Source organism: Xenopus tropicalis, chromosome 10, assembly GCF_000004195.4.
Source record: "Xenopus tropicalis strain Nigerian chromosome 10, UCB_Xtro_10.0, whole genome shotgun sequence".
In the NCBI taxonomy this organism is placed as follows: domain Eukaryota; kingdom Metazoa; phylum Chordata; class Amphibia; order Anura; family Pipidae; genus Xenopus; species Xenopus tropicalis.
Genome location: NC_030686.2, coordinates 28,020,048 through 28,092,136, shown reverse-complemented (window position 1 = coordinate 28,092,136; position 72,089 = coordinate 28,020,048). Strand labels below are relative to the sequence as shown.

Here is a 72,089-nt window from a genome sequence, read left to right as displayed (position 1 = left end):
AATCTGCCCCAGACAAAATGTACCAACATTTTTAGCATGATTTCTGAAGGTCCAGTCAGGGTCAGTAATACACAGAACCATTATACTGGCCCTTATATAGCTGTCAGACTCCATCCACTACTAATAAACCCACTGTGGATTAAGAACTGCCCACAATCCAGCATAGTGAGCTAAGTGCCAAGGTTATCATAAGCAGGGGTCCCCAACCACGGACAAGTTGCAAGCCGAACATTTTATCCACGGACCAGGTTCATTCGCACGTTCATGCACGCCTTTTATCTGTGCTTCTATGCGCGTCTTTATATGCACGACACGTAACTTTGAACGCACGGCGCATCATATCGTGCCTTTATATGTGCACCGCCTGCATTTTTACTGCGGGCAGGAACAGAGGTGGGCCCACTTGAAAGCCGCCCACAGCCCGATACTGGTCCGCGGCCCGGCGGTTGGGGACCCCTGAGCATAAGGAAGAGAGATACCCGTCATGTTAAACTGGCTGAAACAAACTTCACAGCAGACATCTCAATCTCACCCTGGACAGTCTTAAATATGTAAGCTGTAGCATTCATTAAAATAAAATATCATGAACTCTATGCCCTATAGGTTCTCTACTCAACTTGCCAGGGTTAGAGAAGTCCTTTTAGTCAAAGAAAAGTAAGGGCTTAAGATCGGGCAGGGGCACATTGTGGCACGCTTAGGGCTGCTTAGTACAATGGAAAGTGCATTTCCCATCTTGCTGGGGTTGCACCTTTTTGGCACATATGTCCAGGGCTGCTGCTGGCCAAATGAGTGCCCTAAGCAGAAATTTACTTTTGTGCCCCCTCCACGCCCACTTTTGTGGCCATGCCCCAATTACCACACCCCATTTTTGTTTTCAAAAAATACTCCTTTTATATAGTTGAAATGGTGGGATCAGACACAAATTGTACTATACCCTCATACTGTACTACCTAAGGAAAACAATATAGCAACTCCTACATATAAAATACAAATATAGAGAGAAGGCAGTCAGTTATAAGTGAGTTATAACTATGTACCAGTTTTGCCCCCCCATACACAGTGCCCCCATAGACAGTACCCCCCATACACAGTGCCCCCCATAGAAAGTGCCCCCCATAGACAGTACCCCCTCATAGAAAGCGCCCCCAATTGACCCTATAGACAATAGCCCCCACACACAGAGCCCCCGATAGCCCCCATAGACAATGCACCCACAGTAAGTGCCCCAATCGCCCCCATAAACAGTGCCCCCAATTGCCCCATAGACAGTACCCCCCATAGACAGTATCCCCCACACACAGTGCCCCCAACTGCCTCATACACAGTACCCCCCATAGACAGTAGCCCCCACACAGTGCCCCCAATAGAAAGTGCCCCCATACACAGTGCCCCCAAGTGCCCCAAATAGAAAGTGCCCCATACACAGTGCCCAATTCCCCATAAACAGTGCCCCCAATAGCCCCATAGACAGTACCCCCCATAGACAGTAGCCCCCACACACAGTGCCCCCATAGAAAGTACCCCCAACAGACCAAGTCATCGTCGGCAGCTCCTTCTCTCTTATGCCGCGGCAACAGGCACTTCTATAAAGTTGCGCCTCGTTGCTGATGTGTGACGTCATACGCACGGGGGCAACCTTATAAAAGGGCTTGTAGCTGCCGCATAAGAGAGAAGGAGCCGCCGACAAACGATGACTTGGTCTGTTGGTGCCCTACGCAGACTGCTTAGTCTGCGTATAGGGAGTGGCGGTACTGCATATGTCCAAGAGAAACAAAACAATACAAGGCAGCCCAAAGAACTAAACCTTCCCGACATACAAAAGTTTCCCTACACTGCCCTCCTTCAGCGGACTAGCCCCCACTGCGTACGCTCCTGCAGGCTCCTTGTCGGCGAAGAGACATAAAGAGAATCAGTAAGGACAGAAGATGGTTCCTGTGAACTTCACTGTACTGCTCAGGTTTTCAAATTGGGGCATTTTTCTATGTAACAGACTGTATGGGGAGGCAGAGGTGAGGGGGGGGCTTTCTTAACTAGGGGGGTTCTCCTGCTTCCTTAGTCTCCTTAGTTCTCGCCCCCATCTCAGCATGTTCTCAGCCAGCTGTAGTGGGGCTAGCTCGACAAAAGGACCAAGATCTCCACACTTAATTGCAATATCAGATTAATCTGATCCTATTAAGCATGTTCCTTTAAATAAGCAGGGTTGCTGAACTTGTAAACTCTCTCTCTATATACTGTATAAGGTTTTATTATTTCTACTGTCTTCCAATTTCCATTTCTCCTCCCTAGGGATTTATTGTCAAAATAGTTTGTCACTGTCTTATAATGCTAATATCCAAACATACCACCTCTACTACTGAATGATATGTAGCATGCTCTCCTCTTTTATCTCTGCCTTATTTTCTCTCTTCTACCCCCTCCATACCCCCCAAAATTATAGCCTATATCTTCTTACAAATGCTAGGAACTCATCACCACCATACCTGTTCTAACATTATTCTGTTAAATATCTTCGCTATGGTACATTTTTGGTTTTATATTCCTGGTATGCTTTGGGCTTTCAGCCTGCATCAGAGACCATTATTTCAATGTCAACAAACTAAAGCTGGCCATACACGTACCGATTCACCGACTCGCCGATTGGGAGGGTTAAAAGATTTGATCGGGCGCCATAGAACGCCTGAACAAAATCTGCCTTCAGGGCTGAATCGGCAGAAGGATGTAGAAGTCCTATTGTTTTTACCTCCTCATCTGCCGTTTCAGCCCTGAACGTTAGTGGCGGATTGAACGATCGAAAATCGTCACGTGTGTGGCCACTTTAAGGGTTTATCGTGCCCTACAACACCTGCCCCTCACCAGTCTTCTAGCTGTGTTTTTATATCTGCGCTGTTAATAAGCCACCATACCTGGGAACACCTATACACCAGCCCACTCCATACTGATGCTTGGGCCCTTATGCTCGGTAGCAGGACTCCTTGGCCCTCTGAAATTTCACAAACTCACTACGTGACCCCCCTCTGCCATTTTTACTACATCTTTGCAATTCTATAAGTAGAAGCATGTTCTTGTCTGTCTCTTTCTTCCTAGCACCCTACCTATCTCTACTACCACTCCTTCCCTTCCTATACCTTCCTCTTCTTCCCACCACTTCTCCTCTATCCCCCCTACACTTTCCACCCACACCTAGCTATTTCCCCTCCATTCACAACTAAGTCTAAGCATGGATGCCTCCTACACTGAATAAACCCTCTCACAAAACAGACACGTTCAAGGTTATAAGTCTCAATGTTAATGGCCTAAACTCTACCCAGAAAATAATCCTCCTCCTTATCCGACCTCCAGAAACACAAGGCCTTTATACAATGTGGCCTTTATAAAAGAAACGCACTTTAAAGAGATTGTGGGACCTAAATGAAATTTACAGTAACAGATAAATGTGATCCCTCTGGCCACATTTTTGTTCCTAAAGGGCTATTTTTTGCCAATCTGTACCTCCCTAATTCCGACCAGGCTCAAGAACCCTTGCATAAAATAGACATACTACAATCTGTCAGAAGTATGTTGAATACTCCTCCTCCACGTTAGCGGCAGGAGGGGACTCCAACATACTTCTGAATCCACACTTAGATTGCTCGGCCAGACACTCCAGTATTCCTTTTAGACAACAGACATGACGTAAAAAACCACTACACTCTGCAATTAATGGATCCCTGGGGAATCTTATACCCGACTGAAGGGGACTAAACATTCTATTTACACAGACTTAATACTTATTAGAAAGTGGCCGGACCACTCGATGGTCATCTTGTCCCTACAACTGCCTATTTCATTCCCCAAACACTGTACATCTCAGTCTCCACGAAGAAGATATAAGACAAGCCTTATCAATTCAGTTTAACTATTTAATTGAAACTCGTACCCCTGATGTTTCCCTACTGACCTGTTGGGAAGCCCACAAATGTGTATTTCGGGGCCATTTAATTAACCTTTTCACTGCCAGCCGATTTGGTCATGGCAGAACTTGCCATACCAGATAGTTTTTGAACATTTTGCGCTTACTTTAGGTGTATTTCCTCGGGGGACTTTTAATTTACACAGGTAAATTCTATATCATTTTTTCTGAAGAACCTAGGTTTTCAAAATTTGCTAGAATTTTTGTGTAATTCAACTTCTGTAACAAGATACAGGTACAGCATCAATTATCCAGAATGCTTGGGACCTTGGGTTTTCCGGATAAGGTACCTAAAATCACCTAAAATTGTTGCAATTTGCTGCATTTATCTCACAGAATTTCTTACACACAATGACACATTGCCCTAAATATGAACACCTAAGGTCTACTGAACAGTTTGATGCAAAATATGAGTAGATTTACCAAAGTATGTGGTATGTACAGACTCCAAATAAAAACGAATGCATATGAATTTTATCAGGTGCCAACTCTACTTCGGCAAACAAGACCCCTTGTCTGTGTATTATGTGTCGTAACAAATATACAGAGATCCCCAGAAAACCAGATATTCTTGGAAAGTACACAAGAAACTTGATTGAACATATGGAAAAGTCAGGTATTTATATTACTTGTGTCATAAATTATTTTCAGTGGCAAATGATCCACATAAAGTATCAGCATTTTCATTGAATTGTATACCATTTATTTAAGACAAGCTAAAATAATGTTATAATATGGACGTGCTGTAAGGTTTAGTCTAATGGCCTATAGGGCATTTTGTCACTTGTGGGAAAATGCCTTTCTTGAAAAGGCACTTGAAAATACCTTGCCATACAGATGAATAGAAATAGCGGTATGCAAAACAATTTACATGTGGCAACTTTGTCGATTTCCGCAAATCGCCGCACTGGGTATGCCATCCCACTGGCAACGTTACATAGTCGCTGGTGGGATATCATATCGGGGAGAATAGTCGCCCGCAACAAGGGAGATTTGTCACGGGCGACTAATCTCCCTCTTGTGCCACAGCCCTTAAGGTATGGAGATCCAAATTACAGAAAGACCTCCTTGGTCCCAAGCATTCTGGATAACGGGTCCTATACCTGTAGCAATTTACATTCATCTGGATGCCAAGGTATTTTCAGGTGCTTGTTCATGCAGGTTACAAAGCTTACCCTGTGTCAATTGCCATTAAAGAAAGTATTTCTCAGATATAGAAATATTGGGAACTCCTCTAAATTCTTTTTTATTTTTCAGCAGATACTATCCCTTGATAAGGGACAAAAACAAAGAGAAGAGGGTATTTCAGGCTCAGCATTTGGGTGAATCATTTAATGATGTAATTTTTACAGATGAAACTTCTGTGGCTTTGGAGCAGTTTGCCAGGCGTGCCTTCAAAAGAAAGAACCATCTATCCATTAAACCAAGACCAAAGCATCCAGTAAACGCTCATGTCTGGGGGGGCATTTCTTAAAAATCTGCAGGGCCACTTGTATTTTAAGGTATCATGGATAAAGCATTCTTCATGGAAAATATTGTGGACAAGTCATTAGTTCCATATAACCAGCAACACTGGCCTTCTGGACACAGACCTTTCAAGGATAATGATCCCCAACACTCTGCTTCTGCTTCCTACATGGAGCAGTGTGGAATAAAGTGGGAGAGAACACCCCCAGAGTCTCCCGATTTTAATGCTATAGAGTTGATATGGGCAAATGTAAAGCATGATATACGGACATCATTTAAACAAAAAACAAAAGAGCAACTAATAAATGGAATACGGGATTACTGGTAAAATGTTTTATCTGTGGACTTAAAGTCCACAGATAAAACATTTGTCTGATCATTTGGCAAAAGTCCTGCCTGTTGCTATAGAAAGGGGAGGACAGGCAATGGGGATGTAAAAAAGGTCTTTATTCACATGTTGTGTGTTAGTTAATAAAGATACTGCTAATTATATTAATGATCTGCATTGCTGTGTTTCATTTTTGTGTATGCCAACTATTTCTTATGCCCTTAATACATTTAGTACATACATGCATTGATTTACTGATTTATAGCTCTACCTTGGAAATTAGTCGGATCGGTGACGGCATCGGCTTGTTGATGCCCGTCGTTCTAATTCGAGTGTTTGACCACAGGGCCAAACGACCGAATTAGCCCAATATTGCCTACCCGTAGGGGGGGGATATCGGGAGAAGATCTGCTCGCTTGGCGAACTCCTTAAATTAAGACCTTCCCCCAGTGTCAGACTGGGGACAAGCAAAACCAAGCCAAGGGCCCTACACTTTGGCCTCACCCCAACCCATTGTGTCCCATAAATACAGTGCCAGGTCAGATAACTATTGCACAATGCATTCTGGCCCCCTAGCGCTCCACCAATGCACCATACAGCTTGCCGTTGTGCTAGGATCAGTGGGGCCCATCAAGATCAGGACTCACTGGATTTTCTCCAGGTACACTGGCAGGCCAGTCCAAACCTGCCTCCCACAGGCTCTAAGTGGGATGTTATTTTGCCCTCAGTTGTAAATGATGCCCAAACTGCCATGCACACTTTTAAGCTGGAACTTAAGAAAGAAGAAAGGCTGTATATAGAGGAATTTCTCTCCATACTCACCCCCTGCAGCTCCTCTCTGATTCTCCTTCTCTCCTGATAATGGTATGTGCCCAAACCTGTATAGTCTGGCCAGAAATGGGCCCCTACCCTGATGTACCGCTCCATTAACTCCACACATGCTGGTACGATCCTTAGAAAATGGGCAATAAGCGCTCCCTTGATTCCACACATGCTGGTACGATCCTTGGAAGATGGGCAATAAGCGCTCCCTTAATTCCACACATGCTGGTACGATCCTTGGAAGATGGGCAATAAGCGCTCCCTTAATTCCACACATGCTGGTACGATCCTTGGAAGATGGGCAATAAGTGCTACCTTAATTCCACACATGCTGGTACGATCCTTGGAAGATGGGCAATAAACACTCCCTTAATTCCACACATGCTGGTACGATCCTTGGAAGATGGGCAATAAGCGCTCCCTTAATTCTACACATGCTGGTACGGTCCTTGGAAAATAGGCAATAAGTGTTCCTTAATTCCACACATGCAGGAAACAAAACTGGAAAATGGGCAATTAGAATCCCATAAACTCAACACATGCTGGTAGAATCCTTGGAAAGTTGCTGAAGAGTTGCCGAAGAGTTCCTGGAAAATGGGATTAAGCACTGCATTAACTCCACGCAATATACATTAAATACACTCACAGTGAGAAGCAGTGGTAGGCATGAAAATAGCACCCAAATAGGAGAAACCCGGTTTTGCTCTTATGGGACTTGGGTCCTTTTGCCTTTTAATGCCTACACCCCAAAATTAGGAATAGCTGTTCCTGGATTCCTGTTGCCCAGCATTCTGCCTTGTTTAATGCTTATTCCTGGATTCCTATTGCCCACCATTCTGCATTGTTCCCTGGCCATTCCTGTATTCCTGTTGCCTAATATTCAGCATTGTTTCCTGGCTGTTCCTGGATTCCTGTTGCCCAATATTCTGCCATGATTCCAGGCTGTTCCTGGATCCCTGTTACTTAGCATTCTACCATGATTCCTGGCTGTTCCTGGATCCCTGTTACCTAGCATTCTACCATGGTTCCTGGCTGTTCCTGGATCCCTGTTACCTAGCATTCTACCATGATTCCTGGCTGTTCCTGGATCCCTGTTACCCAGCATTCTACCATGATTCCTGGCTGTTCCTGGATCCCTGTTACCCAGCATTCTACCATGATTCCTGGCTGTTCCTGGATCCCTGTAGCCTAGCATTCTACCATGATTCCTGGCTGTTCCTGGATCCCTGTAGCCTAGCATTCTACCATGATTCCTGGCTGTTTCTGGATCCCTGTTGCCTTGCATTCTACCATGATTCCCGGCTGTTTCTGGATTCCTGTTACCCAGCATTCTGCATTGTTCCCTGGCTGTTCCTGGATCCCTGTTGCCCAGCATTCTACCATGATTCCTGGCTGTTTCTGGATTCCTGTTACCCAGCATTCTGCATTGTTCCCTGGCTATTCCTGGATCCCTGTTGCCCAGCATTCTACCATGATTCCTGGCTGTTTCTGGATTCCTGTTACCCAGCATTCTGCATTGTTCCCTGGCTGTTCCTGGATCCCTGTTGCCCAGCATTCTACCATGATTCCTGGCTGTTTCTGGATTCCTGTTACCCAGCATTCTACCATGATTCCTGGCTGTTTCTGGATTCCTGTTGCCCAGCATTTCATTCACATCTACGACCACAAAATCTCCTGTAAGGTTTTTCTGTAAGGATACAGACACAATGATTACAACCTAGTTTATCTGTTTAAACTTACCTTGATTTAAACACAGAATTAGCATTAACAAAAAACAAAGCCGCACCACTTATAAGTAGTAATAATAAGTGCCTGGCTTATTTCATTTAATTTTAATTATTGGTGACTATAAATTATATAATATAGAGTGAGCCATTCAGACTAGTCAGGTGGATATATGTATCTCATGAAGAAACAGGCTTGTAAAAAATACATTGCCTTGCTCTCAGGTCAGGGAGTGAGTAAATGTTTTTACCTGCTCAATGAGGTATGTTCCCAAGATGAAATATGTCATACAATAGGGCTGATTCACTATAGTGCGATAAATTTTATTGCACGTTTTTTTGCGTTAAATTAGACGTGAAAATTAGCGCGCGATTCACTACAGTATTACCGCGTGCATTAAGTCGCGTTTCGCATGCGTTATTTTTCGCGCAACCGTATGCGTTAAATAGCGCACTAAAAAGAATACTAACGCGTGATTCACAATCACTTAGGCGCGCTAAATATCGCATTAGGCTATGCGAAAAATAACACCTACTTGAGGCAGGTGATAATTATAGAAAAGTACAGTTCATGAGCTTTTGGCAATAAAATATAGACTTTGCAGTGGGATTTATTCAAGTCTGTGTTGGCCCTAGAGTGACGCAGCCTCCAGTTTGCAGGGAAATGGTCATTTTTAATACAGCAATTTTACAAAAGTATTGGCATGTATGGCTAACATGGCGAGCGTTTATTCGCGCAACTATTTATATGCGGCTACAATTGAATAAATGTTTCGCCAGGTATGGATTCGCGGCAAATTTTTCCGCAGCAAATTTTTCATGCGTCTTGCCATTGGGGGATTGTTTTGCGAAACGCATGAAAAAATTTGTCGCGGAAAAATTCGCAGCACGTCCAAAAATTTGACGCGGATCCATGCCTGGCGAAACATTTCATCAATTGTAGCCGCATATAAATAGTCACGGGCAACAATTTTTTTGGCCGCACGACAAGGAGATTTTGTGTACTCACCGTTAAATCTCTTTCTCTCCAGTCGCTTGGGGGACACAGGACTTCCCTCCCAGAGAGAGGCCCTCGCTGTGTTCTTTAGACATGTATATAGTTTCAAATGTTTAATATGTTATGGTTAGGTTCACTCCTGCGTACTTGGTACAAACTGAGCTAGGCTCCGCCTGCCAGGGGTATAGCCAGTGGAGGAGGAGCCAGAATTGTTTTAGCTGTTGTGTCCTGCCTCCTAGTGGTAGCAGCTATACCCCACTGTTCCTGTGTCCCCCAAGCGACTGGAGAGAAAGAGATTTAACGGTGAGTACACAAAATCTCCTTTTCTCCACCGTCTGCTTGGGGGACACAGGAACAGTGGGGACGTACCAAAGCTGTCCCCTTAAGGAAGGGAGGGAGAGAGGCCTAAGTGGATTGTTCCACTTCCAAAGGTGTCGAAATGATAGAATTTGGTGAAAGAGTGGACTGATGTCCAAGTGGCTGCTTTGCACAGCTGTTCCGCTGAAGCTTGGTTCCGGAAGGCCCAGGACGTACTCATCCCTCTGGTGGAGTGTGACTTTAAGCCTATGGGGGGATCCATGTTCTGTGCTGTATAGGCTCGTTGGATTGCTTGCTTTATCCAGCGGGATATTGCCGATTTTGATGCTGAGGTGCCCTGATGCGGACCAGAAGGTAAGACCAGCAGGGAGTCCGACTTTCGAATGTCTCGGACTCTGTGTAGATAGAACTTGAGGGCCCTCACTGGATCCAGGGAGTGAAGGGCTACTTCCTTGGGATTGGATGGAGATGGGCAAAAGGTAGGAACAATTATATCCTGATTTAGATGGAAGGAGGAAACAACCTTGGGTAGGAACTGTGGAACAGTTCGTAGTACTGCCCTATCGTGGTGGAAAACGAGGAAGGGGGCTTCCGACACGTCTCGCTGATGCCAGGGCTAAGAGCAGGACTGTCTTCCAAGTGAGCCATTGTAGAGGTATTGAAGCTAACGGTTCAAAGGGTTGGTGTTGGAGGGCTCGTAGAACTAGAGTGAGATCCCAGTTGGCTGTTGGAGCTCGGTATGGAGGTGAAAGGTGGGATACTCCCTGTAAGAAGGTCTTCATGTCCGGGAGAAGTGCTAGGCGATCCTGGAACAGGACTGAAAGGGCCGAGATCTGTGACTTGAGGGAGCTGAGCGATAGTCCCATGGAGAGACCCTCTTGTAGGAATTCTAGGATGGTAGGAATCGAGAAGGTCTTGAAGTCCACTCCTCTGCGATCACACCACTGGTGGTATATGGACCAGACCCGGTGGTAGGACTTGGCGGACACGGGTTTGCGAGCTGCACGCATGGTATGGACCACGGCGTCCGAATATCCTTTGCTATTTAGTATCTGGGTCTCAATAGCCATGCCGTCAACTTGAGGTTGGAGGGGTTTGGGTCCCTGAGTTAGTAGATCTGGAGGGACCGGGAGAATCCAAGGTTCTGCCACCGATAGGTTGATGAGATCCGAGAACCAGGTTCTGCGAGACCAATGGGGGGCTATGAGAATGAGGGTCGTGCATTCCGCTCTGAGTTTTTTGATTGTCCTGGGGATGAGGGGCAGAGGGGGGAAGGCGTAGGCGAGACGGAAGTCCCAAGTTGATGTTAGGGCGTCGACATCTAGTGCCAGAGGATCCCAGTACCGGGCGATGAAGTTTTGGACCTTCCTGCTCTGTCTTGAGGCCATCAGGTCTACCTCTGGGACTCCCCACTTTGACGTTATGTCGTGGAAGATCTCTTCTTTTAGTGACCATTCGTTTGGGTCTAATGACTGCCAGCTCAGAAAATCCGCCTCCCAGTTTAGGAGGCCTGGGATGTAGATGGCCGACAATAGGGTCTGGTTGTACTCCGCCCAGCAGAAAATGAGTTTTACTTCGTTTAGCGCTGCCCTGCTCCTCGTGCCCCCTTGGTGGTTGATGTACGCTACAGCTGTGGAGTTGTCCGATTGGACCTTTACTGCTTTACCTGTCAGGTCGTGCTGCCAATGGAGTAGGCCGAGACGGATTTCCCTGATCTCCAGGAGGTTGATCTGGAGGATCTTCTCCTTTGGGGTCCATTGGCCTTGGGCTGTCCGACCTTCCAGTGTCGCTCCCCATCCGAAGAGACTCGCGTCCGTCGTGAGTATGTGCCAGCGAGGTTCCCCGAGGGGCTTGCCTGAGGAGAGGTTGCTGGTCGGTAGCCACCAGGCGAATGAAGCTCTTGTTTGGCGGGACAGACGGATCTCTTGAAGTAGAGACTTCTGCTTCCAGGAGGCGAGGATGTTCCACTGGAGTTCCCTGAGGTGGTGTTGAGCGAAGGGAACTGCTTCGATGGTGGATACCATTACCCCTAGGACCTTCATGCAGAATTTGATTGTGTGGGTCGGTCTGGCCAGCAGAGACCTGACCAATGCCTGAAGGTGAGTGATCTGGTGTTGAGGGAGAAGGACTCTCTTGGCCAGGGTATCGAATTCCATGCCGAGGAAAGTCATGGACTGACTGGGTATTAGGGAGGACTTGTTCAGGTTGATGCACCAGCCGAGTTCCCGGAGTGTGGACATGGCTGAGTCGAGTGCGGCTTGTGCCTCTTGAAGAGAAGGTGCCTTGATGAGGATATCGTCTAAATAGGGAGTGATCGATATTCCCCTGTTCCTGATCACTGCTGTGGCTGCCGCCATGATCTTGGTGAAGACCCATGGGGCCGAGGATAGGCCGAATGGGAGGGCGGTGAATTGGTAATGTTGGTTTTGGAAGGCAAATCGTAAGAATTTCTGATGGTGAGGGAAAATGGGCACATGTAGGTAGGCATCCTTGATATCGAGGGATGCCAGGAACTGCCCCGGGGACATCACTGCGATGACTGATCGGAGGGATTCCATTTTGAACCTCCGAGGCCGGATTAACTTGTTGAGTTATTTGAGGTCGAGGACTGGCCGTACGGAGCCGTCCTTTTTGGGAACTACGAAGAGATTTGAGTAGTAGCCCTTGAACCGGTCACCTTGAGGAACGGGTGTGATCACTTCCGCCGATAGGAGTTTGGTAATTACGTCCAGAAAGGCTCTGCGTTTTGATGTTTCCTGTGGAAGTCTGGACATGAAGAATCGGCATGGTGGAGGTGACACGAATTCTATGTGATAGCCGGTGGACACGATCTTGTGGGTCCATGCGTCTTGAGTGAGTGACAGCCAGGCGTTTGAGAAATGGCGAAGCCTTCCTCCTATGGCTACGTGGTCTGGAGAGTGGGGTGCATAGTCATGCTGAAGTGGGCTTGTCATTTGGTTTGGTGAAGGTCTTCCTGCCTTGCCAAGGTGCTCTATGCTTGTTCCCGAAACGGGGCTTGCCTGATGTCGTGTGGGAGGTGATCTTGAATGTTTATTTTGTGTGCCATGAAAAAACCTTCCCCTGCGAAAGGGTACGCAGGCCTTGGGTTGTGGGAGGTTGTCAAGGTCCAGTCCAAAGAGGAGCTTGCCCTTGAAGGGAAGAGAGGTCAGGGATTTTTTGGAGGAAAAGTCTGCTGACCATAGTTTCATCCAGAGGGATCTGCGAGCAGCCACCGCCAGGGCGGAGGAACGGCTGGCGAGTTGTGCAGCATCAAGTGCTGCCTCACAGATGTAGTCATTTGCTTCCTTGATTTGGGCGGCCTGCTGGGATAGTTCGTGACGAGGGGTCCCGGAAATGATCCCTTGGAGTAGTGAATCCACCCAGGATTGGATAGCTCTGCTGACCCAGGCTGTGGCCAGAATTGGTCGAAGGGAGGTGCCCGAGGCTGCGAATGAGGAGCGGAGAAGGCTCTCCCATCTTCTTGTCCATGGCGTCCTTGAAGGAGGAGGCATCGGGGACTGGAAGGGCTGTGGTCTTGGATAGACGGGAGACCGGGGCATCCACTGATGGAGGAGTGGCCCATTTCTCGATGAGGTCTGTAGGAAAAGGGTACAATTCTGTGAACCGGCGATTTACTTGAAACCGCCTCTCTGGTTTGTCCCATTCTTGTTGGATAATGAGATCCAGTTGAGAGTGTGTAGGTGAGGATTTGTTATGCCTCTTGAAGAGTGCCTTGGCGGAGTCAGAAGTGGTTTCGGGCTCCTGTAGGTGTAGGGTCTCTAGAACCGAAGAGATAAGGGAGTCCACTGCCTCATAGGAGTGCTTGGCTGGCTCATGCTCCTCTTGGTCAGACGAGTCAGATAGCTCTCCCTCCGATAGGCTGGGTTCAGGAGCTATAGGTGAGGGTGCTCTGGAGTAGTCCTCACTGTCCTCGTCCGAGGGTGATGGAGCTCTGCGCTTGGAGGGTTTAACCTTGGGGTTGTTCAGACGCGAAAGGAGTTTATCCAGTGAGGAGGCCAGCAACGGAATGCCTGAGGCCAACTGGGAGGCCCACTCCGGTATGGGCTGCGCTTCTGTTTGGGGAGGCTGCGCAGTTGCTGGGGGTTCCTCCTGATGTGGCTGGTTCACTGGAGGGGGAGCAGGTCCTGGGAGTTCCGGGTCTAGCTCCCGCGGTTTGCAAGAGGTACAAATGTCCTTATGACCTGCAGGGAGGCGTTTGCGACATTTGGCACAGGCTAGGTATTTTATCTAAGCTGCGGTCGCACCCCTAGAGAAAAGGCTATCACTGGAACCCTCAGACATGATGAGGGGCTGTGAATGAGCGTGCGTAGCGCTATAAGGCAGAATAAAAGAAAAAACTTTTTTTTTTTCAAGATTTTCTATTATTTAGTTATTTAATTAAATAAATAACAAGCTGCGCTAGACAACTGACCTGCAGGTGGTGAGCAGGAAAGAGGAGCGACAGGGGGAGAGGGAGACCCCAGGGGGTGGGAGCAGTACCTTACGTGCAGAATCAGAGGTGGTCTGCAGGTTTCTTCCCAGTCGTCCGGCCAACTGGTCCCTTCCTGTAAGGAGGAAGGAGAGAAGTGAAGCTGGAGGGTCAGTGCATCCAGGGTGGAATTAACCCTGGACTCTGTTACCCCGGCGACTGTCCCACGTTGAGGGATGCCTAGGAGAGACCTCCTACTCAGTGTAGGGGTCTTGGCTATCCCCAAGTCAGGCTTGCTGCCTGTTCTAGAACTATTAGACTGGAGAAAAATAATAAAGATCCTGCACACCTGAGGACACAACAAAAACTGAGCTAGGCTCCGCCTGCCGGGGGTATAGTGGAGGAGGAGCCAGAATTGTTTTAGCTGTTGTGTCCTGCCTCCTAGTGGTAGCAGCTATACCCCACTGTTCCTGTGTCCCCCAAGCAGACGGTGGAGAAATTGGGAATTTTTCGCTAAAGATAAACAGATTCGCTCATCACTAGCAGTTACTATTTATAAGCAGCTACTAATTATATGCTACCATTTATATGTGGCGACAATTCATATGCGGCTACTATCTATTTGCGGCGACTATACGCGGGCGTTAATTAGTGCATGTACCGTCAAATACTGAACGAAAATAGTCTTTGCGAGTTAACTACCGCATGCAATAGCGCCCGTAAATTAGCGCAAGTATTCTTATAGTGAATCGTGTGATAAGTCGCGAAAATTTAGACGCAATAAAAAAAATTTGCGCACGCTATAAATAGCGCACGTTTTATCGCACTTTAGTGAATCAGCCCTAATGTCTTTTACTGAGCATTAAAAAAAGTCATAACTTAACCAATGTTTCATTAGTTTTCCTTTTTGACATGTTCATTTAACTACTCAATTAGCAATGAATATAGGTGTTGGCAATCTGGTTAAGCTGTGGCTCAACGTATTCATTCACCTAAAAAATGAATAAAGCACAAGTATTCTGTCTCTTTGTGCCACTGGTAAAAAAAAACATGCTGATCTGTGTTGTGCAACACTGTGCCATGCTCTATTACCTATTCTTACACATCTCTCTTTCTCTGAAAAAGGGAGTAATCTAAGCTTACACTTGGGCATAGATGACCATGTCAAGCACTCACTATGAAGGCTTTTTTCAAATGTAAAAAAAAATGTGAAGCAAGGTTTTTTAGTCATTGAAAGAGATAAAACGAGGAAGGAAAGGAGAAGGCAACATAGTAACATAGTAAGTTGAGTTAAAAAAAGACATACGTCCATCACGTTCAACCATAATGCCTATATATAACCTGCCTAACTACTAGTTGATCCAGAGGAAGGCAAAAAACCCCATCTGAAGCCTCTCTAATTTGCTGCAGAGGGGAAAAAATTCCTTCCTGACTCCAAGATGGCAATCAGGCCAGTCCCTAGATCAACTTGTACTAAGAGCTATCTCCCATACCCCTGTATTCCCTCACTTGCTAAGAAGCCATCCAGCTCCTTCTTAAAGCTATATAATGTATCAGCCAGCACGACTGATTCGGGGAGGGAATTCCAGAACTTCACAGCTCTCACTGTAAAAAATCCTTTCCAAATATTTAAACGGAACCTCCCTTCTTCTAAACGGAGTGGGTGCCCTCTTGTCCGTTGGAAGGAACTACTGGTAAATAAAACATTAGAAAGGTTATTATATGATCCCCTTATATATTATACATAGTTATCATGTCACCTCTTAAGTGCCTGACAGAAGACAGAAAATAAAGGGGAAGTAAAGCATAAGTGTACAAAGGGATGGGAGAAACATAAAAGAGCAGAGGAAAGCAAACAGAAGATAGAGAGAAGGAAATCACAATGGAAAATGGGGAGAAGAGCAGATACTGGGTACGGGTATGGCAAGGTAAGAAACAGGGGAACCACAGAAGAGCACAGAGTCAGAAGGGGGTTTGGGCAGATGGAGAGAGTATGAGTAAAGGTTGTGATGACAAATAGGTCGTGAGCAGAAGAGATAAGGAGAAGAACACAGCGAGGGATAACAGATGAGAAAATGAAGGAACAAGAACAGAAAGATGCTGCAAAAAAGGGTTGGGAAGAGAGAAGAGGAAAGGCAGGACAGTGAAAGAAGATGAAAAATAGGCAAACAGAGAACTTGCAAATCTTCCCTCATTACTCCTTAACACTATGTACCAGTTTATAATAGAAACTCTTAACTAACAAACGGAAGGGCTATCAGCTTCACATCTCTGTTGGATGAGTACACTGGCAGCTGAAGGTATGAACTGTTGAAGCATAAAGTCCAAAATCCATTCTTCCTACAGACATCTAAATCAAGAGAGAATTTGGAAATTCAAATTGAAGACCAGCATAGAGTGACTGCACTGAGCACACTCACATATACACTGCAGTATGATTAACCCCTACTGCTCACCAGTGTACTGCACCGATAGCCCTGCATATTCACCTGCATACACTGTAATCCAAACTGCTACATACACTACAAACATTGCATATATGTGCATATATTCTGCTGAGTGTACCTACATGTACATGGCTATTTACTGAAACGACAACCTCTGTATATAAACCTACTCAAAGCGAAGCAGTATGATTTGTACGCAAACATCTTGGCATATACACCTGCATACACGGCCCACATGGCACCTGTACCGATAAACCTACATATGTTGCACTGAAAATATCTTTACTCCATTCCTTTCACTCTCCCCCCCTACATATGCTGACTTGACAATTGAATAAACTGCAGAGAAACTGCATATATCTGCACAAGGTGCACGGCAGCACCTCAGTTTACTCCTGAACAGATGCACTGTTAGTATCTGGATTAACAACACTGCATATAATCCACTGAATATACCTGATATGGCAACATTTCAACATATAACATTTATGTTAACCTGAATTTTTTAAACAGGAAAATCTTACATATACTGCCCCGACAACTGCTTTAACTTCACTGAAACCACCAGAAATAATGAACTGGTAACACCTTTATACAGCATATTGAATATTATATTATATTTTAAAGAGAGCATTTGCCTGCAGTAGTTAATTTATTGCTGGCGACTAATGTCCCCGTGTGCAGTCACCCTTATGTGTGGTAAAACTAGCAAAAAAGTCTGAGCACCCCAGAAATAAATCTTCATTTCTGCAGGAAAATAATCTCTCCAAAATCGCAGACCTGTATCTTTTTTTCCCCAAAGTAAAGAAACCTGCTGTATGTATCCACCTGTATAGCAGCCCCATGCAATAGACAGTAACGCCCCATTGATCCTTACTATACACTCTTTCCAAATACTGTCTCACTGTTTTCAACAGAAGAAGAGAAGGAGGAAGAGAAAAAAGGGAAATCTCCCAAAAAACAGAAAATGTAACTTATAATATTCTATTGTGGTTCAGCTATAAAATACGTCTATATAAAAAAAAAATATTTTCAGACGGCTTCAATTGAAAACTATTACAGAAAGGGTCATAATCCACAATGTGCAAAAAAACCACATAAATATAGAACTCACATAGAACTCAGTCGGGAGAGTGAAAGGCTTTCAGTGGACTCTCATTCTGGGTTAAGCCCCGCCCCTCTGCTGGGGAAAATGGAACAAAGCCCTGTACCTGGATTTGTGGAGACTGATTTCATTCACCTGGGGGCAGGTTACTAGATGGAGTAATGCATCGCCTTAACCAAAATCAATTTACCTTGTAATGGATAATAATCTGTATAATAATGTGTATAAAGTAATAAAATGCCCCTGGCTTAACTTGACCCAGGGCAAAATGCCTCAAACACCCAAAGCAGACTGGGAGCAAAATCAACTACAAAAAGCCCATGAAAAGCCCATTGTAAAAATACATATATAATAAGTTACTAAATATATTTATTTTTCCTAAAAAAACTATTTATTAAAGAAAACTGCCACTATGTTTTGTTGTGATGTGGTGCTATGTGGAGTCTATAGGCCAGCACATGGGATGCCACTGAAGGAGGGGTGTATGATAGCCAGCACTATCCCAGAGTACATTGGGGGAAGGATGAATGTCTCTCCACACTAGTAAGGGTAAATTAGACCAAATGTGTTTGTCCAAATACAAAAAAATCGTATTTTTTTCTAAAGTTTACAAGTTTTGCGTATTTTCTGAGATATTTTCTCTAATTTGCACGACTTTTGCGAACTTTGCGCAACAATTTGTGCAACGAGTACGAAAGTTTTGGATTCATTCCAGCTTCGGTATTGTGACTTTCCTTGGGGCCATGTTGAAGCTGCAGAGTGCCATTGAGTCCTATGGAAGGCTTCCAAAATTATGCACTGACGTTTCAATACGAAAATTTCGGATCATAAGTACGAAATTTTCGTATTCAAGCGAACAGAAATTTCGTGACTTTCGCAATCATCAGAATTTATCGGATTTCTCCCTTTCTTCCCCAGCAGCCAATCAGCAGAACAATGGGAAAGTAACAAGATGGCAGCTCACATCAGAATAGCACTCAATTTTAAGAAATCCAAGTCCGGTTTGGGACTCCTCCAGTTACATGGGAGTAGGAGAAACAGTAGGTTACCTGAAAGCAGTTCTAATGTGTAACGCTGGCTCCTTCTGAAAGCTCAGACTCAGGCACAATGCACTGAGATGGCGCCTACACACCAATATTACAGCTAAAATTACATTTGTTGGTTCAAGAATACAATTTTGCTTCCGGGAGGCGGGCCCATGCAGCGGCCGCACTTTTAATGAGCTCTGCATAGCCAGAGCAAGAAAATACCCTAATAAACCCGTCTTCCATAAAAATTTGCAGCTCTGAAGTGGGGACCCAACAGTCCACCTTACAAGAAGCCCTCGGGCTTACCGCGACTGTTCTTTTTCCCTGGAAGCCCACGGCCAAGTAGCCGAGCTGACCTGCCATACCGCCGGCGGCCATCTTACATTACACGAACAGACATCGCATCACACGGAAACTCTCCACATCACTGCCATCTGGTCACCCGAGAGAGCCACAGAGAGTAATACCAGCGGCAGGGCTGAGATACTAAAACCCCTTGCATGGAAAACCCGACAGCCACAGCAAACGCGGCGCTTCATGTGAAAGCGACCTCGGCCTACGCAATTCGGAGCCATAACCACCCGACCAGGTCTCACCCCAAACCCTAGGCCCAGCAGCTAAATCAGCCTACCTTATCCTCGGCAGCCATCTTGCCACACCGGGAAACCTCCGCACCACCACTGTTCCTTCACCGGAGGGAACTTAAAGGAGTAGCGCCTATAGCGAGGCTGCGACACTTCATCTCCCTATTGGGAAAAGCCTGTTACGCGGATACCTCGCTCCGACTCCCTTAATCTGACCCTACGTTCACTCGGACAGACCGTAAAGGAAACAGGCCAGTACCCTGCCTGACATAACAGGAACTGCACAAATTCTATAATAAAATCAACTGGAGAGGGTAAGGGCACATCTCATCCTACCCCCACCCTCCATATCACCCATAAGACTCTCAAAAACTCCCTGGGGGACCACATAGGCCCTTATACCCCAGGACAGAGAGACTCTGGTTTCACAATACCTAATAGCACCGATACACAATATAGGTGCAAGTCCAGCATTAACTTAAAGGGAAACGAAAGTCAAAGTCACTTGGGGGTGCCAAAATGTTAGGCACCCCCAAGGGACTTTAACCGCTTACCTCGTACCCCGGGCTGGTGCCCCTGTTAGGAGAAAACAGCACCAGCCCGGGGCACCTGGAGCGCAGCGCTTCCGTCTTCCTCGCTTCCTTTTCCTGAGTGCCAGCGGTGGGCGCATGCGCAGTAGAGTGAAAAGCCGACTTTAACATTTAAGTTCGGCTTTTCACTCTACTGCGCATGCGCGCGCAGCGAATCAGCAGCAAGGAAGCGCCGGCAGCTACCCCGGGCTGGTGCTGTTCCTTCCTCACAGGGGCACCAGCCCGGGGTAAAAGGTAGGCGGTCAAAGTCACTTGGGGGTGCCTAACATTTTGGCACCCCCAAGTGACTTTGACTTTATTTTTCCTTTAACCATATACTAAGGTATCACGGTGCCCCTTACACCAAACAGAACTCCATCTCAAAAGTGGCAACACTAAACTAAATACCATCCGCCAGACAACCACATAACTGACTTGCAAGTCTGGTCAGACCTAAAGAGAACAGGCCATTAACACCTGCAACAAAACTAGAGCCATACAATACATATTGCAAACCAAGGGGAGAAGGACCTTACTGACACAAAAGTCTCAGCAACCGCACCCCAATCCAACTTAACTCTGTGATCCTCATAGTGTCTCCCATAACATCCCAAATGGAATCTCAACTTAAAAGTGACAACACCTGACTAAACGTCACTCATGTAGCAACAATGTAACCGACTCAAGTGTGTAATACCGCACTCCAACCTCCATTTCAGCCGATCCTAAAGGGGAAAATAGGTGAAAATTAAAACGATTCCGACGGGAAAAACAGGTGGAAAACACTTACATCAGTTTCAATATTAACCATATCACCTACCACCAAACTGATATCCACAAGGTCATCCCAATCCAAGCCAATGGAGAAATACCTGGGACATTCAACTACACCCCCCCCCCAAAAAAAGACACTAAAGCACCAACCTTAGATGATTCCACATCCCCTCAACAAGCCCCAGTATCTCCTGCTAGCCTACCAGTGTCCACGGATCTCATATCTACAAGTGATCTGGTTCACCTCCTAGCATCTCTGCTAGACCAAAAACTGACAAGCATTAAAGAAACATTAGATGAACTCTTACATCAATCATCTAACCAATCACAGCGCATACAAGAAGCAGAGGACAGGATCTCAACATTGGAAGATGATCTCACAAAAGCACAAAACCAAATTGATCTTCAACAAAGGCAAATCTTAATCCTCATAGACAAAGTAGATGACTTAGAGAACAGAAGCAGGCGAAGCAACCTTCGCTTGGTAGGAATACCAGAATCCATTAAAGGCAAACAATTGGAGGATCTTCTCTTAAACTGGCTACCGGCAACTTTACAAATGCCTCCAAACGACAGTCAGTACCAAATAGAGAGGTTCCATCGGATAGGCCCTCCTCCGCGGGAAGAGCCATCCAAACCCAGACAAGTCATCTTTAAACTACTAAACTATGCCGATAAACAAAAGATCCTGGAAGCCTACAGGAAAACTCAAATATGAGACTCACTGCCTCTACCTCTTTCAGGACTTTTCCGCCTTAGTCACCGCCAAACGGAGAGATTTCACCCCCATCTGTCGACACCTGTACGAGTCAGGACACAAATTCTCCCTCCTATACCCAGCTAAACTTAGAGTACTGGAAAATGGAAAAACATACATCTTTGAGGATCCTCAGAAAGCTGCAAAACACTTCTGACTTCCTACAAATGGAGAAACAGCGAATAACAGTCCAAGTCCCTCACCCGACAACTGAACTGATCCAACCAACAAACGAAATAGATCCTTACCAGGAGGGATCATCACCTTGATTACGACTCTTCCAGTTCCACTCCTCACTGTAACTCTGAGAGATAAACCCCCCGATACTGAACAGTGAAAACGCCTCGGACGATCGGGGCTACAATTCCTCCCTTTTCCTTCCCCTTCCCCTCTACTGCCAAGTTTAAACCCATACTTCCCACACCCCCTTACTCCTCAAAAGACCCAGCTAGGTCGGCCCTCCATCCACCCAACTATAACAACCTATTCCCTACCTCCCTAAAGCAGTGCGGTATTCACCTATGAAACATACTTATATATGTTAATGTTATTGTTTGTTTTCTATATTTCTATTTTTTTATCTTTTGGAAAAAAGGTATAGGATAGACTTTAGATGGCAAACACCATAACCATTATACAAGACATTAAAATCCTATCCTGGAATGTAGGAGGCCTTAACTCTCCCTTTAATAGGAGAAAAATACTAGACAGATTGAAAAAAGAAAATCCCCATATAGTGCTACTCCAGGAAACCCACTGGCGCACAAAAGACAAATCATCCCTAAAAGATAACTGGGTTGGGGAATGTCTCGAGGCCTTGTATAAAAAAAAAGCCAGAGGTCTACGTAGCAACTATTTTTAATAAAATGTTTTGCTATAAAATACTAAATTCTCATAAAGACAAACAAGAAAAAAAAAGAATATAATTTTAAATGGTAGAGTGAATTATTTGCTTTGTAAACAGTGTAATTTAGAAATAAAAAATAAAAAGTACACCATAAAAATCATGAGAGTATACCTTTAACCTAAAGTTGAACTTACCCTTTAAACGCATGGCTACCTTACTCCCTTCTGCTTTACTCTTTGGTACTGAAAAAGTCTTTGAGATTTCAAACTTCTGTGCCCATTGTCCCTATTTAGATGAACCAGTCCTGATTTGTGGACCTGAAAAGAGACAGGGGTTAAACAAAAGTGAGAAGGTTGTGGGGGAACAGTTGGAAATGTTTTAGATTATTTGGGCAAGGTCTGCTGGAACAGTGACTGTTGTGAGGTGGATTAAAGTAGTTCAAATATTTAAAGTTACAGTATATTGGTTTCTGCAGTTAGACATAGGAGATGCCTTATTCAAAAATTGTTCTACTTACAAGATAGCAGTGAGAGCAGTAGTACTGCTTTCCATTAGTGTTGCCTCATGTGGACCAGACTGATAGACGGACTGAAGAAGGCTCGAGCAAAAGCAGCTCCCAGAAATGGCACACCCATTGTTTAAATGTCCACCCCCCACCTTTTCTGTTATTCACCTGTATTGGAACCTGTATTTTACAATTCACCTACTTTGCTTCCCTATTCATTTTCCCCATGCATGTGTGAATGTGTCGCAGATGCACAGGTTTATTATTTATTTCAGACTTTAGTTACCCTTTAAATAACATGAATACAGGCATTTGGAACAGCTAGTGCCAGATTGGTTCATTCTACACGGAGCTGGCAGCTGCAGATAATGGTCATTTTGTAAAAAAAACATGTTTTTACACTTCAGTAGGATATGGAACGCTCATAAAAAAGATTTGGCGGAATAACGGAGCTATAATACAGAGTCTTAGAAAAGTTTAACATACTCTCTGGGAGTGTCGCTTGTTGCGCTCAGTTATTACAGCAATACGTTGACTGGATCAGATCCTTGCTGGAGGGGATGATTTGGAAGGCATGTAGAACTGGTGTTGGACCATGAAGGCAAGTAGAACTGGTGTTGGACCATGAAGGCATGTAGAACTGGTGTTGGACCATGAAGGCATGTAGAACTGGTGTTGGACCATGAAGGCATGTAGAACTGGTGTTGGACCATGAAGGCAAGTAGAACTGGTGTTGGACCATGAAGGCAAGTAGAACTGGTGTTGGACCATGAAGGCATGTAGAACTGGTGTTGGACCATGAAGGCAAGTAGAACTGGTGTTGGACCATGAAGGCATGTAGAACTGGTGTTGGACCATGAAGGCATGTAGAACTGGTGTTGGACCATGAAGGCATGTAGAACTGGTGTTGGACCATGAAGGCATGTAGAACTGGTGTTGGACCATGAAGGCAGTAACTGGTGTTGGACCATGAAGGCATGTAGAACTGGTGTTGGACCATGAAGGCATGTAGAACTGGTGTTGGACCATGAAGGCAAGTAGAACTGGTGTTGGACCATGAAGGCATGTAGAACTGGTGTTGGACCATGAAGGCAAGTAGAACTGGTGTTGGACCATGAAGGCAAGTAGAACTGGTGTTGGACCATGAAGGCATGTAGAACTGGTGTTGGACCATGAAGGCATGTAGAACTGGTGTTGGACCATGAACTTTCAAAGAGACTGTTTTCATCAGATGGCCAAATCATAAAACTCTGCCTAAAGCTAAAAACGAGAAAAGGGCCAACACCTAAATACTGAGCCAAAAGGAGATGTTAGTTCATTTATCCAGACAACAAATTCTATCAATTATGTAAAAGGGAACTAATAATAGGAGCGCATTAACAAAAGATGCAAAGTACTTCAACAGATTCACTATTTTGATATTTGGCCTTCTCCGACCTACCCAGAATCCCATGTTGGCCATCCCAGAATGCACTGCTATAGAGCTATAACAGCCTGCATACAGTGCATTAGGTATGTTCCTTATAAGAAGAGACGTAGAATGCTGGATTTGTGCAGGGTGCATCTTTCCCTAAGCAGGGAGTCAGAACAGCTGTGTATATTACAATAGCATGAGTAGGGAGTCGGAACAGCCAATATGGTTGTACAGGTATAGGACCTGTTATCCAGAATGCTCAGGACCAAGGGTATTCCGGATAAGGGGTCTTTCCATAATTTGGATCTCCACACCTTAAGTCTACTAAAAAAACATTAAAACATTAATTAACCCAATAAGACTGTTATTTTATTAAAATGGAGTCTATGGGAGACAGGCTTTCCATAATTCTGAACTTTCTGGATAATGGGTTTCCAGATAATGGACCCCATACCTGTACATTGCTTACTACAGGGAATACAAATGCTGGTATAGTTTTATGATATCTCCCTGTATAGACTACAAGCAAATCTGGGGACCGTAGAGGAATAGCTATGCTGATATACAGTAGTTCATAATATCTCCTTGTATAACGTGTGCCCATAATAGGCGCTGTTTCTGCAGAACTGTGCTTAGTACAGTGAAACTGGTGTGCTGACACATGGGTTTATGGTATATCCTTGTACAAACTATGAGCAAATGCGAAGGCTGTTTCTGCATAATTGTGTTTAGTGCAGAAAACAACAGCTGTTCTGGCATAATTACAGGTATGGGATCCGCTATCCGGAAACCAGTTATCAAGAAGCTCCAAATTACGGGAAGCCCATTTCCATTTTAATCAAATAATTCAAATATTTTAAAACTATTTCCTTTTCTCTGTAATAATAAAACAGTGACTTTTATTTGATCACAACTGATATAATAATTCATCCTTACTGGAAGCAAAATACACCTATTGGGTTTATTTAATATTTAAATGATTTTTAGTAGATTTAAGCTATGGAGATCCAAACTATGGAACTACCCTTTATCTTATCAAGTCCCCAGCATTCTGGATAACAGGTCGCGTACCTGTACATGGTAACCTTCTATAAGACTATTATAATTCTGATTTTCTATAGACTTACTTCAATGCAGACCACTAGGCTTGAATCATTACACACAGGATTCACTGAGTATTTCATATTTTCAACTGGTTTCAGGTTGAAAATATTATCCAAGTACTGCTCTGCTGAAATGTAATACACTATGGGCCCGATTCACTAAAGTCCGAAATAAGGAGTGCTATTTATAGCATGCGTTAAAAATCTTATCACTTCTTATATTTCACTCGATTCACTAAAAGGACACTTGCAGAGCGCAATATATTACGCACGTAACCATTACTTTCTGAAAACCACCATTTCCCTGAAAACTGGAGGATGCATCACTCTAGGGCCAACATATACTTGAAAAAATACGACTGCAAACTCCATGTTGTGTTGCCAATAGCTTACGAACCGCAATTTTCTTTAAGTACCGCCTGCCCCAAGTAGGGTTAATATTCACACAGATTAACACGATATTTTGCACATTTAACGCTTCATATGTGTTTGTGAATCATGCGTTAGTACTATTTCTATTCGCTAATTAACGCAATGCGTTTTTTTTGTGCATGCGATATGCGGATTAACACATGCGAAATGACTTTGATGAATCGGTACTTAATTATCGCATGCTTTTTAATGAAAAAAACTATGCGATAAGCGTTATTGACCTTTAGTGAATCGGCCCCTATAACGCTTATCGCATAGTTTTTTTCATTAAAATATGTCATTGTAAGATAAATAACGCCAAGAACATCGCTTCTTAATTATGACAAGTGTCCTTTTAGTGAATCGAGCGAAAAATAAGTATAAATAGCACTCCTTATTTCGGACTTTAGTGAATCGGGCCCTATGTTCCATTTACAGTTACTGCCCTGCTAGTTTCCACCTTAAAATACTCCCCTATATAAGTGCTGTAACTATAAACTATATTCAATAAGTACAAGAAGATTGCTCAGATTGTTTTTGGTGTCATTAATATAATGATAATGTTTTCCATTATACAATACATTGTCATTCTTTTCATTACCATTAAAGGCCAATTAATATAATAAAGGGTAAAGATGTGCACAGGAGCTGCAATGTGATAGAGTGACACAGTGTTGAACTGCAGTATGCACTGATGGCCACCAGAGGTCACTGCTGATTAATATGTAAAATGAATTCTAGAATTGTAGAATGAAACTGATGTTGAAACCATCTTCTTATAGTACTAATATTACAATAAAATGTGCGTTCTATATGGGTATAACCAATGCCCACCGGAGACCACAGGCACATTCCAGTGGGTAGCTAAATTAAAATTAACTTAGTTGTTAAAAACATTTGCCTATGATCTACTTGGTTTAGTTTTTCACAACTCCAAGAGAAGGGGTACAAGGGAACCTACACAGGCGCTGCCACCTTCTATATGAACATCCTCTGCTGATGGCTGAGTGGGAAATAAACATGGAGTTGCCTACATACATCCAGCACACACACATACAGAAGGCTCCTGGAATGGTGAATAACAAACAAGAATTTGGAATGAAGGGACAAGTAATGGTGTCAATAGACTGTGATTTTTTTTTATACAGCAAATCAAGTATACTTTGTGGTTAACCATTGCAGGCTGGTCAAAACCCCAGGAAGCATTTCTCTGAGCTGAATAATTACAGAAACAAGGCATTGCAATTAACAACTTCCTTGAGGTTTTGTCACTTCCGGGGCGGCTTTTGAGTCCAACAGCAAGTACACAAGCACAATTTGTACTTCACTGAGTAAGAGTTCTGGGCCCATACCCCCCTGGGTTCAAGTGGACGCATGGTGGGGTGGGTCTTGTGGCGTTTGGGGGCGGCCTAGATGCAAATCTTGGGCCATGCAACCCCAGGGCCGCAAACAGGGGGGCACAGCGGGGACAGCTGTCCCGGGCCCGGGCAATTTTTACTTTTAAAGGGGGCACGGTGGTGCTACAGTTTTCTTAGTGGCTCTGGCCCCCTTTAATAAAATCCGGGCCCTGTCATTGGTCATAGGGATGGTTGTGCCCCGTGTGTACATGTGACGTCAGTAATTAGGGGGGGGTGCGGGGCACACTGACCACCAATATATTATGGGAGGCACTGCTAATGGGCACCAATGTATTATGGGAGCACAGCTGGGCACCAATGGATTATGGGAGCACAGCTGGGCACCAATGGATTATGGGGGCACTGCTGGACACCAATGTACTAGGGGGGCACTGCTGCTGGACACCAATGTATTATGGGGGAACTGCTAGGCACCAGTGTATTATGGGGGCACTGCTGGGAACCAATGTACTACGGGGACACTGCTGCTGGGCACCAATGAATTAGGAGGGCACTGCTGCTGGGCACCAATGTATTATGGGGGAACTGCTGGGCACCAATGTATTAGGGGGGCACTCCTGCTGTGCACCAATGTATTAGGGGGGCACTGCTGGACACCAATGTATTATGGGGGCACTGCTGGGAACCAATGTATTATGGGGGCACTGCTGCTGGGCACCAATGTATTATAGGGGCACTGCTGGGCACCAATGTATTAGGGGGGGGCACTGCTGGGCACCAATGTATTAGGGGGGCACTGCTGGGAACCAATGTATTATGGGGGAACTGCTGGGCACCAATGTATTAGGGGGGCACTGCTGGGAACCAATGTATTATAGGGGCACTGCTGGGCACCAATGTATTAGGGGGGCACTGCTGGGCACCAATGTATTAGGGGGGCACTGCTGGACACCAATGTATTATGGGGGCACTGCTGGGAACCAATGTATTATGGGGGCACTGCTGCTGGACACCAATGTATTATGGGGGCACTGCTGGGAACCAATGTATTAGGGGGGCACTGCTGGGAACCAATGTATTAGGGGGGCACTGCTGGGCACCAATGTATTATGGGGGCACTGCTGCTGGACACCAATGTATTATGGGGGCACTGCTGGGAACCAATGTATTATGGGGGCACTGCTGCTGGACACCAATGTATTATGGGGGCACTGCTGGGAACCAATGTATTAGGGGGGCACTGCTGGGCACCAATGTATTAGGGGGGGGCACTGCTGGGCACCAATGTATTAGGGGGGGCACTGTTGCTGGGCACCAATATATTATGGGGGCATTGCTGGGCACCAATGTATTATGGGGCACTGCTGCTGGACACCAATGTATTAGGGGGGCACTGCTGGGAACCAACGTATTATGGGGCCAATGCTGGACACCAATGTATTAGGGGGCACTGCTGGTGGGCACCAATGTATTATGGGAGCACTGCTGCTGGGCACCAATGTATTATGGGAGCACTTTTGCTGGGGACTAATGTATTATGGGGCCACTGCTGGACACCAATGTATTAGGGGGCACTGCTGCTGGGTACCAATGTATTATTGGGGCACTGCTGGGAACCAATGTATTATAGGGGCACTGCTGGGCACCAATGTATTAGGAGGGTACTACTGCTCGGCACCAATGTATTAGGAGGGCACTGCTGCTGGGCACCAATGTATTAGGAGGGCACTGCTGCTGGGCACCAATGTATTAGGAGGGCACTGCTGCTGGGCACCAATGTATTAGGGGGCACTGATGCTGGGCACCAATGTATTATGGGGGCACTGCTGCTGGGCACCAATGTATTATGGGGGCACTGCTGCTGGGCACCAATGTATTATGGGGGCACAGCTGGGCACCAATGTGCTAGGGGGGCACTGCTGCTAGGCACCAATGTATAATGGGGGCACAGCTGGACACCAATGTATTATGGGGGCAAAGCTGGGCACCAATGTGCTAGGGGGGCACTGCTGCTGGGCACCAATGTATTATGGGGGCACTGCTGCTGGACACCAATGTATTATGGGGGCACTGCTGGGTACCAATGTATTATGGGGGCACAGCTGGGCACCAATGTATTATGGGGGCAAAGCTGGGCACCAATGTGCTAGGGGGGCACTGCTGCTGGGCACAAATGTATTATGGGGGCACTGCTGCTGGACACCAATATATTATGGGGGCACTGCTGGGCACCAATGTATTAGGGGGGGGACTGTTGCTGGGCACCAATATATTATGGGGGCATTGCTGGGAACCAATGTATTATGGGAGCACTGCTGCTGGACACCAATGTATTAGGGGGGCACTGCTGCTAGGCAGCAATGTATTAGGGGGGCACTGCTGCTGGGCACCAATGAATTAGGGGGGCACTGCTGGGCACCAACGTATTATGGGGCCAATGCTGGACACCAATGTATTAGGGGGCACTGCTGCTGGGCACCAATGTATTAGAAGGGCACTGCTGCTGAGCACCAATGTATTATGGGGGCACAGCTGGGCACCAATTTATTAAAAAGACACTGCTGCTGGGCACCAATGTATTATGGGGGCACTGCTGCTGTGCACCAATGTATTATGGGGGCACTGCTGCTGGGCACCAATGTATTATGGGGGCACAGCTGGGCCCCAATGTGCTAGGGGGGCACTGCTGCTGGGCACCAATGTATTATGGGGGCACTGCTGCTGGGAACCAATGAATTATGGGGGCACTGCTGTTGGGAACCAATGTATTATGGGGGCACTGCTGCTGGGTACCAATGTATTATTGGGGCACTGCTGGGAACCAATGTATTATAGGGGCACTGCTGGGCACCAATGTATTAGGAGGGTACTGCTGCTGGGCACCAATGTATTAGGAGGGCACTGCTGCTGGGCACCAATGTATTAGGGGGCACTGATGCTGGGCACCAATGTATTAGGAGGGCACTGCTGCTGGGCGCCAATTTATTATGGGGGCACAGCTGGACACCAATGTATTATAGGGGCACTGCTGGGCACCAATGTATTATAGGGGCACTGCTGCTGGGCACCAATGTATTATGGGGGCAAAGCTGGGCACCAATGTGCTAGAGGGGCACTGCTGCTGGGCACCAATGTATTATAGGGGCACTGCTGGACACCAATGTATTATAGGGGCACTGCTGGGCACCAATGTATTATAGGGGCACTGCTGGGCACCAATGTATTATAGGGGCACTGCTGGGCACCAATGTATTAGGGGGGGCACTGCTCGGCACCAATGTATAAGGGGGCGCACTGTTGCTGGGCACCAATATATTATGGGGGCATTGCTGGGCACCAATGTATTATGGGGCCAATGCTGGAAACCAATGTATTAGGGGGGCACTGCTGGGCACCAATGTATAAGGGGGGGCACCGTTGCTGGGCACCAATATATTATGGGGGCATTGCTGGACACCAATGTATTAGGGGGGCACTGCTGCTGGGCACCAATGTATTAGGGGGGCACTGCTGCTGGGCACCAATGTATTAGGGGGGCACTGCTGGGCACCAACGTATTATGGGGCCAATGCTGGACACCAATGTATTAGGGGGCACTGCTGCTGGGCACCAATGTATTATGGGAGCACTGCTGCTGGGCACCAATGTATTATGGGGGCACTGGGGCTGGGCACCAATGTATGATTGGGGCACTGCTGGGAACCAATGTATTAGGGGGCACTGCTGCTGGGTACCAATGTATTATTGAGGCACTGCTGGGAACCAATGTATTATAGGGGCACTGCTGGTAACCACTATATTAGGGGGCACTGCTGCTGGGCACCAATGTATTATGGGGGCACTGCTGCTGGAAACCTATGTATTAGTGGGGTACTGCTGCTGGGAACCAATGTATTAGGGGGGCACTGCTGCTGGGCACCAATGTATTATGGGGGCACTGCTGGACACCAATGTATTAGGGGGCACTGCTGCTGGGTACCAATGTATTATTGGGGCACTGCTGGGAACCAATGTATTAGGAGGGTACTGCTGCTGGGCACCAATGTATTAGGAGGGCACTGCTACTGGGCACCAATGTATTAGGAGGGCACTGCTGGGCACCAATGTATTAGGAGGGTACTGCTGCTGGGCACCAATGTATTAGGAGGGCACTGCTGCTGGGCACCAATGTATTAGGGGGCACTGATGCTGGGAACCAATGTATTAGGAGGGCACTGCTGCTGGGCACCAATTTATTATGGGGGCACAGCTGGACACCAATGTATTATGGGTGCTCTGCTGCTGGGCACCAATGTATTATGGGGGCAAAGCTGGGCACCAATGTGCTAGGGGGGAACTGCTGCTGGGCACCAATGTATTATGGGGGCACTGCTGCTGGGAACCAATGTATTATAGGGGCACTGCTGCTGGGCACCAATGTATTATGGGGGCACTGCTGCTGGACACCAATGTATTAGGGGGCACTGCTTCTGGGCAGCAATGTATTATGGGGGCACTGCTGCTGGGCACCAATGAATTAGGGGGGCACTGCTGGGCACCAACGTATTATGGGGCCAATGCTGGACACCAATGTATTAGGGGGCACTGCTGCTGAGCACCAATGTATTATGGGGGCACAGCTGGGCCCCGATGTGCTAGGGGGGCACTGCTGCTGGGCACCAATGAATTATGGGGGCACTGCTGCTGGGCGCCAATGTATTATGGGGGCACTGCTGGACACCAATGTATTAGGGGGCACTGCTGCTGGGCACCAATGTATTAGGAGGGCACTGCTGCTGGGCACCAATGTATTAGGAGGGCACTTCTGCTGGGCACCAATGTATTAGGAGGGCACTGCTGCTGGGCACCAATGTATTAGGAGGGCACTTCTGCTGGGCACCAATGTATTAGGAGGGCACTGCTGCTGGGCACCAATGTATTAGGGGGCACTGATGCTGGGCACCAATGTATTAGGAGGGCACTGCTGCTGGGCACCAATTTATTATGGGGGCACAGCTGGACACCAATGTATTATGGGGGCACTGCTGCTGGGCACTAATGTATTATGGGGGCAAAGCTGGGCACCAATGTGCTAGGGGGCACTGCTGCTGGGCACCAATGTATTATGGGGGCACTGCTGCTGGGCACCAATGTATTATAGGGGCACTGCTGGACACCAATGTATTATAGGGGCACTGCTGGCCACCAATGTATTAGGGGGGGGCACTGCTGGGCACCAATGTATAAGGGGGGGCGCTGTTGCTGGGCACCAATATATTATGGGGGCACTGCTGGGCACCAATGTATTATGGGGGCACTGCTGCTGGACACCAATGTATTAGGGGGGCACTGCTGCTGGGCACCAATGTATTAGGGGGGCACTGCTGCTGGGCATCAATGTATTAGGGGGGCACTGCTGGGCACCAACGTATTATGGGGCCAATGCTGGACACCAATGTATTAGGGGGCACTGCTGCTGAGCACCAATGTATTATGGGAGCACTGCTGCTGGGCACCAATGTATTATGGGGGCACTGGGGCTGGGCACCAATGTATTATTGAGGCACTGCTGGGAACCAATGTATTATAGGGGCACTGCTGGTAACCACTGTATTAGGGGGAACTGCTGCTGGGCACCAATGTTTCATGGGGGCACTGCTGCTGGAAACCTATGTATTAGTGGGGCACTGCTGCTGGGCACCAATGTATTAGGGGGGCACTGCTGCTGGGCACCAATGTATTATGGGGGCACTGCTGCTGGGCACCAATGTATTAGGGGGGCACTGCTGCTGGGCACCAATGTATTAGGGGGGCAATGCTGCTGGGCACTAATGTATTAGGAGGGCACTGCTGCTGGGCACCAATTTATTAGGGAGGTACTGCTGCTGGGCACCAATGTATTAGGGGGCACTGCTGCTGGGCACCAATTTATTAGGGAGGTACTGCTGCTGGGCACCAATGTATTAGGGGGCACTGCTGCTGGGCACCAATGTATTATGGGGGCACTGGGGCTGGGCACCAATGTATTATTGAGGCACTGCTGGGAACCAATGTATTAGGGGGAACTGCTGCTGGGCACCAATGTTTTATGGGGGCACTGCTGCTGGAAACCTATGTATTAGTGGGGCACTGCTGCTGGGCACCAATGTATTAGGGGGGCACTGCTGCTGGGCACCAATGTATTATGGGGGCACTGCTGCTGGGCACCAATGTATTAGGGAGGCACTGCTGCTGGGCACCAATGTATTAGGGGGGCACTGCTGCTGGGCACCAATGTATTAGGGGGGCAATGCTGCTGGGCACTAATGTATTAGGAGGGCACTGCTGCTGGGCACCAATGTATTAGGGGGGCAATGCTGCTGGGCACTAATGTATTAGGAGGGCACTGCTGCTGGGCACCAATGTATTATGGGGGCACTGCTGGGCACCAATGTATTAGGGAGGCACTGCTGCTGGGCACCAATGTATTAGGGAAGCACTGCTGCTGGGCACCAATGTATTAGGGAGGCACTGCTGCTGGAAACCAATGTATTAGGGAGGCACTGCTGCTGGGCACCAATGTATTAGGGGGCACTGCTGCTGGGCACCAATGTATTAGGGAGGCACTGCTGCTGGGCACCAATGTATTAGGAGGGCACTGCTGCTGGAAACCAATGTATTAGGAGGGCACTGCTGCTGGGCACCAATGTATTAGGAGGGCACTGTTGCTGGAAACCAATGTATTAAGAGGACACTGCTGCTGGGCACCAATGTATTAGGGGGGCACTGCTGCTGGGCACCAAAGTATTAAGAGGACACTGCTGCTGGGCACCAATGTATTAGCGAGGCACTGCTGCTGGGCACCAATGTATTAGGGAGGCACTGCTGCTGGGAACCAATGTATTAAGAGGACACTGCTGCTGGGCACCAATGTATTAGGGAGGCACTGCTGCTGGGAACAAATGTATTAGGGAGGCACTGCTGCTGGGCACCAATGTATTAAGAGGACAATGCTGCTGGGCACCAATGTATTAGGGGGGCACTCCTGCTGGGCACCAATGTATTAGCGAGGCACTGCTGCTGGGCACCAATGTATTATGGGGGAACTGCTGGACACCAATGTATTATGGGGGCACTGCTGCTGGGCACCAATGTATTAGCGAGGCACTGCTGCTGGGATCCAATGTATTATGGGGGAACTGCTGAACACCAATGTATTATGGGGGCACTGCTGGACACCAATGTATTATGGGGGCACTGCTGGACACCAATGTATTATGGGGGCACTGCTGGACACCAATGTATTATGGGGGAACTGCTGGGCACCAATGTATTATGGGGGAACTGCTGGGCACCAATGTATTATGGGGAACTGCTGGGCACCAATGTATTATGGGGGCACTGCTGGACACCAATGTATTATGGGGGCACTGCTGGACACCAATGTATTATGGGGGCACTGCTGGGCACCAATGTATTAGGAAGGGCACTGCTGGACACCAATGTATTAGGGGGGCACTGCTGCTGGGAACCAATGTATTAGGGGGGCATTGCTGGACACCAATGTATTATGGGGGCACTGCTGGGCACCAATGTATTATGGGGGCACTGCTGGGCACCAATGTATTATGGGGGCACTGCTGGGCACCAATGTATTAGGAAGGGCACTGCTGGACACCAATGTATTAGGGGGGCACTGCTGCTGGGAACCAATGTATTAGGGGGGCATTTCTGGACACCAATGTATTATGGGGGCACTGCTGGGCACCAATGTATTATGGGGGCACTGCTGGGAACCAATGTATTAGGAAGGGCACTACTGGACACCAATGTATTAGGGGGGCACTGCTGCTGGGCACCAATGTATTATGGGGGCACTGCTGGACACCAATGTATTATGGGGGCACTGCTGGACACCAATGTATTAGGGGGGCACTGCTGCTGGGAACCAATGTATTAGGGGGGCATTGCTGCTGGGCACCAATGTATTATGGGGGCACTGCTGGACACCAATGTATTATGGGGGCACTGCTGGACACCAATGTATTATGGGGGCACTTCTGCTGGGCACCAATGTATTAGGGGGGCACTGCTGCTGGGCACCAATGTATTATGGGGGAACTGCTGGGCACCAATGTATTATGGGGGCACTGCTGGACACCAATGTATTATGGGAGCAATGCTGGGCACCAATATATTATGGGAGCACTGCTGCCGGGAACCAATGTATTATGGGGGCACTGCTGGGCACCAATGTATTATGGGGGCACTGCTGGTAACCAATGTATTAGGGGGCACTGCTGCTGGGCAAAAATGTATTATGGGGCACTGCAGGAAACCAATGTATTAGTGTGGCACTGCTGCTGGGCACCAAAGTATTAGGAGGGCACTACTGCTGGAAACCAATGTATTATGGGGGCACTGCTGGAAACCTATGTATTATGGGGGCACTGCTGGGCATTAATATATTATGGGGGCACTGCTGCTGGAAACCAATGTATTATGGGGGCACTGCTGGAAACCTATGTATTATGGGGGCACTGCTGGGCATTAATATATTATGGGGGCACTGCTGCTGGACACCAATGTATTATGGGGGCACTGATGCTGGGCACCAATGTATTATGGGAGCACTGATGCTGGGCACCAATGTATTATGGGAGCACTACTGCTGGGCACCAATGTATTATGGGGGCACTGATGCTGGGCACCAATGTATTATGGGAGCACTGATGCTGGGCACCAATGTATTATGGGAGCACTACTGCTGGGCACCAATGTATTATGGGGGCACTGATGCTGGGCACCAATGTATTATGGGGGCACTGCTGCTGGACACCAATGTATTAGGGGGGCACTGCTGCTGGGCACCAATGTATTATGGGGGCACTGCTGCTGGGCACCAATGTATTAGGGAGGCACTGCTGCTGGGCACCAATGTATTAGGGGGGCACTGCTGCTGGGCACCAATGTATTAGGAGGGCACTGCTGCTGGGCACCAATGTATTAGGGGGGCAATGCTGCTGGGCACTAATGTATTAGGAGGGCACTGCTGCTGGGCACCAATGTATTATGGGGGCACTGCTGGGCACCAATGTATTAGGGAGGCACTGCTGCTGGGCACCAATGTATTAGGGAAGCACTGCTGCTGGGCACCAATGTATTAGGGAGGCACTGCTGCTGGGCACCAATGTATTAGGAGGGCACTGCTGCTGGAAACCAATGTATTAGGGAGGCACTGCTGCTGGGCACCAATGTATTAGGGAGGCACTGCTGCTGGGCACCAATGTATTAGGAGGGCACTGCTGCTGGAAACCAATGTATTAAGAGGACACTGCTGCTGGGCACCAATGTATTAGGGGGGCACTGCTGCTGGGCACCAAAGTATTAAGAGGACACTGCTGCTGGAAACCAATGTATTAAGAGGACACTGCTGCTGGGCACCAATGTATTAGGGGGGCACTGCTGCTGGGCACCAAAGTATTAAGAGGACACTGCTGCTGGGCACCAATGTATTAGCGAGGCACTGCTGCTGGGCACCAATGTATTAGGGAGGCACTGCTGCTGGGAACCAATGTATTAAGAGGACACTGCTGCTGGAAACCAATGTATTAAGAGGACACTGCTGCTGGGCACCAATGTATTAGGGGGGCACTGCTGCTGGGCACCAAAGTATTAAGAGGACACTGCTGCTGGGCACCAATGTATTAGCGAGGCACTGCTGCTGGGCACCAATGTATTAGGGAGGCACTGCTGCTGGGCACCAATGTATTAGGGAGGCACTGCTGCTGGGAACAAATGTATTAGGGAGGCACTGCTGCTGGGCACCAATGTATTAAGAGGACACTGCTGCTGGGCACCAATGTATTAGGGGGGCACTCCTGCTGGGCACCAATGTATTAGCGAGGCACTGCTGCTGGGCACCAATGTATTATGGGGGAACTGCTGGACACCAATGTATTATGGGGGCACTGCTGCTGGGCACCAATGTATTAGCGAGGCACTGCTGCTGGACACCAATGTATTATGGGGGAACTGCTGGACACCAATGTATTATGGGGGCACTGCTGAACACCAATGTATTATGGGGGCACTGCTGGACACCAATGTATTATGGGGGCACTGCTGGACACCAATGTATTATGGGGGCACTGCTGAACACCAATGTATTATGGGGGCACTGCTGGACACCAATGTATTATGGGGGCACTGCTGGACACCAATGTATTATGGGGGCACTGCTGGACACCAATGTATTATGGGGGAACTGCTGGGCACCAATGTATTATGGGGGAACTGCTGGGCACCAATGTATTATGGGGGAACTGCTGGGCACCAATGTATTATGGGGGCACTGCTGGACACCAATGTATTATGGGAGCAATGCTGGGCACCAATATATTATGGGAGCACTGCTGCCGGGAAACAATGTATTATGGGGGCACTGCTGGGCACCAATGTATTATGGGGGCACTGCTGGTAACCAATGTATTAGGGGGCACTGCTGCTGGGCAAAAATGTATTATGGGGGCACTGCAGGAAACCAATGTATTAGTGTGGCACTGCTGCTGGGCACCAAAGTATTAGGAGGGCACTACTGCTGGAAACCAATGTATTATGGGGGCACTGCTGGAAACCTATGTATTATGGGGGCACTGCTGGGCATTAATATATTATGGGGGCACTGCTGCTGGACACCAATGTATTATGGGGGCACTGATGCTGGGCACCAATGTATTATGGGAGCACTGCTGCTGGGCACCAATGTATTATGGGGGCACTGATGCTGGGCACCAATGTATTATGGGAGCACTGCTGCTGGACACCAATGTATTAGGGGGGCACTGCTGGGCACCAATGTATTATGGGGGCACTGATGCTGGGCACCAATGTATTATGGGAGCACTGCTGCTGGGCACCAATGTATTATGGAGGCACTGCTGGACACCAATGTATTAGGGGGGCACTGCTGCTGGGAACCAACGTATTAGGTGGGCATTGCTGCTGGGCACCAATGTATTATGGGGGCCCTGCTGGACACCAATGTATTATGGGGGAACAGCTGGGCACCAATGTATTATGGGGGCACTGCTGGGCACCAATGTATTATGGGGGCACTGCTGGGCACCAATGTATTAGGAAGGGCACTGCTGGACACCAATGTATTAGGGGGGCACTGCTGCTGGGAACCAATGTATTAGGGGGGCATTGCTGGACACCAATGTATTATGGGGGCACTGCTGGGCACCAATGTATTATGGGGGCACTGCTGGGCACCAATGTATTATGGGGGCACTGCTGGGCACTAATGTATTAGGAAGGGCACTGCTGGACACCAATGTATTAGGGGGGCACTGCTGCTGGGAACCAATGTATTAGGGGGGCATTTCTGGACACCAATGTATTATGGGGGCACTGCTGGGCACCAATGTATTATGGGGGCACTGCTGGGAACCAATGTATTAGGAAGGGCACTACTGGACACCAATGTATTAGGGGGGCACTGCTGCTGGGCACCAATGTATTATGGGGGCACTGCTGGACACCAATGTATTATGGGGGCACTGCTGGACACCAATGTATTAGGGGGGCACTGCTGCTGGGAACCAATGTATTAGGGGGGCATTGCTGCTGGGCACCAATGTATTATGGGGGCACTGCTGGACACCAATGTATTATGGGGGCACTGCTGGACACCAATGTATTATGGGGGCACTTCTGCTGGGCACCAATGTATTAGGGGGGCACTGCTGCTGGGCACCAATGTATTATGGGGGAACTGCTGGGCACCAATGTATTATGGGGGCACTGCTGGACACCAATGTATTATGGGAGCAATGCTGGGCACCAATATATTATGGGAGCACTGCTGCCGGGAACCAATGTATTATGGGGGCACTGCTGGGCACCAATGTATTATGGGGGCACTGCTGGTAACCAATGTATTAGGGGGCACTGCTGCTGGGCAAAAATGTATTATGGGGCACTGCAGGAAACCAATGTATTAGTGTGGCACTGCTGCTGGGCACCAAAGTATTAGGAGGGCACTACTGCTGGAAACCAATGTATTATGGGGGCACTGCTGGAAACCTATGTATTATGGGGGCACTGCTGGGCATTAATATATTATGGGGGCACTGCTGCTGGAAACCAATGTATTATGGGGGCACTGCTGGAAACCTATGTATTATGGGGGCACTGCTGGGCATTAATATATTATGGGGGCACTGCTGCTGGACACCAATGTATTATGGGGGCACTGATGCTGGGCACCAATGTATTATGGGAGCACTGATGCTGGGCACCAATGTATTATGGGAGCACTACTGCTGGGCACCAATGTATTATGGGGGCACTGATGCTGGGCACCAATGTATTATGGGAGCACTGCTGCTGGACACCAATGTATTAGGGGGGCACTGCTGCTGGGCACCAATGTATTATGGAGGCACTGCTGGACACCAATGTATTAGGGGGGCACTGCTGCTGGGAACCAATGTATTAGGTGGGCATTGCTGCTGGGCACCAATGTATTATGGGGGCACTGCTGGACACCAATGTATTATGGGGGAACAGCTGGGCACCAATGTATTATGGGGGCACTGCTGGGCACCAATGTATTATGGGGGCACTGCTGGGCACCAATGTATTAGGAAGGGCACTGCTGGACACCAATGTATTAGGGGGGCACTGCTGCTGGGAACCAATGTATTAGGGGGGCATTGCTGGACACCAATGTATTATGGGGGCACTGCTGGGCACCAATGTATTATGGGGGCACTGCTGGGCACCAATGTATTATGGGGGCACTGCTGGGCACCAATGTATTAGGAAGGGCACTGCTGGACACCAATGTATTAGGGGGGCACTGCGGCTGGGAAACAATGTATTAGGGGGGCATTTCTGGACACCAATGTATTATGGGGGCACTGCTGGGCACCAATGTATTATGGGGGCACTGCTGGGAACCAATGTATTAGGAAGGGCACTACTGGACACCAATGTATTAGGGGGGCACTGCTGCTGGGCACCAATGTATTATGGGGGCCACTGCTGGACACCAATGTATTATGGGGGCACTGCTGGACACCAATGTATTAGGGGGGCACTGCTGCTGGGAACCAATGTATTAGGGGGGCATTGCTGCTGGGCACCAATGTATTATGGGGGCACTGCTGGACACCAATGTATTATGGGGGCACTTCTGCTGGGCACCAATGTATTAGGGGGGCACTGCTGCTGGGCACCAATGTATTAGGGGGGCACTCCTGCTGGACACCAATGTATTAGGAGGGCACTGCTGCTGGGAACAAATGTATTAGGGGGCACTGCTGCTGGGAACCAATGTATTAGGGGGGAACTGCTGGGCACCTAATGTATTATGGGGGCACTGCTGGGCACCAATGTATTATGGGGGCACTGCTGGGCACCAATGTATTAGGAAGGGCACTGCTGGGAACCAATGTATTATAGGGGCACTGCTGCTGGGCACCAATGTATTATGGGGGCACTGCTGCTGGGAACCACTGTATTATGGGGGCACTGCTGGACACCAATGTATTATGGGGGCACTTCTGCTGGGCACCAATGTATTAGGGGGGCACTGCTGCTGGGCACCAATGTATTAGGAGGGCACTGCTGCTGGAAACCAATGTATTAGGATGGCACTGCTGCTGGGCACCAATGTATTATGGGGGAACTGCTGGGCACCAATGTATTATGGGGGAACTGCTGGGCACCAATGTATTATGGGGGCATTGCTGGGCACCAATATATTATGGGGGCACTGCTGGGCACCAATGTATTAGGGGGGCACTGCTGGACACCAATGTATTAGGGGGGCACTGCTGGACACCAATGTATTAGGGGGGCACTGCTGCTGGGCACCAATGTATTATGGGGGCACTGCTGGACACCAATGTATTATGGGGGCACTGCTGGACACCAATGTGTTAGGGGGGCACTGCTGCTAGGCACCAATGTATTAGGGGGGCACTGCTGCTGGGCACCAATGTATTATGGGGGCACTGCTGGACACCAATGTATTATGGGGGCACTGCTGGACACCAATGTATTAGGGGGGCACTGCTGCTGGACACCAATGTATTATGGGGGCACTGCTGGACACCAATGTATTATGGGGGCACTGCTGGACACCAATGTATTAGGGGGGCACTGCTGCTGGACACCAATGTATTAGGGGGGCACTGCTGCTGGACACCAATGTATTAGGGGGGCACTGCTGCTGGACACCAATGTATTATGGGGGCACTGCTGGACACCAATGTATTATGGGGGCACTTCTGCTGGGCACCAATGTATTAGGGGGGCACTGCTGCTGGACACCAATGTATTAGGGGGGCACTGCTGCTGGACACCAATGTATTAGGAGGGCACTGCTGCTGGGCACCAATGTATTAGGGGGCACTGCTGCTGGGAACCAATGTATTAGGGGGCACTGCTGCTGGGCACCAATGTATTATGGGGGAACTGCTGGGCACCAATGTATTATGGGGGAACTGCTGGGCACCAATGTATTATGGGGGCACTGCTGGACACCAATGTATTATAGGGGCACTGCTGGGCACCAATGTATTATGAGGGCACTGCTGGGCACCAATTTATTATGGGGGCACTGCTGGGCACCAATGTATTAGGGGGGCACTGCTGCTGGGAACCAATGTATTAGGGGGGCACTGCTGCTGGGCACCAATGTATTATGGGGGCACTGCTGGACACCAATGTATTATGAGGGCACTGCTGGGCACCAATTTATTATGGGGGCACTGCTGGGCACCAATGTATTAGGGGGGCACTGCTGCTGGGAACCAATGTATTAGGGGGGCACTGCTGCTGGGCACCAATGTATTATGGGGGCACTGCTGCTGGGCACCAATGTATTATAGGGGCACTGCTGCTGGGAACCAATGTATTATAGGGGCACTGCTGCTGGGAACCAATGTATTATGGGGGCACTGCTGCTGGGAACCAATGTATTATAGGGGCACTGCTGCTGGGCACCAATGTATTAGGGGGGCACTGCTGCTGGGCACCAATGTATTAGGAGGGCACTGCTGCTGGGCACCAATGTATTAGGATGGCACTGCTGCTGGGCACCAATGTATTAGCGAGGAACTGCTGCTGGGAACCAATGTATTATGGGGGAACTGCTGGGCACCAATGTATTATGGGGGAACTGCTGGGCACCAATGTATTATGGGGGCACTGCTGGACACCAATGCATTATGGGGGCACTGCTGGACACCAATGTATTAGGGGGGAACTGCTGGGCGACAATGTATTATGGGGGCACTGCTGTTGGGCACCAATGTATTATGGGGGAACTGCTGGGCACCAATGTATTATGGGGGAACTGCTGGGCACCAATCTTTATGGGGGCACTGCTGGACACCAATGTATTATGGGGGCACTGCTGGAAACCAATGTATTATGAGGGCACTGCTGGGCCCCAATGTATTATAGGGGCACTGCTGGGCACCAATGTATTAGGGGGGCACTGCTGCTGGGCACCAATGTATTAGGAGGGCACTGCTGCTGGGCACCAATGTATTAGGAGGGCACTGCTGCTGGGCACCAATGTATTAGGATAACACTGCTGCTGGGCACCAATGTATTATGGGGGAACTGCTGGGCACAAATGTATTATGGGGGCACTGCTGGATACCAATGTATTATGGGGGCACTGCTGGATACCAATGTATTATGGGGGCACTGCTGGGCACCAATGTATTAGGGGGGCACTGCTGGGCACCAATGTATTAGGGGGGCACTGCTGCTGGGCACCAATGTATTATGGGGGCACTGCTGGGCACCAATGTATTATGGGGACACTGCTGGTAACCAATGTATTAGTGTGGCACTGCTGCTGGGCACCAAAGTATTAGAAGGGCACTACTGATGGGCACCAATGTATTAGGAGGGAACTGCTGCTGGGCACAAAGGTATAAGGAGTGCACTGCTGCTGGAAACCAATGTAATAGGGGGCACTGCTGCTGGAAACCTATGTATTATGGGGGCACTGCTGCTGGGCACCAATGTATTAGGGGGGCACTGCTGGGCACCAACGTATTATGGGGCCAATGCTGGACACCAATGTATTAGGGGGCACTGCTGCTGGGCACCAATGTATTATGGGAGCACTGCTGCTGGGCACCAATGTATTATGGGGGCACTGGGGATGGGCACCAATGTATTATTGGGGCACTGCTGGTAACCACTGTATTAGGGGGCACTGCTGCTGGGCACCAATATATTATGGGGACACTGCTGGACACCAATGTATTATGGGGGCACTGCTGGGCACCAATGTATTAGGGGGGCACTGCTGCTGGGTACCAATGTATTAGGGGGGTATTGCTGCTGGGCACCAATGTATTATGGGGGCATTGCTGGACACCAATGTATTATGGGGGCACTTCTGCTGGGCACCAATGTATTAGGGGGGCACTGCTGCTGGGAACCAATGAATTATGGGGGCAATGCTGCTGGGCACCAATGAATTATGGGGGCAATGCTGCTGGGCACCAATGTATTAGGAGGGCACTGCTGCTGGGCACCAAAGTATTAGGGGGGCACTGCTGCTGGGAACCAATTAGGGGGGCACTGCTGCTGGGCACCAATGTATTAGGGGGGCAATGCTGCTGGGCACCAATGTATTATGGGGGCACTGCTGCTGGACACCAATGTATTAGGGAGGCACTGCTGCTGGGTACCAATGTATTCGGGGGGCACTGCTGCTGGGCACCAATGTATTAAGGAGGCACTGCTGCTGGGCACCAATGTATTAGGGGGGCACTGCTGCTGGGCACCAATGTATTAGGAGGGCACTGCTGCTGGGCACCAATGTATTAGGAGGGAACTGCTGGTGGGCATCAATGTATTAGGAGGGCAATGCTGCTGGGCACTAATGTATTAGGAGGGCAATGCTGCTGGGCACCAATGTATTAGGAGGGCACTGCTGCTGGGCACCAATGTATTATGGGGGCACTGCTGCTGGGAACCAATGTATTAGGAGGGCACTGCTGCTGGGTACCAATGTATTATGGGGGCAATGCTACTGGGCACTAATGTAATAGGAGGGCACTGCTGCTGGAAACCAATGTATTAGGGGGGCACTGCTGCTGGGCACCAATGTATTATGGGGGCTCTGGGGCTGGGAACCTATGTATTATAGGGGCACTGCTGGTAACCACTGTATTAGGGGGGCACTGCTGCTGGAAACCTATTTATTATGGGGGCACTGCTGCTGGGCACCAATGTATTAGGGGGGCACTGCTGGGCACCAACGTATTATCGGGCCAATGCTGGACACCAATGTATTAGGGGGCACTGCTGCTGGGCACCAATGTATTATGGGAGCACTGCTGCTGGGCACCAATGTATTATGGGGGCACTGGGGCTGGGCACCAATGTATTATTGGGGCACTGCTGGGAACCAATGTATTAGGGGGCACTGCTGCTGGTCACCAATGTATTATGGGGGCTCTGGGGCTGGTAACCACTGTATTAGAGGGCACTGCTGCTGGGCACCAATATATTATGGGGACACTGCTGGACACCAATGTATTATGGGGGCACTGCTGGGCACCAATGTATTAGGGGGGCACTGCTGCTGGGTACCAATGTATTAGGGGGGTATTGCTGCTGGGCACCAATGTATTATGGGGGCATTGCTGGACACCAATGTATTATGGGGGCACTTCTGCTGGGCACCAATGTATTAGGGGGGCACTGCTGCTGGGCACCAATGAATTATGGGGGTAATGCTGCTGGGCACCAATGAATTATGGGGGCAATGGTGCTGGGCACCAATGTATTAGGAGGGCACTGCTGCTGGGCACCAAAGTATTAGGGGGGCACTGCTGCTGGGAACCAATTAGGGGGGCACTGCTGCTGGGCACCAATGTATTAGGGGGGCAATGCTGCTGGGCACCAATGTATTATGGGGGCACTGCTGCTGGACACCAATGTATTAGGGAGGCACTGCTGCTGGGCACCAATGTATTCGGGGGGCACTGCTGCTGGGCACCAATGTATTAAGGAGGCACTGCTGCTGGGCACCAATGTATTAGGGGGGCACTGCTGCTGGGCACCAATGTATTAGGAGGGCACTGCTGCTGGGCACCAATGTATTAGGAGGGGCACTGCTGCTGGGGAACCAATGTATTAGGGAGACACTGCTGCTGGGCACCAATGTATTAGGAGGGCACAGCTGCTGGAAACCAATGTATTAGGAGGGCACTGCTGCTGGGCACCAATGTATTAGGAGGGCACTTCTGCTGGGCACCAATGTATTAGGAGGGCACTGCTGCTGGGCACCAATGTATTAGGGGGGCACTGCTGCTGGGCACCAATGTATTAGGGGGGCACTGCTGCTGGGCACCAATGTATTATTGGGGCACTGCTGGGAACCAATGTATTAGGGGGCACTGCTGCTGGGCACCAATGTATTGTGGGGGCTCTGGGGCTGGGAACCAATGTATTATAGGGGCACTGCTGCTGGTAACCACTGTATTAGGGGGCACTGCTGCTGGGCACCAATGTATTATGGGGACACTGCTGGACACCAATGTATTATGGGGGCACTGCTGGGCACCAATGTATTAGGGGGGCACTGCTGCTGGGTACCAATGTATTAGGGGGGTATTGCTGCTGGGCACCAATGTATTATGGGGGCATTGCTGGACACCAATGTATTATGGGGGCACTTCTGCTGGGCACCAATGTATTAGGGGGGCACTGCTGCTGGGCACCAATGAATTATGGGGGCAATGCTGCTGGGCACCAATGAATTATGGGGGCAATGCTGCTGGGCACCAATGTATTAGGAGGGCACTGCTGCTGGGCACCAAAGTATTAGGGGGGCACTGCTGCTGGGAACCAATTAGGGGGGCACTGCTGCTGGGCACCAATGTATTAGGGGGGCAATGCTGCTGGGCACCAATGTATTATGGGAGCACTGCTGCTGGGCACCAATGTATTCGGGGGGCACTGCTGCTGGGCACCAATGTATTAAGGAGGCACTGCTGCTGGGCACCAATGTATTAGGGGGGAACTGCTGCTGGGCACCAATGTATTAGGAGGGCACTGCTGCTGGGCACCAATGTATTAGGAGGGCACTGCTGCTGGGCATCAATGTATTAGGAGGGCAATGCTGCTGGGCACTAATGTATTAGGAGGGCAATGCTGCTGGGCACCAATGTATTAGGAGGGCACTGCTGCTGGGCACCAATGTATTATGGGGGCACTGCTGCTGGGAACCAATGTATTAGGAGGGCACTGCTGCTGGGTACCAATGTATTATGGGGGCAATGCTGCTGGGCACTAATGTATTAGGGGGGCACTGCTGCTGGGCACCAATGTATTAGGAGGGCACAGCTGCTGGAAACCAATGTATTAGGAGGGCACTGCTGCTGGGCACCAATGTATTAGGAGGGCACTGCTGCTGGGCACCAATGTATTAGGAGGGCACTGCTGCTGGGCACCAATGTATTAGGGGGGCACTGCTGCTGGGCACCAATGTATTAGGAGGGCACTGCTGCTGGGCACCAATGTATTAGGAGGGCACTGCTGCTGGGCACCAATGTATTAGGGAGGCACTGCTGCTGGGCACCAATGTATTAGGAGGGCACAGCTGCTGGGCACCAATGTATTAGGAGGGCACTGCTGCTGGCACCAATGTATTAGGAGGGCACTGCTGCTGGCACCAATGTATTAGGAGGGGCACTGCTGCTGGGCACCAATGTATTAGGGGGGCACTGCTGCTGGGCACCAATGTATTAGGGGGGCACTGCTGCTGGGCACCAATGTATTAGGGGGGCACTGCTGCTGGGCACCAATGTATTAGGGGGGCACTGCTGCTGGAAACCAATGTATTAGGGAGGCACTGCTGCTGGGCACCAATGTATTAGGAGGGCACTGCTGCTGGGCATCAATGTATTATGGGGCCAATGCTGCTGGGCACTAATATATTAGGAGGGCACTGCTGCTGGGCACCAATGTATAAGAGGACACTGCTGCTGGGCACCAATCTATTAGTGGGGGCACTGCTGCTGGGCACCAATGTATTAGGAGGGCACTGCTGCTGGGCACCAATGTATTAAGAGGACACTGCTGCTGGGCACCAATGTATTAGGGGGGCACAACTGCTGGGCCACCAATGTATTAGGAGGGCACTGCTGCTGGGCACCAATGTATTAGCGAGGCACTGCTGCTGGCGCCAATGTATTATGGGGCACTGCTGGACACCAATGTATTATGGAGCACTGCTGCTGGGACCAATGTATTATGGGGCACTGCTGGCACCAATGTATTATGAGCACTGCTGGGCAACCATGTATTATGGGGCACTGCTGGGCACCAATGTATTATGGCACTGCTGCTGGAACCAATGTATTATGGGGGCACTGCTGCTGGGGCCACCAATGTATTATGGGAGCACTGCTGCTGGCCACCAATGTATTAGGGGGGCACTGCGGAACCAATGTATTAGGCTGTGGCACTGGCGCTGGGCACCAATGTATTTTAGGGGGCACTGCTCGGGAACCAATGTATTATGGGGGCACTGCTGCTGGGCACCAATGTATTATGGGGCACTGTCTGGGCACCAATGTATTAGGGGGCACTGCTGCTGGGCACCAATGTATTATGGGGGCAGCTGCTGGGCACCAATGTATTAGGGGCACTGCTGCTGGGAACCAATGTATTTAGGGGGCACTGCTGCTGGGCACCAATTTATTAGGGGGCACTGCTGCTGGGAACCAATGTATTATGGGGCACTGCTGGGCTTGGGCACCAATTTATTATGGGGGCACTGCTGCTGGGCACCAATGTATTATAGGGGCACTGCTGCTGGGAACCAATGTATTATGGGGGCACTGCTGCTGGGAACCAATAGTATTATAGGGGCACTGCTGCTGGGAACCAATGTATTATGGGGGCACTGCTGCTGTGAACCAATGTATTATGGGGGCACTGCTGCTGGGAACCAATGTATTATAGGGGCACTGCTGGTGGGTACCAATGTATTATGGGAGCACTGCTGCTGGACATCAATGTATTAGGGGGGCACTGCTGCTGGGCACCAATGTATTAGGAGGGCACTGCTGCTGGGCACCAATGTATTAGGATGGCACTGCTGCTGGGCACCAATGTATTGGGATGGCACTGCTGCTGGGCACCAATGTATTAGCGAGGCACTGCTGCTGGGAACCAATGTATTATGGGGGAACTGCTGTGCACCAATGTATTATGGGGGCACTGCTGGACACCAATGTATTATGGGGGCACTGCTGGACACCAATGTATTATGGGGGCACTGCTGGACACCAATGTATTATGGGGGCACTGCTGGACACCAATGTATTAGGGGGGAACTGCTGGGCACCAATGTATTATAGGGGCACTGCTGCTGGGCACCAATGTATTATGGGGGAACTCCTGGGCACCAATGTATTATGGGGGAACTGCTGGGCACCAATCTTTATGGGGGCACTGCTGGACACCAATGTATTATGGGGGCACTGCTGGGCACCAATGTATTAGGGGGGCACTGCTGCTGGGCACCAATGTATTAGGAGGGCACTGCTGCTGGGCACCAATGTATTAGGAGGGCACTGCTGCTGGGCACCAATGTATTAGGATAACACTGCTGCTGGGCACCAATGTATTAGCGAGGCACTGCTGCTGGGCACCAATGTATTATGGGGGAACTGCTGGGCACAAATGTATTATGGGGGAACTGCTGGGCACCAATCTTTATGGGGGCACTGCTGGACACCAATGTATTATGGGGGCACTGCTGGACACCAATGTATTATGGGGGCACTGCTGCTGGGCACCAATGTATTATGGGGGAACTGCTGGGCACCAATGTAATCTGGGGGCACTGCTGGATACCAATGTATTATGGGGGCACTGCTGGATACCAATGTATTATGGGGACACTGCTGGGCACCAATGGATTAGGGGGGCACTGCTGGGCACCAATGTATTAGGGGGGCACTGCTGCTGGGCACCAATGTATTATGGGGGCACTGCTGGGCACCAATGTATTATGGGGACACTGCTGGTAACCAATGTATTAGGGGGCACAGCTGCTGGGCAAAAATGTATTATGGGGGCACTGCAGGAAACCAATGTATTAGTGTGGCACTGCTGCTGGGCACCAAAGTATTAGGAGGGCACTACTGATGGGCACCAATGTATTAGGAGGGAACTGCTGCTGGGCACCAACGTATTAGGGGGGCACTGCTGCTGGGCACAAACGTATAAGGAGGGCACTGCTGCTGGAAACCAATGTAATAGGGGGCACTGCTGCTGGAAACCTATGTATTATGGGGGCACTGCTGCTGGGCACCAATGTATTATGGGGGCACTGCTGCTGGACACCAATGTATTAGGGGCACTGCTGCTGGGCACCAATGTATTAAGGGGGCACTGCTGCTGGGCACCAATGTATTAGGGGGGCACTGCTGCTGGGCACCAATGTATTAGGAGGGCACTGCTACTGGGCACCAATGTATTAGGAGGGCACTGCTGCTGGGCATCAATGTATTAGGAGGGCACTGCTGCTGGGCACTAATGTATTAGGAGGGCACTGCTGCTGGGCACCAATGTATTATGGGGGCACTGCTGCTGGGAACCAATATATTAGGAGGGCACTGCTGCTGGGCACCAATGTATTAGGAGGGCACTGCTGCTGGGCATCAATGTATTATGGGGGCAATGCTGCTGGGCACTAATGTATTAGGAGGGCACTGCTGCTGGGCACCAATGTATTATGGGGGCACTGTTGCTGGAAACCAATGTATTAGGGAGGCACTGCTGCTGGGCACCAATGTATTAGGGAGGCACTGCTGCTGGGCACCAATGTATTAAGGAGGCACTGCTGCTGGGCACCAATGTATTAGGGAGGCACTGCTGCTGGGCACCAATGTATTATGGGGGCACTGCTGGGCACCAATGTATTATGGGGGCACTGCTGGTAACCAATGTATTAGGGGGCACTGCTGCTGGGCACCAAAGTATTAGGAGGGCACTACTGCTGGAAACCAATGTAATAGGGGGCACTGCTGCTGGAAACCAATGTATGATGGGGGCACTGCTGAACACCAATGTATTATGGGGGCACTGCTGAACACCAATGTATTATGGGGCAGCTGCTGAACACCAATGTATTATGGGGGCACTGCTGAACACCAATGTATTATGGGGGCACTGCTGAACACCAATGTATTATGGGGGCACTGCTGGACACCAATGTATTATGGGGGCATTGCTGCTGGGCACCATGTATTATGGGGCACTGATGCTGGGACACCAATGTATTATGGGGCACTGCTGGAAACCAATGTATTAGGGGGCCACTTCTGCTGGGCACCAATGTATTATGGGGGCACTGCTGGACACCAATGTATTATGGGGGCACTGCTGGACACCAATGTATTAGGGGGCCACTTCTGCTGGGCACCAATGTATTATGGGGGCACTGCTGGACACCAATGTATTATGGGTGCACTGCTGGACACCAATGTATTAGGGGGCCACTTCTGCTGGGCACCAATGTATTATGGGGGCACTGCTGGACACCAATGTATTAGGAGGGCACTGCTGCTGGGCATCAATGTATTAGGAGGGCACTGCTGCTGGGCATCAATGTATTAGGAGGGCACTGCTGCTGGGCACCAATGTATTAGGAGGGCACTGCTGCTGGGCACCAATGAATTAGGAGGGCACTGCTGCTGGGCACCAATGAATTAGGAGGGCACTGCTGCTGAACACCAATGTATTATAGGGGCACTGCTGGGCACCAATGTATTAGGGGGCACTGCTGCTGGGCACCAGTGTATTATGGGGGCACTGCTGGACACCAATGTATTAGGAGGGCACTGCTGCTGGGCATCAATGTATTAGGAGGGCACTGCTGCTGGGCACCAATGTATTAGAGGGGCCCTGGCTACCAATGTTTGTGTGCCCTTTGTACTGATGAGATGGGTCACTGGGGGAGGGGCCATTGGGGGGCAGGGCGTGGGAGGAGGAGGGCCCAGAAAATTTTGTTGTGAGGGGCCGTGATTTCTGATGGCGGCCCTGTGCAACCCTATTTATGCCACTGCCAATGCTTGAGTAACTGCAAGTACAGGTATGGGATCCCTTATGTGGAAACCCATTATCCAGAAAGCTCTGAATTACGTAAAGCCCGTTTCCCATAGACTCCATTTTAATCAAATAATACAGAATTTTAAAACGGATTTGCTTTTTCTCTGTAATAATAAAACAGTACCTTGTTATTGATCCCAACTAAGATATAAATAATCCTTATTAGATGCAAAACCATCCTATTGGGTTTAATTAATGGTTTATTGATTTTTTAGTTCACTTAAGGTATGGTGATCCGAATTACGGAAAGAGCCCTGTTCCGGAATACCCTTGTCTTAAGCATTCTGGATAACGGGTCCTATACCTGTACAATATAACCCCTATTTTGGCTGTATTAGTCAAATTGTCCAGTTAGTGATAGAGCAGGGGGTACATGTGATTCTCTATCTTCAGGATGAGCCTTCACAAAGTGGAAGCGACTATACGGAGGGTGTTGTACAACTACACCTCCCACTGCAACGTGTATGTGAGAAGTACAATGATACCAATACTGTAGGTGGACGCCAGGAGCTCTTGCAAACAAAAGATAACTATTTGTCCTAGACCAGTGCTGTCCAACTGGCGGCCCGCGACCCCCCTCTGTGTGGCCCCCCACCTGTCTGGCTGCTTTGATGGCTTACTCTTGTAAGTGTTAGCTTTAAATGGTATCAGTACTGAGATTAACTGCCCCCCCTGCATTGCTCATACCTCAGATTCAGGTTGTAATCCCTCTGTATTGTTTAAATATGTAATTCCCTGTGTTGTTCACACCTTTTAGTTTCTGCATTGTTCTACCCCTGCAGTGTTCACACCTCAGGCTCAGGCTGTAATCACCCACATTGTTTCCCTGTTCACACCTCAGACAAGACTGTAGGAGAAGTAGAAACCCACAAATAATCCCTGCACACTACAAAAAGAACATATACTGTGGTGGTACTGCAATTAAAAAGTTTTTTAATATATAATTATTGTACAGACTGTAGGCAGAGTATGGCACACACAGACACTCAGGCAGGGTAGGGAAGGCAGAGTATGGCACACACAGGCATGGTAGGGAAGGCAGAGTATGGCACACACAGGCATGGTAGGGCAGGAAGAGTATAGCAGGTTTTTTGCTGTACTACAACCATTAATATGGGTATGGTCATGTGATAACACGGGTGTGGTTTCAAGTGGGTGTGGTTTCAAAAAGGGGAGTGGTCAAAACTGGCTTCCATTATCGGCCCTCCACCACAAAGGTCGGAAAAATTCCGGCCCTCGGTACCACAGAAGTTGGACAGCACTGTCCTAGACAAATGATGGTAATGCAGAGCAAATCAATACTTACCCTTGAGGAGGTATAACAGGATTTCAGCAATACAATTGATGTTAAAGCAGATCTAACAGTTGAAGTATGGTGTCCATCGGTTTCTCCCTCTCATATAGAGTTTGGGCACCGTAAGTTGGGCCTATTCCCTGGCACTTCTGTGTCCCTAAACAAAGGCAAGTAAGTCTGTTAGGAGACTACTCCTTTACTCTCCTCTCATGGATGGAGCAAGAAAGCTGCTCTTTCTAAATACATACTGTCTGACTCACTTTCCTGCTCTGATATTATTTAACCTGTTCTCACTTTACCTCGTTCACGGGGTCCCTGCGCCCCAACTTCACTAAGGGTACTGGTCCCCTTCGGTCGGAACCTTCTGGGCCTTGTGGATCCCAGTTTCTGGGAGACATTCACATACGTCAGATGCTGCAGGCCAAGAAGAAAGAACCACCCCTCTCCTAACACCATATTAAAGTGTGGCAGGGTGTGGTCTAGCCTTGGGCCAATAATAAGGTATATGGTAATACCAAATAGATACATCAATCCCTGCCTAGTGACAAGGAGAAAGGAAAGGTAGTGTTTAAAGCCATAGAGGCACATTAACCCTATGGGTCCCTACAACTACTTTGCAGTTACTTTAGAGTCTGTAAAATAACACTGTGGGTAAAAAAACATCACAGATTGAGTAATAATGTTGGACCTTGCACTTAGGACTTGCTTCATAAATGAGCCCTATTGTGGAAGAAAATAAAATTTAGAAAAATGTTCTAGTTCCTGTGAACCAATGTATTAGGGGGCACTGCTGGACACCAATGTATTAGGGGGCACTGCTGCTGGGCACCAATGTATTAGGGGGGCACTGCTGGACACCAATGTATTATGGGGGAACTGCTGCTGGGCACCAATGAATTGGGGGGGGCACTGTTGCTGGGCACCAATGTATTATAGGGGCACTGCTGGGCATGAATGTATTAGGGGGCACTGTTGCTGGGCACCAATGTATTATTGGAGCACTGCTGCTGGGCACCAATGTATTAGGGGGGCACTGCTGCTGGGCACCAATGTATTAGGGGGGCACTGCTGGAAACCTATGTATTATGGGGGCACTGCTGCTGGGCACAAATGTATTCTAGGGGCACTGCTTGGCATTAATATATTATGGGGGCACTGCTGCTGGACACCAATGTATTAGGGGAGCACTGCTGCTGGGCACCAATGTATTCTAGGGGCACTGCTTGGCATTAATATATTATGGGGGCACTGCTGCTGGACACCAATGTATTAGGGGAGCACTGCTGCACACAAATGTATTAGGGGGCACTGTTGGACACCAATGTATTATTGGAGCACTGCTGCTGGGCACCAATGTATTAGGGGGGCACTGCTGGACACCAATGTATTAGGGGGGCACTGCTGCTGGGCACCAATGTATTATGGGGGCACTGCTGCTGGGCACCAATGTATTATGGGGGCACTGCTGCTGGGCACAAATGTATTCTAGGGGCACTGCTTGGCATTAATATATTATGGGGGCACTGCTGGGCACCAATGTATTAGGGGGCACTGCTGCTGGACACCAATGTATTATAGGGGCACTGCTGGGCACCAATGTATTATAGGGGCACTGCTGCTTAAGGTATGGTGATCCGAATTACGGAAAGAGCCTTGTTCCGGAATACCCTTGGTCTTAAGCATTCTGGATAACGGGTTCTGGATAACGGGTCCTATACCTGTAAAATATAACCCCTATTTGGCTGTATTAGTCAAATTGTCCAGTTAGTGATAGAGCAGGGGGTACATGTGACTCTCTATCTTCAGGATGAGCCTTCACAAAGTGGAAGCGACTATACAGGAGGGTGTTGTGCAACTACACCTCTCACTGCAACGTGTATGTGAGAAGTACAATAATACTAATACTGTAGGTGGACCCCAGGAGCTCTTGCAAACAAAAGATAACTTTGTCCTAGACAAATGATGGGAATGCAGGGCAAATCAATACTTACCCTTGAGGAGGTATAACAGGATTTCAGCAATACAATTGATGTTAAAGCAGATCTAACAGTTGAAGTTTGGTGTCCAACGGTTTCTCCCTCTCATATAGAGTTTGGGCACCATAAGTTGGGCCTATTCCCTGGCACTTCTGTGTCCCTAAACAAAGGCAAGTAAGTCTGTTAGGAGACTACTCCTTTACTCTCCTCTCATGGATGGAGCAAGAAAGCTGCTCTTTCTAAATACATACTGTCTGACTCACTTTCCTGCTCTGATATTACTTAACCTGTTCTCACTTTACCTCGTTCACGGGATCCCTGCGCCCCAACTTCACTAAGGGTACTGGTCCCCTTCGGTCGGAACCTTCTGGGCCTTGTGGATCCCAGTTTCTGGGAGACATTCACATACGTCAGATGCTGCAGGCCAAGAAGAAAGAACCACCCCTCTCCTAACACCATATTAAAGTGTGGCAGGGTGTGGTCTAGCCTTGGGCCAATAATAAGGTATATGGTAATACCAAATAGATACATCAATCCCTGCCTAGTGACAAGAAGAAAGGAAAGGTAGTGTTTAAAGCCATAGAGGCACATTAACCCTATGGGTCCCTACAACTACTTTGCAGTAACTTTAGAGTCTGTAAAATAACACTGTGGGTAAAAAAACATCACAGATTGAGTAATAATGTTGGACCTTGCACTTAGGACTTTCTTCATAAATGAGCCCTATTGTGGAAGAAAATAAAATTTAGAAAAATGTTCTAGTTCCTGTGAACCAATGTATTAGGGGGCACTGCTGCTGGGCACCAATGTATTACGGGGCACTGCTGCTGGGCACCAATGTATTAGGGGGCACTGCTGCTGGGCACCAATGTATTAGGGGGCACTGCTGCTGGGCACCAATGTATTAGGGGGCACTGCTGCTGGGCACCAATGTATTAGGGGGCACTGCTGCTGGGCACCAATGTATTATAGGGGCACTGCTGGGAACAATGTATTAGGGGGCACTGCTGGACACCAATGTATTATTGGAGCACTGCTGCTGGGCACCAATGTATTAGGGGGGCACTGCTGGACACCAATGTATTAGGGGGGCACTGCTGCTGGGCACCAATGTATTAGGAGGGCACTGCTGGACACCAATGTATTAGGAGGGCACTGCTGCTGGACATCAATGTATTAGGAGGGCACTGCTGCTGGGCACCAATGTATTAGGGGGCACTGCTGGACACCAATGTATTAGGGGGCACTGCTGGACACCAATGTATTAGGGGGCACTGCTGGACACGAATGTATTATTGGAGCACTGCTGCTGGGCACCAATGTATTATCGGCGGGCACGGGCTACGCTCAAACAACTTGGTGATATCTTAGGCAGATGAGCTCAGAGCTGTCCTTGAGTACGGGAGCACTGCTGCTGGGCACCAATGTATTAGGGAGCACTGCTTGCTGCGACCCAAATGTATTAGGGGGCACTGCTGCTGGGGCACCAATTATTAGGGGGGCACTGCTGGACACCAATGTATTATGGGGGGCACTGCTGCTGGGTCACCACATGTATTCTAAGGGGCATGGTTTCAAGTGGGTGTGGTTTCAAAAAGGGGAGTGGTCAAAACTGGCTTCCATTATCGGCCCTCCACCACAAAGGTCGGAAAAATTCCGGCCCTCGGTACCACAGAAGTTGGACAGCACTGTCTAGACAAATGATGGGAATGCAGAGCAAATCAATACTTACCTTGAGGAGGTATAACAGGATTTCAGCAATACAATTGATGTTAAAGCAGATCTAACAGTTGAAGTATGGTGTCCATCGGTTTCTCCCTCTCATATAGAGTTTGGGCACCGTAAGTTGGGCCTATTCCCTGGCACTTCTGTGTCCCTAAACAAAGGCAAGTAAGTCTGTTAGGAGACTACTCCTTTACTCTCCTCTCATGGATGGAGCAAGAAAGCTGCTCTTTCTAAATACATACTGTCTGACTCACTTTCCTGCTCTGATATTATAACCTGTTCTCACTTTACCTCGTTCACGGGGTCCCTGCGCCCCAACTTCACTAAGGGTACTGGTCCCCTTCGGTCGGAACCTTCTGGGCCTTTGTGGATCCCAGTTTCTGGGAGACATTCACATACGTCAGATGCTGCAGGCCAAGAAGAAAGAACCACCCCTCTCCACACCATATTAAAGTGTGGCAGGGTGTGGTCTAGCCTTGGCCAATAATAAGGTATATGGTAATACCAAATAGATACATCAATCCCTGCCTAGTGACAAGGAGAAAGGAAAGGTAGTGTTTAAAGCCATAGAGGCACATTAACCCATGGGTCCCTACATACTACTTAGAGTCTGTAAATAACACTGTGGGTAAAAAAACATCACAGATTGAGTAATAATGTTGGACCTTACACTTAGGACTTGCTTCATAAATGAGCCCTATTGTGGAAGAAAATAAATTAGAAAAATGTTCTAGTTCCTGTGAACCAAGTAGTTAGGGGGCACTGCTGGAGCACCAATGTATTAGGGGGGCACTGCTGCTGGGCACTAATGTATTAGGGGGCACTGCTGGACACAATGTATTATGGGGGAACTGCTGCTGGGCACCAATGAATTGGGGGGGACTGTTGCTGGGCACCAATGTATTATAGGGGCACTGCTGGCAGAATGTATTAGGGGGGCACTGTTGCTGGCACCAATGTATTATTGGAGCACTGCTGCTGGGCACCAATGTATTAGGGGGCACTGCTGCTGGGCACCAATGTATTAGGGGGGCACTGCTGGAAACCTATGTATTATGGGGGCACTGCTGCTGGGCACAAATGTATTCTAGGGGCACTGCTTGGCATTAATATATTATGGGGCACTGCTGCTGGACACCAATGTATTAGGGGAGCACTGCTGCTGGCACCAATGTATTCTAGGGGCACTGCTTGGCATTAATATATTATGGGGGCACTGCTGCACACAATGTATTAGGGGGCACTGTTGGACACCAATGTATTTAGGGGAGCACTGCTGCACCACAATGTATTAGGGGGCACTGTTGGACACCAATGTATTATTGGAGCACTGCTGCTGGGCACAATGTATTAGGGGGCACTGCTGGACACCAATGTATTAGGGGGCACTGCTGCTGGCACCAAATGTATTATGGGGGCACTGCTGCTGGCACCAATGTATTATGGGGGCACTGCTGCTGGGCACAATGTATTCTAGGGGCACTGCTGGGCATTAATATTATGGGGGCACTGCTGCTGGACACCAATGTATTAGTGAGCACTGCTGCTGGGCACCAATGTATTAGGGGGGCACTGCTGGACACCAATGTATTAGGGGGGCACTGCTGGACACCAATGTATTATTGGAGCACTGCTGCTGGGCACCAATGTATTAGGGGGGCACTGCTGGACACCAATGTATTAGGGGGGCACTGCTGCTGGGCACCAATGTATTATGGGGGCACTGCTGGACACCAATGTATTAGGGGGCACTGCTGCTGGGCACCAATGTATTAGGGGGCACTGCTGTGGGCACCAATGTATTAGGGGCACTGCTGCTGGGCACCAATGTATTAGGGGGGCACTGCTGCTGGGCACCAATGTATTAGGGGGCACTGCTGCTGGGCACCAATGTATTAGGGGGGCACTGCTGCTGGGCACCAATGTATTAGGGGGCACTGCTGCTGGGCACCAATGTATTAGGGGCACTGCTGCTGGGCACCAATGTATTAGGGGGCACTGCTGCTGGGCACCAATGTATTATAGGGGCACTGCTGGGCACCAATGTATTATAGGGGCACTGCTGCTTAATGTATGGGGCACTGCTGGGCATCATGTATTAGGAGGGCACTGCTGCTGGGCACCAATGTATTAGGGCTGCACTGCTGCTGGGCACCAATGTATTAGGGCTGCACTGCTGCTGGGCACAAATGTATTATAGGGGCACTGCTGGCACCAATGTATTAGGGGCACTGCTTCTCGGCACCAATGTATTATGGGGCACTGATGCTGGGCACCAAAGTATTGATGGGAGCACTTCTGTTGGACACCAATGTATTACGGGGCACTGCTACTGGGCACCAATGCATTATGGGGGCACTGCTGGACACCAATGTATTAGGGGGGGCACTGCTGCTGGGCTCCAATGTATTACGGGGCACTGCTGCTGGACACCAATGTATTAGGGGGCACTGCTGCTGGGCTCCAATGTATTAGGGGGGCACTGCTGCTGGGCACCAATGTATTATGGGGGCACTGCTGCTGGGCACCAATGTATTATGGGGGCACTGCTGGACACCAATGTATTAGGGGGGGCACTGCTGCTGGGCTCCAATGTATTAGGGGGGCACTGCTGCTGGGCACCAATGTATTAGGGGGCACTGCTGCTGGGCACCAATGTATTAGGGGGGCACTGCTGCTGGGCACCAATGTATTAGGGGGGCACTGCTGCTGGGCACCAATGTATTAGGAGGGCACTGCTGCTGGGCATCAATGTATTAGGAGGGCACTGCTGCTGGGCACCAATGAATTAGGAGGGCACTGCTGCTGGGCACCAATGAATTAGGAGGGCACTGCTGCTGGGCACCAATGTATTAGGGGGCACTGCTGCTGAACACCAATGTATTATAGGGGCACTGCTGGGCACCAATGTATTAGGGGGCACTGCTGCTGGGCACCAGTGTATCATGGGGGCACTGCTGGACACCAATGTATTAGGAGGGCACTGCTGCTGGGCATCAATGTATTAGGAGGGCACTGCTGCTGGGCACCAATGTATTAGAGGGGCCCTGGCTACCAATGTTTGTGTGCCCTTTGTACTGATGAGATGGGTCACTGGGGGAGGGGCCATTGGGGGGCAGGGCGTGGGAGGAGGAGGGCCCAGAAAATTTTGTTGTGAGGGGCCGTGATTTCTGATGGCGGCCCTGTGCAACCCTATTTATGCCACTGCCAATGCTTGAGTAACTGCAAGTACAGGTATGGGATCCCTTATGTGGAAACCCATTATCCAGAAAGCTCTGAATTACGTAAAGCCCGTTTCCCATAGACTCCATTTTAATCAAATAATACAGAATTTTAAAACGGATTTGCTTTTTCTCTGTAATAATAAAACAGTACCTTGTTATTGATCCCAACTAAGATATAAATAATCCTTATTAGATGCAAAACCATCCTATTGGGTTTAATTAATGTTTTATTGATTTTTTAGTTCACTTAAGGTATGGTGATCCGAATTACGGAAAGAGCCCTGTTCCGGAATACCCTTGGTCTTAAGCATTCTGGATAACGGGTCCTATACCTGTACAATATAACCCCTATTTGGCTGTATTAGTCAAATTGTCCAGTTAGTGATAGAGCAGGGGGTACATGTGATTCTCTATCTTCAGGATGAGCCTTCACAAAGTGGAAGCGACTATACGGAGGGTGTTGTGCAACTACACCTCCCACTGCAACGTGTATGTGAGAAGTACAATGATACTAATACTGTAGGTGGACGCCAGGAGCTCTTGCAAACAAAAGATAACTATTTGTCCTAGACCAGTGCTGTCCAACTGGCGGCCCGCGACCCCCCTCTGTGTGGCCCCCCACCTGTCTGGCTGCTTTGATGGCTTACTCTTGTAAGTGTTAGCTTTAAATGGTATCAGTACTGAGATTAACTGCCCCCCCTGCATTGCTCATACCTCAGATTCAGGTTGTAATCCCTCTGTATTGTTTAAATATGTAATTCCCTGTGTTGTTCACACCTTTTAGTTTCTGCATTGTTCTACCCCTGCAGTGTTCACACCTCAGGCTCAGGCTGTAATCACCCACATTGTTTCCCTGTTCACACCTCAGACAAGACTGTAGGAGAAGTAGAAACCCAAAAATAATCCCTGCACACTACAAAAAGAACATATACTGTGGTGGTACTGCAATTAAAAAGTTTTTTAATATATAATTATTGTACAGACTGTAGGCAGAGTATGGCACACACAGACACTCAGGCAGGGTAGGGAAGGCAGAGTATGGCACACACAGGCATGGTAGGGAAGGCAGAGTATGGCACACACAGACACTCAGGCAGGGTAGGGAAGGCAGAGTATGGCACACACAGACACTCAGACAGGGTAGGGAAGGCAGAGTATGGCACACACAGGCATGGTAGGGAAGGCAGAGTATGGCACACACAGACACTCAGGCAGGGTAGGGAAGGCAGAGTATGGCACACACAGGCATGGTAGGGCAGGAAGAGTATAGCAGGTTTTTTGCTGTACTACAACCATTAATATGGGTATGGTCATGTGATAACACGGGTGTGGTTTCAAGTGGGTGTGGTTTCAAAAAGGGGAGTGGTCAAAACTGGCTTCCATTATCGGCCCTCCACCACAAAGGTCGGAAAAATTCCGGCCCTCGGTACCACAGAAGTTGGACAGCACTGTCCTAGACAAATGATGGGAATGCAGAGCAAATCAATACTTACCCTTGAGGAGGTATAACAGGATTTCAGCAATACAATTGATGTTAAAGCAGATCTAACAGTTGAAGTATGGTGTCCATCGGTTTCTCCCTCTCATATAGAGTTTGGGCACCGTAAGTTGGGCCTATTCCCTGGCACTTCTGTGTCCCTAAACAAAGGCAAGTAAGTCTGTTAGGAGACTACTCCTTTACTCTCCTCTCATGGATGGAGCAAGAAAGCTGCTCTTTCTAAATACATACTGTCTGACTCACTTTCCTGCTCTGATATTATTTAACCTGTTCTCACTTTACCTCGTTCACGGGGTCCCTGCGCCCCAACTTCACTAAGGGTACTGGTCCCCTTCGGTCGGAACCTTCTGGGCCTTGTGGATCCCAGTTTCTGGGAGACATTCACATACGTCAGATGCTGCAGGCCAAGAAGAAAGAACCACCCCTCTCCTAACACCATATTAAAGTGTGGCAGGGTGTGGTCTAGCCTTAGGCCAATAATAAGGTATATGGTAATACCAAATAGATACATCAATCCCTGCCTAGTGACAAGGAGAAAGGAAAGGTAGTGTTTAAAGCCATAGAGGCACATTAACCCTATGGGTCCCTACAACTACTTAGAGTCTGTAAAATAACACTGTGGGTAAAAAACATCACAGATTGAGTAATAATGTTGGACCTTACACTTAGGACTTGCTTCATAAATGAGCCCTATTGTGGAAGAAAATAAAATTTAGAAAAATGTTCTAGTTCCTGTGAACCAATGTATTAGGGGGCACTGCTGGACACCAATGTATTAGGGGGCACTGCTGCTGGGCACCAATGTATTAGGGGGGCACTGCTGGACACCAATGTATTATGGGGGAACTGCTGCTGGGCACCAATGAATTGGGGGGGGCACTGTTGCTGGGCACCAATGTATTATAGGGGCACTGCTGGGCATGAATGTATTAGGGGGGCACTGTTGCTGGGCACCAATGTATTATTGGAGCACTGCTGCTGGGCACCAATGTATTAGGGGGCACTGCTGCTGGGCACCAATGTATTAGGGGGGCACTGCTGGAAACCTATGTATTATGGGGGCACTGCTGCTGGGCACAAATGTATTCTAGGGGCACTGCTTGGCATTAATATATTATGGGGGCACTGCTGCTGGACACCAATGTATTAGGGGAGCACTGCTGCTGGGCACCAATGTATTCTAGGGGCACTGCTTGGCATTAATATATTATGGGGGCACTGCTGCACACCAATGTATTAGGGGGCACTGTTGGACACCAATGTATTAGGGGAGCACTGCTGCACACCAATGTATTAGGGGGCACTGTTGGACACCAATGTATTATTGGAGCACTGCTGCTGGGCACCAATGTATTAGGGGGGCACTGCTGGACACCAATGTATTAGGGGGGCACTGCTGCTGGGCACCAATGTATTATGGGGGCACTGCTGCTGGGCACCAATGTATTATGGGGGCACTGCTGCTGGGCACAAATGTATTCTAGGGGCACTGCTTGGCATTAATATATTATGGGGGCACTGCTGCTGGACACCAATGTATTAGTTGAGCACTGCTGCTGGGCACCAATGTATTAGGGGGGCACTGCTGGACACCAATGTATTAGGGGGGCACTGCTGGACACCAATGTATTATTGGAGCACTGCTGCTGGGCACCAATGTATTAGGGGGGCACTGCTGGACACCAATGTATTAGGGGGGCACTGCTGCTGGGCACCAATGTATTATGGGGGCACTGCTGGACACCAATGTATTAGGGGGGCACTGCTGCTGGGCACCAATGTATTAGGGGGCACTGCTGCTGGGCACCAATGTATTAGGGGGGCACTGCTGCTGGGCACCAATGTATTAGGGGGGCACTGCTGCTGGGCACCAATGAATTAGGGGGGCACTGCTGCTGGGCACCAATGTATTAGGGGGGCACTGCTGCTGGGCACCAATGTATTAGGGGGCACTGCTGCTGGGCACCAATGTATTAGGGGGCACTGCTGCTGGACACCAATGTATTAGGGGGCACTGCTGCTGGACACCAATGTATTATAGGGGCACTGCTGGGCACCAATGTATTATAGGGGCACTGCTGCTTAAGGTATGGTGATCCAAATTACGGAAAGAGCCTTGTTCCGGAATACCCTTGGTCTTAAGCATTCTGGATAACGGGTTCTGGATAACGGGTCCTATACCTGTAAAATATAACCCCTATTTGGCTGTATTAGTCAAATTGTCCAGTTAGTGATAGAGCAGGGGGTACATGTGACTCTCTATCTTCAGGATGAGCCTTCACAAAGTGGAAGCGACTATACAGGAGGGTGTTGTGCAACTACACCTCTCACTGCAACGTGTATGTGAGAAGTACAATAATACTAATACTGTAGGTGGACCCCAGGAGCTCTTGCAAACAAAAGATAACTTTGTCCTAGACAAATGATGGGAATGCAGGGCAAATCAATACTTACCCTTGAGGAGGTATAACAGGATTTCAGCAATACAATTGATGTTAAAGCAGATCTAACAGTTGAAGTTTGGTGTCCATCGGTTTCTCCCTCTCATATAGAGTTTGGGCACCATAAGTTGGGCCTATTCCCTGGCACTTCTGTGTCCCTAAACAAAGGCAAGTAAGTCTGTTAGGAGACTACTCCTTTACTCTCCTCTCATGGATGGAGCAAGAAAGCTGCTCTTTCTAAATACATACTGTCTGACTCACTTTCCTGCTCTGATATTATTTAACCTGTTCTCACTTTACCTCGTTCACGGGGGCCCTGCGCCCCAACTTCACTAAGGGTACTGGTCCCCTTCGGTCGGAACCTTCTGGGCCTTGTGGATCCCAGTTTCTGGGAGACATTCACATACGTCAGATGCTGCAGGCCAAGAAGAAAGAACCACCCCTCTCCTAACACCATATTAAAAGTGTGGCAGGGTGTGGTCTAGCCTTGGGCCAATAATAAGGTATATGGTAATACCAAATAGATACATCAATCCCTGCCTAGTGACAAGGAGAAAGGAAAGGTAGTGTTTAAAGCCATAGAGGCACATTAACCCTATGGGTCCCTACAACTACTTTGCAGTTACTTTAGAGTCTGTAAAATAACACTGTGGGTAAAAAAACATCACAGATTGAGTAATAATGTTGGACCTTGCACTTAGGACTTTCTTCATAAATGAGCCCTATTGTGGAAGAAAATAAAATTTAGAAAAATGTTCTAGTTCCTGTGAACCAATGTATTAGGGGGCACTGCTGCTGGGCACCAATGTATTAGGGGGCACTGCTGCTGGGCACCAATGTATTAGGGGGCACTGCTGCTGGGCACCAATGTATTAGGGGGCACTGCTGCTGGGCACCAATGTATTAGGAGGGCACTGCTGCTGGGCACCAATGTATTAGGAGGGCACTGCTGCTGGGCACCAATGTATTAGGGGGCACTGCTGGACACCAATGTATTAGGAGGGCACTGCTGCTGGGCACCAATGTATTAGGGGGCACTGCTGGACACCAATGTATTAGGGGGCACTGCTGGACACCAATGTATTAGGGGGCACTGCTGGACACCAATGTATTATTGGAGCACTGCTGCTGGGCACCAATGTATTAGGGGAGCACTGCTGCTGGGCACCAATGTATTAGGGGAGCACTGCTGCTGGACACCAATGTATTAGGGGGGCACTGCTGCTGGACACCAATGTATTAGGGGGGCACTGCTGGACACCAATGTATTAGGGGGGCACTGCTGCTGGGCACACATGTATTCTAGGGGCACTGCTTGGCATTAATATATTATGGGAGCACTGCTGCTGGACACCAATGTATTAGGGGAGCACTGCTGCTGGGCACCAATGTATTAGGGGGCACTGCTGGACACCAATGTATTAGGGGGCACTGCTGGACACGAATGTATTAGGGGGCACTGCTGCTGGACACCAATGTATTAGGGGAGCACTGCTGCTGGACACCAATGTATTAGGGGGGCACTGCTGCTGGACACCAATGTATTAGGGGGGCACTGCTGGACACCAATGTATTATGGGGGCACTGCTGCTGGGCACACATGTATTCTAGGGGCACTGCTTGGCATTAATATATTATGGGAGCACTGCTGCTGGACACCAATGTATTAGGGGAGCACTGCTGCTGGGCACCAATGTATTAGGGGGCACTGCTGGACACCAATGTATTAGGGGGCACTGCTGGACACGAATGTATTAGGGGGCACTGCTGGACACCAATGTATTATTGGAGCACTGCTGCTGGGCACCAATGTATTAGGGGGGCACTGCTGGACACCAATGTATTAGGGGAGCACTGCTGCTGGGCACCAATGTATTAGGGGAGCACTGCTGCTGGACACCAATGTATTAGGGGGGCACTGCTGCTGGGCACCAATGTATTAGGGGGGCACTGCTGGACACCAATGTATTATGGGGGCACTGCTGCTGGGCACACATGTATTCTAGGGGCACTGCTTGGCATTAATATATTATGGGGGCACTGCTGCTGGACACCAATGTATTAGGGGAGCACTGCTGCTGGGCACCAATGTATTAGGGGGGCACTGCTGGACACCAATGTATTATTGGAGCACTGCTGCTGGGCACCAATGTATTAGGGGGGCACTGCTGCTGGGCACCAATGTATTAGGGGGGCACTGCTGCTGGGCACCAATGTATTATAGGGGCACTGCTGGGCACCAATGTATTAGGGGGCACTGCTGCTGGGCACCAATGTATTAGGGGGGCACTGCTGGACACCAATGTATTATTGGAGCACTGCTGCTGGGCACCAATGTATTAGGGGGGCACTGCTGCTGGGCACCAATGTATTAGGGGGGCACTGCTGCTGGGCACCAATGTATTATAGGGGCACTGCTGGGCACCAATGTATTAGGGGGCACTGCTGCTGGACACCAATGTATTATAGGGGCACTGCTGGGCACCAATGTATTAGGGGAGCACTGCTGCTGGGCACCAATGTATTAGGGGGGCACTGCTGGACACCAATGTATTATTGGAGCACTGCTGCTGGGCACCAATGTATTAGGGGGGCACTGCTGCTGGGCACCAATGTATTAGGGGGGCACTGCTGCTGGACACCAATGTATTATAGGGGCACTGCTGGGCACCAATGTATTAGGGGGCACTGCTGCTGGACACCAATGTATTATAGGGGCACTGCTGGGCACCAATGTATTAGGAGGGCACTGCTGCTGGGCACCAATGTATTAGGAGGGCACTGCTGCTGGGCACCAATGTATTAGGAGGGCACTGCTGCTGGGCACCAATGTATTAGGAGGGCACTGCTGCTGGGCACCAATGTATTAGGAGGGCACTGCTGCTGGGCACCAATGTATTAGGAGGGCACTGCTGCTGGGCACCAATGTATTAGGAGGGCACTGCTGCTGGGCACCAATGTATTAGGAGGGCACTGCTGCTGGGCACCAATGTATTAGGGGGGCTCTGGCTACCAATGTTTGTGTGTCCTTTGTACTGATGAGATGGGTCATTGGGGGAGGGGATATTGGGGGCAGGGCGTGGGAGGAGGAGGGCCCAGAAAATTTTGTTGTGAGGGGCCCAGTGATTTCTGATGGCGGCCCGGTGCAACCCTATTTATGCCACTGCCAATGCTTGAGTAACTGCAAGTACAGGTATGGGATACCTTATGTGGAAACCCATTATCCAGAAAGCTCTGAATTACGTAAAGCCCGTTTCCCATAGACTCCATTTTAATCAAATAATACAGAATTTTAAAACTGATTTGCTTTTTCTCTGTAGTAATAAAACAGTACCTTGTTATTGATCCCAACTAAGATATAAATAATCCTTATTAGATGCAAAACTTTCCTATTGGGTTTAATTAATGTTTTATTGATTTTTTAGTTCGCTTAAGGTATGGTGATCCGAATTACGGAAAGAGCCTTGTTCCGGAATACCCTTGGTCTTAAGCATTCTGGATAACGGGTTCTGGATAACGGGTCCTATACCTGTAAAATATAACCCCTATTTGGCTGTATTAGTCAAATTGTCCAGTTAGTGATAGAGCAGGGGGTACATGTGACTCTCTATCTTCAGGATGAGCCTTCACAAAGTGGAAGCGACTATACAGGAGGGTGTTGTGCAACTACACCTCCCACTGCAACGTGTATGTGAGAAGTACAATAATACTAATACTGTAGGTGGACCCCAGGAGCTCTTGCAAACAAAAGATAACTTTGTCCTAGACAAATGATGGGAATGCAGGGCAAATCAATACTTACCCTTGAGGAGGTATAACAGGATTTCAGCAATACAATTGATGTTAAAGCAGATCTAACAGTTGAAGTATGGTGTCCATCGGTTTCTCCCTCTCATATAGAGTTTGGGCACCGTAAGTTGGGCCTATTCCCTGGCACTTCTGTGTCCCTAAACAAAGGCAAGTAAGTCTGTTAGGAGACTACTCCTTTACTCTCCTCTCATGGATGGATGCAAGAAAGCTGCTCTTTCTAAATACATACTGTCTGACTCACTTTCCTGCTCTGATATTATTTAACCTGTTCTCACTTTACCTCGTTCACGGGATCCCTGCGCCCCAACTTCACTAAGGGTACTGGTCCCCTTCGGTCGGAACCTTCTGGGCCTTGTGGATCCCAGTTTCTGGGAGACATTCACATACGTCAGATGCTGCAGGCCAAGAAGAAAGAACCACCCCTCTCCTAACACCATATTAAAGTGTGGCAGGGTGTGGTCTAGCCTTGGGCCAATAATAAGGTATATGGTAATACCAAATAGATACATCAATCCCTGCCTAGTGACAAGGAGAAAGGAAAGGTAGTGTTTAAAGCCATAGAGGCACATTAACCCTATGGGTCCCTACAACTACTTTGCAGTTACTTTAGAGTCTGTAAAATAACACTGTGGGTAAAAAACATCACAGATTGAGTAATAATGTTGGACCTTACACTTAGGACTTGCTTCATAAATGAGCCCTATTGTGGAAGAAAATAAAATTTAGAAAAATGTTCTAGTTCCTGTTTTTTTCTTATATAGAAAAGGTTTCCAAAATAGAATGGTTTTCCCTTGCAGAGCAGCAGTTCTCTCATGCTTTATGGCTGACGTTCTAGCTATCTTTATAGAAAGTAATTAGGCCACACCCTGTCTGAACTGTAAGTTATTTCTTAATGGAATACTGTAAAGGCAAACCACATCAGTTAATAGAGCATCTCCAGCAGAATCCTGCATTGAAATATGTTTTTCAAAAAATGCTAACTTTTTTTTTATATTTAATTTTGAAATTTCACATGGGGCTAGCCATATTCTTCATTTCCCAGTCACACTTTACTGCTGAGCTGCAAGTTGGAGTAATATTACCCCCTCTCAGCAGAACAATGGGAAGGTGGCAAGATAGCAGCTCCCAGTAGGTATCAGAATAGCACTCAATAGTAAGAAATCCAAGTCCGGCTTGGGACTCTCCAGTTACATGGGAGTAGGGGAATCAATAGGTTACCTGAAAGCAGTTCTAATGTGTAGCACTGGCTGCTGCTAAAAGCTCAGACTCAGACACAATGCACTGAGATAGCGCCTACACACCAATATTACAGCTAAAAAATACATTTGTTGGTTCAAGAATAAAATTTGAAATGGTAGAGTGAATTATTTGCTATGTAAACAGTGTAATTTAAATAATGTTTCATTGATTTTTTAGTTCACTTAAGGTATGGTGATCCGAATTACGGAAAGAGCCCTGTTCCGGAATACCCTTGGTCTTAAGCATTCTGGATAACGGGTCCTAGATCTGTACAATATAACCCCTATTTGGCTGTATTAGTCAAATTGTCCAGCTAGTGATAGAGCAGGGGGGACATGTGACTCCCTATCTTCATGATGAGCCTTCACAAAGTGGAAGCGACTATACAGAGGGTGTTGTGCAACTACACCTCCCACTGCAACGTGTATGTGAAAAGTACAATAAGTAAATACTGTAGGTGGACGCCAGGAGCTCTTGCAAACAAAAGATAACTATTTGTCCTAGACAAATGATGGTAATGCAGGGCAAATCCATACTTACCCTTGAGGAGGTATAACAGGATTTCAGCAATACAATTGATGTTAAAGCACATCTAACAGTTGAAGTATGGTGTCCATCGGTTTATCCCTCTCATATAGAGTTTGGGCACCATAAGTTGGGCCTATTCCCTGGCACTTCTGTGTCCCTAAACAAAGGCAAGTAAGTCTGTTAGAAGACTACTCCTTTACTCTCCTCTCATGGATGGAGCAAGAAAGCTGCTCTTTCTAAATACATACTGTCTGACTCACTTTCCTGCTCTGATATTATTTAACCTGTTCTCACTTTACCTCGTTCACGGGGTCCCTGCGCCCCGACTTCACTAAGGGTACTGGTCCCCTTCGGTCCTTGGGCCTTGTGGATCCCAGATCCCAGTTTCTGGGAGACATTCACATACGTCAGATGCTGCAGGCCAAGAAGAAAGAACCACCCCTCTCCTAACACCATATTAAAGTGTGGCAGGGTGTGGTCTAGCCTTGGGCCAATAATAAGGTATATGGTAATACCAAATAGATACATTAATCCCTGCCTAGTGACAAGGAGAAAGGAAAGGTAGTGGGTTTTTTTTTTGGTTTTTTTTTTAAAGGTGTTTATTTTTCCATTTTAAAAGACAATACAACACATACAAAACATTAACTTTTGCAGTCAGATTAAAAGGTACAGAACAGAGAATTATGGTTGTTTTATTATTTCAATTAATACAGGGCAGAATTCGTTTACCATAGCTTTCTATTGGTCTGAGTTCAATTGTTTCTAATAAATGGTAGTTGCGTTTTAGATTTGCGGGTTTTGCTTTGGGCTTATTTACTAGGGGGGGTTTCCGGTAGATTTAACATAGGGTTGGCATCTAGCCAGGGGGTCCATATCCTGTTGAATTTTAGTGGGGTGCCTCTTGCTAGATAGGTTAGTTTTATAAGTGGCACCGTTTTGTTGATCATTGCCACCCATTCTGATATTGTGGGTGCAATGGGACTCATCCATTTTATGATGAGTAGTTTTTTTGCGTAGAACAGTGTTGCCCTCATTAAGTTTCTGGGATGGTTTTGTGGAACCAGTTCATCTATTAGACCTAGGAGGCATACTTCTGGGGTCCTGACTCTAGGTAGGGCTAGTTGTTCATTAAGGTATTGCATGACTCCAGACCAGTAGATAGCTATATGGATACAGTCCCATACCATATGAATAAATCCTGCATTGACACTGTGACATTTAGGACATTCTTCATTTGGTGATCTACCCATAGCTTTGAGTCTGGTTGGGGTGATATATACTTGGTGATAGAATTTGAATTGTATGACTCTATCCCTGGTGGCTATGAGGAAGTCGTATATGTGGTCGGTTGCTTCTTCCCATTGTTCCTTGTTAGCTGTGGGAGTATCTGGTTCCATTTCGTTTTGGCTTTATCAAATGGGGAGGGTGTTACTTTCAGTATAACCTTGTACAGCTGGGAGAGAAGTTTCTTCCCTCCAGGGTCCCAGAGTCTAATTTCCCACGGGGTTGAGCCCGTGTCAATTGTTAGTGAGCCAAATTGTGCTTTAAATGTGTGCCTTATTTGAAGGTATCTAAAAAATTGGAAAGGTAGTGTTTAAAGCCATAGAGGCACATTAACCCTATGGGTCCCTACAACTAGTTTGCAGTTACTTTAGAGTCTGTAAAATAACACTGTGGGTAAAAAACATCACAGATTGAGTAATAATGTTGGACCTTGCACTTAGGACTTGCTTCATAAATGAGCCCTATTGTGGAAGAAAATATAATTTATATAATTTAGTTTTTTTTATATATAGTTCCCCTCTCAGCAGAACAGTGGGAAGGGAGCAAGATAGCAGCTCCCAGTAGGTATCAGAATAGCACTCAATAGTAAGAAATCCAAGTCCGGCTTGGGACTCCTCCAGTTACATGGGAGTAGGAGAAACAATAGGTTACCTGAAAGCAGTTCTAATGTGTAGCACTGGCTGCTGCTAAAAGCTCAATGCAATGCATGAGATAGTGCCTACACACAAATATTACAGCTAAAAAATACATTTGTTGGTTCAAGAATAAAATTTGAAATGACAGAGTGAATTATTTGCTATGTAAACAGTGTAATTTAGAAATAAAAAGTACACCATAAAAACCATGACAGGATCCCATTAATGGTGTCTGAAATTCTAGCTATCAGAGTAACAAATCTTGCAGATGACAGCAATTAAAAAGCCCTTATTTATATCATGGCACAACTTTAATAAGATTATTCTTTACAAGTACCAAAAGGTAGCAAGAAGTAGAAATCAGTGGCTTAGCCAGAAAGCGGCAGGAATTCAATAAAGAATGCCATCAATAAAGATCAACAGGTATTTAATACTAAATTGTATAAAGTAAAAACAAGTTATTAACTTCCATTTTTTGTAACTGGTGCTTTTTATGCTATGCAGTCCTTCTAATTATGGAATCACAAGTCAAAAACTCATTCAGTGAAGTACAATTAATGCCAAACACTGTTAATACACAGCGAGCTGTTCATGGCTAATGGCAGCGTACAGTGACATTTCATTTAGGTGGCAGGGAGAGTACTATAAATTTGTCCATTTTTTCAGTCCTATTGACACCGTGTTAGGCTTTCATTGGATTATGTTGCCTTTTCCATGAGATGATGTATGTGAGATGCACTATTGAAGAGCCCTCCTTAGTGTGAAAGTGTAACGTGATACAAATAGGGTTGATTCACTAAAGTGCGATAACGCATATCGCATGCTTTTTTGCGTTAAAATTGACACGAAAAAAACGAGTGATTCGCTAAAGTATTATTGCGTGCGTTAAGTCGCATATCGCATGCATTAAATAGCGTGCAACCGAATGCGTTAATTTTACAGCATTGCATTAATTCTCGCGGAGAAATAATACTAACACCTGATTCACAAACACTTAGACGCGCTAAATATAGTCTATGCGAAAATTAACACCTACTTAGGGCAGGCGGGAATTATAGAAAAGTACAGTTCATGAGCTTTTGGCAAAACAATAAGGACTTTGCAGTGTGATTTATTCAAGTCTGTGTTGGCCCTAGAGTGATGCAGCCTCCAGTTTGCAGGGAAATGGTCATTTTCAAAAAAAGTAGTTTTACAAACATAATGGTGTGTATGGCTAATATGTCATGCGCACGATAAGTGGCGCACGTGCGTCAATTAGCGCGGGCGACAAGTAGCGTGCTTTGCATCAAATACCGCACGAAAATAGTCTTTGCGACTTAAATAATGCAAACAGCATTGCATCTAAATTAACGCCAATATCCTTT

The 72,089-nt window shown here is 48.2% G+C and overlaps 2 long non-coding RNA genes across 3 annotated transcripts; both read right to left on the bottom strand.

Moving 5' to 3' along the window:
- Positions 1-23,612: 23,612 nt before the first annotated feature.
- LOC116408041 lies at positions 23,613-55,101 on the bottom strand. The gene is made up of 4 exons (XR_004220689.1): positions 54,644-55,101; positions 54,357-54,501; positions 52,378-52,522; positions 23,613-23,910 (listed from the first exon to the last, which is right to left on the bottom strand). It is a non-coding gene; the product is annotated as an uncharacterized LOC116408041 (long non-coding RNA).
- A 977-nt stretch (positions 55,102-56,078) lies between these two features.
- Positions 56,079-69,284, bottom strand: LOC101730517. 2 transcript variants are annotated; one of them, XR_004220712.1, is made up of 5 exons: positions 68,819-69,284; positions 67,032-67,176; positions 63,243-63,387; positions 60,784-60,928; positions 56,079-56,217 (listed from the first exon to the last, which is right to left on the bottom strand). It is a non-coding gene; the product is annotated as an uncharacterized LOC101730517 (long non-coding RNA). The 2 variants fall into 2 exon arrangements; XR_004220713.1 differs by lacking the exon at positions 68,819-69,284 and adding an exon at positions 67,320-67,520.
- Between the last annotated feature and the right edge of the window lie 2,805 nt (positions 69,285-72,089).